The following is a 72,089-nucleotide window of genomic DNA, read 5'->3' on the forward strand; positions in this document are numbered from 1 at the left end:
AACTAGACTAATAAGATCTTTAAGCACATTACAATTCACATAATATTGCAACACATAAATCTAACATTTAAGGTTTGATTTACTTAACACTACAAATTCTTAGCCATCTAAGAAACTCTAGCCCAATAGAATAGGCAACAATAATAAAATAAAATAAAGTTTATATGACATCTTTATAATTTTGCCTCTACAAATCGTATTTGAACAAAAAGATTATCATTATAATTGAACTTTGTATTGTTTTTTTGTCTCATCTTCGTTACTAATCCTTGTCCACAAATCTTCAGGTGAATTAGTATGGAGAATGATTAGTGATAAATCTTTGGAGTGTAATTTGTTTTCACACGTTTTATCTTTTCTCTTTAATTGTCCTATAAGATTTTAAGAAGACCTTCCTTCATTTTGACACTATTGCAGATAGTAAGTGAATACAATAATGGGGTCTGCACATGCAAAAAGACCAACCGCCTAGAGCTCACTACTCAATCACAAAATTAGGAGTCACACTGACTACACAGTTGGATGGTTAAATCCAATAATAATGTACTGCTTCAATTTAGCATCTTCAATGCCAGATTCAGTACCAGTTTGAGCTCTACGCATGAGGACCAAATACCTTCATGACCTTTAATAACCTTCCTTCAACCTTCAAATGATATCTGCGTGATTCGCACAAGGATTTGCTTTTTTTCACTCTTCACAATGATCTTCAATATATGCACACTCACACACACTTCTTCCAAATAAGATTTTACAATTATTTATACAAAACCTAAGACCTAATGATTAGATCGGCTCCCAAAAGATATTACATTTAAATCAATTACAAAATAAGCCTTGGTGCAATACAATATGTCGACCTCAATACATTTGCACATTATCCAATCAATAAATCATTTCCAAATCATGTCGTGCTGATCTGGAACATGTTTTCCTATGCCGGTTCATAACCTGGACCTATCTACTGGTTAAGGCAAATATGTGAACCCGATTAGACCAATATGCAAAACACCAAATGCAAACATCCAATCCATGTCTTCGACATAACCAAACGATCTCCAGATGATAACAAGTCATCATCAACTTCCTGAGTTGCCGGTGAAACATATACTAGTAACTGTGCATAAGCCAATATCTATTTCGGGACCACAATGTGTCGGCTCAACAACAAACCAATATAACTAGAGTGCCAAATCAACAATGTAGACCTCCAAAAGATAAGTGTTGACATCAATGACAAAACCAATGCAACACATGACGAAGTCATCCATAATACCAACATACAAATCTTCAAGTAAATTAGTATGGAGAATGATTAGTGATAAATCTTTGGAGTGTAATTTGTTTTGACACGTTTTATCTTTTCTCTTTAATTGTCCTATAAGATTCTAGGAAGGCCTTCATTCATTTTGACACATTTTATCTTCTCTTTAATCTTAGGTGGAATGATCCATATCATTCTCTTCTCACTATTATCTTATCTTAGTAAGATGTAATATTTCCTTACGAGCCCTAATTCGTCCTCATTTCAATTTCAGCTCATGCTTAATTACAGCCTCGGGTTAATCATACTCAGTTCTTAATATATCTAGGGCTTTTACTTAGATTCAATTTATGCACGCACGCACACATATACATTGAAGGATCCACATTTACTTCCATTCAAGCATCTGAAGAGAAAAGTTATGGTTTATGAAAATAAAAAATAATGTCATGACCACTGATAAATAAGTTAATGATCCAATTTTAAAAACCCCTTTGCACCTATGTATGACAATGCAAGATTTTCAATCTTCACTCGAATACAATAATTGCAACATGCTACATTCAACTTGTTTTTACAACAAAATGTTTATTCAAGTAAATTGCTTTTAAGCAGGCAAAAAAACGTTACAAAAAGATACAGCCAAGTTAGTCTCACTTTCATGGCACTTGCATCTGTGCATGGTTTTGGTGCTCGTTGTTCTCAACAAAACCAGAATTCATATTCTCAGAAGCATGCATTTCTTGAGGAACAGGTGGATTTATGAGAGTCATTGGAATCACAATATCTTCTGACAAGTGACCTTGCATTTCTCGATGTTCTTGACAGAGTGCACACCAATGCATGCAACAATGGACCATACATGGATCGCATGGTGAATTCTGCAAAAGCAGGTCAAATAAGTTGTATGTTTGTCACTATCTAAGCTATATAAAATGAGAGTAATATACTTAAATTCACTGGAAGCGGTTGAGGATAAAGGGGGGTTAGTTATTAGCTTCACCACTTCCATTTTGGAACATCCACTCTCTGAGTGTAATGGATAGGCTAAAGATGCTCACATGCCACACTACATAGAACTCTCAACAAAGCAAAAAGGCAACATTGAACTCTCAACAGGAAAAGAATGCCAAAAAGGTTGTTGCTGCTCATGCTCAAAAGGCTCATACGTTATAAAGGATTCTATTCATGTTAGGTTTCATATTGCTCCCTATCACATGAGACACCTCCAAGGACATTCCAATTGAACAGGAAATATCTTAGGTTTCAGTACATTCAGACATGAAACAGTACAAATGCACATCCATGCACGTTTTGAGAAGGGATCTTTCTGACAGATAATTGCAGGCTTTCTGGACTTTGCCAGTGAATAGCAGTAATTTAGGGACTATAAAGTACTGCTGTATTAAGATAATGGCATCCATTGAAGGTTCCTTTGTTTGATTTTGGGAGCACATTGACATTGAAACTGTTGCATTTTCAGACAGGAGCAATAGCCTGCCTTGAAGGTTCCTTTGCTTGATTTTAGGAGTTAGTACTTGGCATGCCCTGCTGGGAACAACCATAACAATCCTTAATTAGCTTAGCAGATGGAATTTAAATATCAGGATTCCAAAGCCTGTTTGAAACGTTTGCAGCTGTTCCCCTGTTTTTTTTCTGTGATGTGTTGCATGTTTGTTTATCACATTGACGTGCATGGTTTGCCACTCAACTTTGACAAAACACGTCATTTTTGTTATTTCATGAAAGCATAACTTATAAGGAAAATAATTGCATTAATGTTCAAAGAAATAAAGGTATCAACAACTAGGGCAAGAAGTAATGCAGGAAAAGAAGTTTGTTACAATAAGCCTACAATTTACCTGAAGGTGATATTTCTTCTGTAAGGTTTGCCTAAACAGACCAGTGTATATGCCACACATCCACCATGCAAATAATAAGCCTTCTCCAATCAGAAAAGCACTGTGAGGATTAACTCCGTGGAATATAGCTGTCAATAAACCTAAAGCCATGCCACCTTCAACAAAAATTGCATGACAAGTGCAAGGTCTTGTCCAAGGTGTGTCGTCCCTTAGCCTCTCAATATTACGTCCAAATAATATGCATGGACAGAACAAGCCAAGACAGCCTGGAACAGCATAAAAAATAATGAAATCAATAATTATTATGTAGAAACGTGAAGAACATGGATGATTTACATGAACCCTATGAAAAATAAATCTTGGCTGTTACAAAATAACAAAATAGCTAATATTTAAGGAACTCAGAACACAATAACTATCATCAGATGTATGGCATTTTATAATAACATTTCAACAAAAAGGGTTAAATCTCATAAACTTAAAATATAGAAATTAAAAAAATAAAAACTAAATATAACACAAAAAAGAACAAGAAGCACACTGATCTATGCAAAAATTTCAAAAACATTAATGATTTAAATGCATAAAAGATAAAACAAATCCATCACTCCCGAAAGCCTCAGTTACGTATCAAAATTTAAGAAATTAAGAGAAATATCAATCAGTCTGAATGCGCACAATGGAAACCATTAAAACAATATTCCAATATTCTGCAAAATGTTTTCATAATCCATTATTCAAATAGAATTTTCTGATTAGAATTGATAAATATAGAGATAATGATGTTACAATCTTAAAATTCATGATCATGTTTTATCATCTTATCCTGACTATAAGCATCTAACACCCAGTGGCATATATACATCTTTATTGAGATCAATAAGAGGTCTAACCTCACCACACATCATAATGCTAATAAAAAGTGTTTCTAGATAGAGCAGTGTAGCAGATTATGTATCGACATTCCCAATCATACTTCATGATGCATCATCAAGAAGAGGAAAAAGATGTATCGAGATGAAAAAATGTTTCTCTTACAGTTCCCGATGATGGATCATGGAGTGTGATCTGAAACACCAATACAAACTCTAATACACAGTTATAAACTTATCCAAATGGAGGCAGATTTTTGCAATCCAAATATATTGACGGAAAGCTTTTTCATCAAATTTGCAGTGGACAAGGTATTTCTCAGTGATTTTCTTGTTTGGTGCCAAATCTTGTTCATTGAAGTTTGAATCTTGGTTTTACACAATATCATTTTGTTGATCTCTATATGATGTGATAAGTGTATCATTCATGTCATAATAGGTTATGCAACACATCATTCTATTATCACTTTGACTAGGGACAATTATGAGTCGTGGGCAAAAGGAATCATCACTCATTGTAGATGGCTTAATCTCTTGCCTTATATTTATGGACTCATTCCTGAGCCAAAAACCAAATTTGGGGAAATAAGAATGATCATATCATAGGGTTGATTGATTGTAGTATCAATCAGAGCTTCTTCTATGATATCTACCCCAAGTTCAAAGGTATTCAGTGCCCACACACAGTTTGGACTATTATTTGGGAGATTTTTGGAGATCCATTGTTCCTCCATCCCCAAGATGATTTTGCTTCAAATTGTCTTCTCCCACTTGATGATGTTGACAAATTTCCTTTGATGATGGGACCTTAGAGGAATTTGAATATGATGCAGCACTTGAAAGTTACGATGATCCAATGACTCCACCTGCAACTCCTACTTTTTTAGTTGAGATAACACATTCACCTTTTGTTGGTGATTCTGATGATCCATTGCAACAACAGGTATCTATTTGTCTTCCTAATTGGGATCCCTATTTGCTAGACATCGGTTCATTGTTTGTGGAGTCTCACATTTCGTATTTGGGAGACATACTTGACGGGATTTCTCTTCTTTTAGATAATAGTTTCATCACAGTTGGAGATTCCTCTACATTGTATTTGGAGATTGACATTCATGAGTTTCCTCCACTTGATTTGTCACATTTCATGGTTCAATTTGATCATGCTTACGTGATGGCTTCTTCGAGCATGGAGACTCCTATTCAATTTTCAAAGGCATTTCTCCTATTTGATGATAGTCGTGGCACCAGTGTTGTCACTTCATCTTTGTGTTTGGAACTTGTTCAAAATCAGTTTCCAGTGGTTCCTTGCTTATCACCTTCTATTGTGATTGGGTGTGCACCTAATTGGTTTGTGGCATCTACATCATCCAAGGGCATGGCGACATATGAGCAGATTTCAGAGACATAATCATCCTACATTTGGATTCCACTTCCTAATTCCTATCCAGAATGGGAAGCAATCCTGCATTTGTACTTGGTGTATCTTCTTCCAAAAAGGAGAAATGTTGTCTGTAGGCATTGGACTACGTTTTGTCTTCAAACACTCACCAATTCTACAAAACATTATCCATTATGGGGGGCCGGGTAATGTAATCTCCTTTCCTTCCAATGGGAGGGTCATTGATTGTATATACATGATGTATGTAGTCCTTGGGGGCTGCAATTGAGTCCTCCATACATGCATCTTGTTTTTTTATCTCTGTTGGAGAGGAGTTTTCTCCCATGTGGTTTTCTACTTTTCTCCACTTGTGAGAGACTGCATTTGCTTTGTACATGGGTACCTAAAATGGTCTTGTAGCTGAGACCCATATTGCATAATAATCTTCTCCCTAAGTTGCACTTGAGGGGGTGTTGGAGTAAATAATATTTACTCATGCCTAAGTTTACTTAGACATTTATCATTTTAGTCTTGCATTTAATGTTTCCTAAGTGCATTGATATTTGTAGTGTGGTAGTTGATATTTACCTACTCTTACCTACCCTCAGATCCTATTGAGACACGTCATCTTGTGCTCTCAACTCTCTCGCCTTTTGCTTTATAAAGAGGCTCATTGTACATTGTTTTGCATCTCAAATCAATTCATCTCTTCGGTGAAATATTTGTTTCTCTATGAAGGTTATGTTACAGGTTGTGCTCTTACTCCAACATGGAACAAGGGCATTAATGTCCCAAAAATCAATGCTTTCTCTCTAAAAAATTCTCTTAATAACTAATCTTGCCTTATACCTCTCAAAAAAACAATCAGAAATTAATTTGTCTATAATCCCTCTTGCATTTCACAATGCTCTTCCCTTGAGAATATGGAACAAACCTTCAAATCTTATTCTTTATCAAGGAGTTGCCTTCTTCCACCATAACCTCCTCTCATTCATCTCTATCATTGACCAGCATATAGGATTGTGGATCACAAAGGTCCATAACCCTAGTCACAAAAAAATTAGCCTGATTTCCACTTCAGGTCTTCCAGCTAGTAATCTCATTCTCCGTATCATCCTTAGTATCCTTAAGAATGATAACATCCCACAATTGGGACAAAGAACCTGTTGTGACCATTTCACACATCGCCCCATCGCAAATGGGGACCCCCTCTTTTTGCTTGTTTTTCGCTCGCTTTTGCTTTCGTTTTAGGGTTTTGTTAGTCGATTGGTTGTCTGGATTTAGGGCCAAGCCTTAGGGTTTTAAATTCTGCCTTTTCAAGCCAAAATCCAGTCGTTTTTGAGAGCTTTTGAGCTTCCTTTTCTAGAATGCAAATTTTGAATGCCATAAATTCGCCAAAATAGTCTAATTTTCAATTGGAATGTTCATGCAGAGCTTAAATTTGTCTAAGTATTGACTGTCAATATGAATTTTTTTGTCCAATTGAATATTTTGACCAAATTTTGACTTTTTTGATTTTTGATCCTGGGCATTGGAATTGATTTGTTTTCGCCTCGTGAAGTGTTAAAATGTGAAAAATCTTGTTATTTTGGCCTGTAGGAGCAAAATCGCTCCTGTCCCTCAGTGAAGGACGGGAGCTCATTTTCAAATATCTCATCGTCCTTGCAGAGTCCAGGCAAATTTCAAGTTGGAAGTGATGGAGAGCGGCGAGATCTTTCCATTGAATATAAATTGAAGATTTTCATGAGCACAGAAATGCCTCCAGGAGGAAAATCGCTCCTGTCCCTCAGTGAAGGACCGGGGCTACAATTCAAATTTCGCCTTGTCCTTGCAAGATTTAGAAAACTTAACAATTTGAAAGGGTCCGAAGGAAGATGCTTTGCCAAATGAATATAATTTGAAATGCAAAAACGAAGGATAATGACCTATATTGACTAAATCGCTCCTGTCCCTCTCCAGGGGACCAGGGCGAGGTACCTTGTAGCTCTCGTCCCTCTCCCAGGGACTAGAGCAATTTCCTTCATTATGCAAAATCCAAACAAGGGTCAAGGCAAGTTTACGTTCAAAAACAAGGGAAAACATGAGATGAACGCATTGAATATAAATTGAAGATTTTTGGGACGTCCATACCAGTGTTAAATGCCTAGTTCGCTCCTGTCCCTCAGGAAGGGACCAGAGCGATTTTTGATATAATTGCTTTTCTTGCAAGGTTACAAACAATGTCAAGGCATGAACGAATAGAGTGAAGAAGGACGAGTCCGTTGAATATAAACTTGGAACCTAGCAAAGTGAGATAGTGGCCACAAAGGGAGGATCGCTCCTGTCCCTCTCCAAGGGACCAGGGCGATACAATGGTGATGATACTTCCTACGCAAGTTCAAGGTCGTTCCTCCAAAGTTCAAGGTCGACACAAGTCAAGACAAGGTGGCGAGGGACGTTTCAAGGCATTTTCAATCAAACACAAGCATCAAGGTCGTCACGTTGGAAGGGTTTGCGCGTTAAGACCCAGGATCGCTCCTGTCCCATGGGAAGGGACCAGAGCGATATTTCCATTAAGGCATCGATTTCAAAAGACAAGCAAGTGTTAAGCGACCCCAAGGATCGAAAGGACGTCATTACACGCATTGAAGATAATTGTAAGTTGAAATAAACAAGAACAAGCTCACAATGATGAATTTCGCTCCTGTCCCTCAGGAAGGGACCAGAGCGATGTTGAGTATATTGATCAATTCAAACAAGATTTTGAACGTCCAAACATTATCAATCAAGCTAAGGAGTCCATATCGCTCCTGTCCTTTGGACAAGGACCAAGGCGATGCTATTAAAAACACTCACGTTCCTTCAAGATCAAAGCGAAGCGAGGACGGGTGAGGTAAAGGACGTTATTTTGAAGGCAATAAACAATGAACCAAGGTTAAACGTTACCAACTTGAGCTCAAAATGGAGAAAAAACATGGATCGCTCCTGTCCCTCTCCAAGGGACAAGGGCGACGATCCTTATAACATCAAAGGTACCTTGCAAAAGCAAGTGGGACGTGCGTGGAATGGACAAGCAATGATATTATTCGCCTTACAATGGAAGTTCGAAGGTCAAAGATACAAGATGAACGTGAAGACATGGAGATCGCTCCTGTCCCTCTCCAAGGGACAAGGGCGATGTTAGGCAAAACACATGATATTCTTTGAAAATCACGTTAAGACAAGGACGCACAAGGTTTTAAATGGCATTTGGAAGATGATACAAGGAAAGGATCGTTTCAAAATGGAGAATTTCAAGCAAAAACCTTAGGATCGCTCCTGTCCCTCTCCAAGGGACCAGGGCGATAATGGTCATAAGATGCACTTGCTCGCACAAGAAGGAAATTCAAATTCGAAGGACCATTAAGTTGATCGATTTTCAACATGGAGATGAAGGAGTTGAACATGAAAAATGCAAAATCAAGACCAAAATCATGGATCGCTCCTGTCCCTCTCCAAGGGACCAGAGCGATGAGGTACGTCCCTTTATTTTCATATTTTTGGCGCCAAATTAAACAATTCAAATTTCCTCAAATGCTAAATCGGTAAAAAATTGAAAATCCTATTTAAATTGGCATTTAATATGGCGTTGATCTTTATTAATTATTTTTGCCTTTATTAAAATCGAAATTTGCAAATAAAAAACGCAAGGCATTAATAATTAATTAATTAATTAATATAAAATCGATTTCAAGCGCTCATTTAAGGAGGTCGGCCTTCTTATTTTATTGCAAATCATTTAAAATTATTTTTTAAAAAGTGTTTTTATCTCCAAGTCGGCCTAAGGGATAAATCGATTGCAAGCGCTATATAAGGGGAGTGGAATTATCATTTTCTACATCATTATTTTACCTTCCTTCATGCGAATTGAGAAGAGGCGAATATAGTGCGAGTTTCATTCATCCAAGGGTGGCGCGCTTAGTTATCAAAAGGTGGTGCGATTTCAAACCAAAGGTGGCGCTAATATCATCTTGTGTGGAGTGCGAATTGCGTTGAAGACCAAAGGTGGTGCGAATTTGAAGACCACACTAAAGGCGAACTTGGGGATCCTTCTAAGACCACGTCGAAGGTGCGAAACTTGGAGATTTATTTGTGTGAACTTGAAGATCCATTTGAGACCACGTCAAAAGCGATAATTGAAGATCACGTTCTCTCCAGAGGTGGCGAAGTCAATTTTGAGGAGATCATATTGAAGATTACTTTATACCTCAATTTTGCCTAGGCAAATTTTGTTTTTGCATTCTAGAATTAGCTCTCTATCGAGGTATGGCGATTTAATTGTTATTGCTTTATTCATTCATCGTCATATTTCAAATTTTGAATTTTGAATTTTTGAATCTCTTGGCTCAATCGTTGTTTTTTAGGAAATGATAACTCTAGAGACTTATCATGAGGTTTCCTAAAATTTATCTCTCTTATTTACGTTATTTATTGCAAAATCTATTTCTTATAATGAAATGTTGTGTAGGTACGGCGACTCCGAAGGCGGGAGCATCCACCAGCCGCTCGGCTCTCATGAAAGAGGATCAGAAGACCGAAGAAGTGGAGACCAAGATCGTGTCTAAGTGGAGCAACATTGGAGATACCAACTTGGGGAACTTTAGCACGAAGAAGTTTCGAGAGGTCCCTTACATTGGCAAGCCATCACCTGTCGCCCGGAGAATAATAGAGAGTGGCATCATTAAGGCGGCCGGTTTTCCTCCAGCTATTCAGTGCCACGAGTTGATGATCGAGTGTGCCCGTCACTACAATCCACAGTCCAGGACAATTGTGTCCAATGAGGGAAACACTTTGGCGTACCTTTCAGAGGAAGCCATAAGTGAAGCTTTCCATCTTCCAGAGCACAGGGACATGATATACAAGAGCATTGAAGGAGCCAGATCAGTGTACGATGATGATCCAGATGCTTGCCTAAGCATAATCAACAAGAACTGGCTACTTAAGAGTCGTCCCCGTCTGAGCAAAGTACCGAACACACCACACAGGATTGATTTCCAAGAGGAGTACAGAGATTTGATTACCATGCTCAACAGAGTTACAGGAGCACCTCATGCCTTCTATTTTGAGAAGTGGATGTTTTACTTCGTCCAGGTGATTGTTCAAGGAAAGGGTACGATACATTGGGCTAGGATAATTAGCCATTGCTTAGACGTACAGTTGAGAAGACTCAGGGCTACTAAGTCCTTCCACATGAGTTCATACGTCATCTATGCCTTAATCAGGAGCGTTGAGTACGCAGGACTACCTCACAGAGGAGTGATTGGAAGAGGACCCGGCGAGGTCAGAGCTTGTGAATCCTATACCTACTTGCATCATCCACCAGGGAAGAACTACAAGTTAGTCAATGATACTTTCACGATGAACATCACAAGGACGTTGCAAGGAGGGATTCACAATAGATTATCTCAGGATGCCCAGGAATTCATCAAGAGGTACGGTGCTTGGTTCATTCAGTTTCCCAAGTTCACTTACATTAGAGTGCATGGATGTCCTTTACCTCCATACATGTTGCCGAGGTACCCGACAGATAGAATTGTGTTACTTGAAGTAACAAGGCAGTTGGCAGCATATGTGAAGGCATTCAGACACAGACATCAGAATGGAGTTCAGGTACCTATTATTTTGGGTAATTCAGTTGAGGTATGTCCCAATGTCTCAGCCATGGATGACGCAGAGAAGGAGTTAGCCTTGTACCCTTTTTCATCTTTTGCTTGGAGGAATAGTTTTGATCCCCATGGACATTTAGAGGAGACGGTCGGTAGAAGATTTAGACATGAGCACCAGATTGAAGATTTTATGATGAATCTCCTAGATGATCTCGAAGTGAAACGAAAGATACATTCTAGATTGCCTTTGGATTTCATCAGGAAATGTAAGATTTACCGAGTAGCCGACCAAGCTCAGGACAACGGCAGGCACATCCAATCTTCATATGATAGAGAAAGTAAAACAATTAGTTTGAATTGGAATGAGCCCGAGGCCGTGGATTTAGATGATTTGATGGCACCAGTCTTGTCTTGTACTCGCAGATGGGTAGACGTTCAGCATCAGAAGTTGAGAGAACAAGGCATAGCTATGTCTTTTACTTTGGAAGAGAAACCAGCCGAAGGTGGAGCCAGTGTTAGTGAAGGCAATCCTAATCCTAGGAATTCATGTGAAGGTAACCTTCGATGTGCCAGTGAGGGCAATCTCCATTCGAGAGGTTCGAAGAGAAAGGAAAGATCAGAAAAGAAAGAATCTTCCAAGAAAAAGCAAGGTGCCAACAAAGATCAAACACCAGGTACTTCTTCCAAACCAGAAGATAGAACAGTTCGAGTGGAAGAATCCATGGAATCGATGGTACAGAATGACAGACAGGAGGAAGGACAGGCACAGCATGTTTCGTCAGATGGATCTCTCCAAGACTATGATTTAGATAATGATAATGAAGTAACATCTCCTCCCAGACAAGAAGAAATAGTACATAAAGAAATTCGAGTTCAAGAGACAAGATCGAATATCCCGGATTGGTTGAAGGAAAGATTAACCAAGGTGATCGTAATTGAGGACGAGGACAGTGCAATTGATTTAGAGAGCCTTGTTGGACGTTCACATATGACAACAGAGAAGAAGAAGGCTACAAAGATGTCCAAGATGATTCGAGATGAGACTGGATCTAGAAAACTGCAGATAGCTACACCGGCAGCAGACAAATATGAGGGTGAAATCCTAGCAGAAGACTATCATATACAGACTATTGAGTTAGGACCATCCACAGCAGAGCAGACTTTAGATGATGCCACCGACACATTTGAGGCATTGAAGGACAAGCTTAGAGAAGAAGTGGAAAAGAATAGAAAGCTTGAGAAAGAGGTCGGTGCATGGAGGACATATTTCAGTCATATCAATGAACCTTTGGGACGTCAGGATCCAGTTAGATCACCAGTGCAGGCATTGCCCCTTCAATCGATCAATGAAGCAGAAAGATTCAGGAACCTGGTCCAGCGTACATCTAGTTGGATGGATAGATCTCATACAATGGCCATAGAGTTTGTTACAAGGATGTCGAAGATCACCCATCAGGCTATCCAAGTTCTTGAGATTATCCACAAATTGATGGCAACAGTAGCTGCATTTGCCCATACCAAGGACGTTGTCATCCCTATCTTGAAAGTTATAAGACACACATCCAGAAGAATTTTAGCGCAGGAGAGGATCTTAGAAGGTGATTCTCACAGTTTGTTTCAGTGGTCAACCTTACTCCATATAAAGAGTGTTCTCTTCGAGGACATCAGTGTTAGATGTGGTCAAGTTGAGGAGGTGATCAATCCGATCCAGGACAGAGTATTTGAGGTACTTCGTACCATTCTTGGCAGAAGGATCGAGGTCGAGACAGATGTGGATTTACAAGAATTTGAGGATAGAATCAAGATCATCTTTCGCAAGGACGCAGATGTTACAGATGAGCAGTATGATCAGATGTATGCCACCATGCTCCTGATTGATAGAACAAAGGAACTTGAACCTACTTGGGACACAGCTCTTCTAGATGCATTTGATCAGGTTATCCACTTAGAAGAGAGTATCAAGAATCTTCCCGAGATTCCAAACACAGAAATCGAAGGAATCGTGACAAAATTCATTGCATATGCTAAGAAAGAGAATTGGAAAGGGAATAAGATTCTAGATGAAAGGTTGTTACAGATGACATGACATCTTATTTCTCATTGGTTGATACCTCCTAGATTTTTGTGCCAAATTTAATATTTGGCTATGTATTTAATGTTGTTCAGTAAAAAGGAGGTCATTTGTAACAAACCCTAATTAGGGTTTAGGTGTCATGATCTTGTCCATTGATTTATTTTCAATCTGGACCTTTCATTGTAACTGGGGATGCTATTTATACCCCCATTTTTCATTTCATTTGGTAATAGATAGATAGTGAATAGTGTAAGAGATAATAGTTGATGTAATAGAGAGATTAGAATTAGAAGCAATTTTATTTTGTAGCAAGATTGAATCTTGAAGAGAGAAATTCAAGCAATTGTTGTATACGATGACTTGGAAATCAATAAAATATTGAAGTTATGGTGTTTTGTTGCAAATTTCTTAAGTTATCTTCATGGTTGTTGGATGTACTTGAATCACGCTCAATCAAAGTAGTTTGTTAATTTGAAAGACTAAGTGTGAGATTTGATATTTGGTAGGATTCGCCATCCAAACCACTAGCTTCTTGCTGATTGTAGGAACGCCTTGCGTGGTCGACTGGAAAACATTTTGAGTCCTTAACCTTCAAGCATTTTCGTATCTAGGATATGTACCTTCGTGGTAGTGTCCTTGGTCTTTGATGCATTGAACACCATTATTACCTTAGAAGATCGCACCAATTTCAATTGAGTTGTTATCTTATGGCAAAATTGAAGTTGGTTGAGTCTTGCCAAATCTCATTCATGCTAAGTCGTTCATAGGGTTAGGCTAGATTAGACTTCCTTAAACCCTGTCCTTTTGCTATTTTTTGAAAGTTCCTTTTTAGATTAGTAAAATCTTCGAGCCTTTGAATCCGTAAGACGCCTTGGAGGAAACAGCAAATCACATCATACCACTAAAAAAGCTTGTCCACACGTGGAGACCCCACTAAAAGAACCTTGGAGTCCATCTAACTGATCCTTTTTGCAGATCTTCAGCAGTTAGAGACTATTTTCTCAAGAGAGGATAAGATGCCTGTCGGTATTTTATTCTGTGTATGATTGTGTATGAAATACATGTCAACAGAACCTTCCTTCTAGGGCTAGGATTCTCATGCACAAGCCTATCCTCAGATAAAGCCTTATGTAGGGGGACATCCTCAACTTGAATGTCACCACCTAAAGTCAAAACTCCAACAAGAGGCCATCATAGCCTCCAATGTCTATCTTGTCTTGTAGAAGTGATAACATCATGAAACAATCCACTCCTCACCCATAGTCACCATTGCAAGATTTTGCTCATCTAGCGTAGGTGCCCCACCATCATTGAACACATTAGAAATCTGCATAATTCTCAAAAAGTCCACATAATAGCACTTCCCTAAATTCTCAAATAACATTGTCTGATCAATGACAACTTCATTTTGAATAATAACTTCATGCTTTACTAGATACCATAACCTATAGGGATTTGACTCTTCAGAACTCTTCCCAGATTTACATCTCTTAGGATCTAGCTTCTTCCACTTTTCATCTGGAATGGACCATATGCAACTACCAAATACCTTGCACTATATAAAAAGGGCCTCCTACCACACCACTTCTCATGCCATGTCACATCCATTATGTTCTTTATAGGAACCATGTTAAAGATCTGATTAGCACAATTAACAACATTGTTTGGAAATATAACATGCATACCTTTGCATAGATACATCATGCCATCTCAACCAATGTCTTGTTCTTTTGCTATGGTACAGCATGTCCTTTGGAAGTAATATGGTGTAATTTTTTATGCAACATCATGATTCTTGGTTTCTCAATTTGATCTCAGGCATATCACTGGACACCTAGATTTGTTTCTCTAACAAAGCTCTCCACTCACTAAACCTCTACAAGGTAAGATAGTTCTTTTGCAAAAGAAAATAGACCCAAGTCCTCAAGAAGTATTGATTGTTGAGAAGCATTAAAAATAAAGGATGATTCATGTAACATATTGTCATGCCCCTGCCCATTTCCAGCAATTAGACGATTTAAGAATAGTGCTAAACAATGAAGTGACGCTAGCAATAGAAAGTAGTGCTAGCACATTAGCTTAATTAAAAATAAATTATTATTCTCATGAGGCAGCGATGAAGGGTGGTGACTCCATCGAGGAATTAATATATAGGGCAAATCATTTCATAGAGAAATCAATAATTTTTGGAATAAATATTATGACTGTTAACGATGAATTACAGCCAAGGAGGACAAAAACTCTCCAAGGTAAATTGAGAGTTTAAAGGACAAAAACCCTTAATTGCCATTGCTGAGTTAGGGATGAAAACCTCTCATTCAGGCAGATCTGAAAGCACTTGCAAAGTAGACATACAAGAGGAAATCATCAGTCTGAAGGAGAATTATAGCAGAAAATCAAGATATATTTATTTTCAGAATTATGTCAAAAATTGTTAATCTGAATATTACAATAAATTGATAATTTTAGACCAAGTCATTTTTATAAATTTAATGCAATTGTCATTTTGAGTAAGGATTATTATTTTAGGGAAAAAGTTAGAAATGTTCTAGAAAGGGACATTACAATTGGTATCAGAGCAGCAATCTTGCCAGCCTGCTGATTTAAAAAATTACTTTATGCAGTTGAGCCAAAGAGATCAATGGACCTTGGAAAGAGAACGAAAAAACTAGAAGCAAAATTACAAGAAACTAGCAATCAAATTAAAGTTAGAGGATAAAATAAAATGGGTGATCATGAAGTGGATCAAGAGAATGAATTGAAGGTTTATATGCAGCAACAAGAACAAACAACACAATTGCTTCTCCAAGCACTTTATGAATGATACAATCAGTTTTCTTAGGCCTACACAAACCCATGGAAGAGATATTAATTCAAACCATTCTGAAAATAACAACAAAACTTCATTTGGATCACCACCTAGAATAACACAGCCCACATGCTTACCTAGAGATGAGCAGTCGCAAGAAGAAGATGAACCAAACATGGCAGCAAAAGACTTTGATGAATGTATGGACTCATACTCAAGACTCGATCCAGATTTTAGAAGACAAATTCCATTTAGAGAATATAATAATGCAAGATCACGAAATATCTTAAGAGAAAAAAATAGACAACCCAACAAAGATTTACAGCACAGATTAAGTAAGATGACTCTCCCCACTTTTGATGACTCGGGGAAGGTCATTGCATGAGCATGGGAATACCTATCTTTCTCTTAGCCCCATGACGGAAGACGAAGCCATTAAATTTGTCAATTTTCACTTAACAAGAATAGCACAAAAATGGTGGCATCATGGTCTAGTTACACAAGGGCATCATCTAATTGTAGCATAACTTCACACAACAACTCATAGAAAGGTTTGATAGAAAATCCCAGAGATACATTTTAAAGAGTTAACACGCTAAAGCAATGAGGTACAGTGGAAGAATATGTAGAAAAAATTCAAAAAAATCTCAGTTATGGTGCCAAATATTACAGAAAAAAAGACAATTTTTTTATTTATCGTAGGGATTTTAGAATCACTTAGGGGATTGATCCAAGCTTTTGAACCATCATCTCTACAAGATGTTATTCAAAGGTCTTTGAATTTGGAAGACGCCACACCTAAAAACAAGACCTATCCCAAGAATATAACATCAAGGTCGCATAAGCAACCCTTTTACAAGGATAACTTGCAGCCAAAAGCATTATCTTCTCAATCCAACAAGGTGAAAGAATCCAAAAAAGAGCTTGGAAGGAAGAAATTGTATTTTAATTATAGGGAGCCATGGGAGCCAGACCATAGATGTTTCAAGAAGGGACAAGTACACCATATGGAAGCAATGAGGGATGAAGAATCTGCGGAGGAAGAACTTAAACCTGAATATGTAATGGAAGAAGAGGAACTAAAGAAACAAGAAGTTAAGCTTGCAAGGGAAACATTTGCAACACTTCCAGGGGACCTGTTATCTCAAAAGCTTGCACCCTTGCTGAGCTATCAACTTAGCAACCTTGTGAAAAATGGAAACAACCCCGAAGTGTGGGACCTTGCGCAAGGGGGTTGAATCTCCGGAGAAGGTCGGCTTCCTTCTCAATCTAAGTGCAGGTGTTGAACCAACTCAACACTTCAAAAACTTACTCCTAAGCCTATCCTAACAACTTGCAAAGGAAAAGGGAAGAGAGAAATGTTTAAAATAAAAGGAGGTGATGCACCAAGAAGAGATTGTTTCTCTCCCTACCCGAAATGGCATAAAGAATCAACCAAAATACCCAGGAGACGGACAAACTCCAATTGTATGAGTGACCCCAATGGATGTATGGAGGTTAGAATTCACTGAATGTCAAGAGGGGAGAAGGTTTCCCACAAGTCACACTCAAAAATAATTTTAACATAGCATATATGAGAGAAGAACCACAAAACATACACCTATGATGAAGGTAAGGAACATACACGGCATACATAAGTTGAAGGAAGGCAAGAATGGTGATTTCAATTCATTATAAGGCCAATGGCCAAACTTACAGTTGCAAAAATGCAAGATAAATACAAGAGAAGTGAAAGAGCATAGAATAGCTCAAGCCAGCAGGGACACAACCCTTTCCAATGAGGCTTAACAGCTTTTATATAGAAAATTGGTTACAAGAGCGATCATGACCCCTGTGTGTACAGGGAAATGTCAGTCTAAGAGTGTAGGGAAGTGCATGCACTTGACTTTTGTACATGCAAGCAACCTAGCCATACCGTGAAAAGGCAACCCTGAGAAGGGTGGATTGATTGACCTTCCAAAGTCGGAGCATGCAGACATGACATAAACCACCACAACAAGCATGGCCCTGTACCTCTCTTGATGGAAATCCTGCCAAAATCATTAAATGCACCCCTGTAGCTCCACAAAAGAAGGTGCACAAGTCACAAAAGTTGTCGGAGCATTTAAAGATGAGTGTTGATCATGCCATCCGGAAGTGTTGCCAGCCGGAAAGAAGTCCGAGGACTTCGAAAACTCGAGTTCCCGAGGTGGGGAAGACAAGGAAGGAACTCCGGAACCTCGAGGTTCCAAGGTTTCGAAGTTCCGAGAAAGGGAAGAAGAGACTAAGCAAAAGGAAAAGGGGAGACCTAGCAAAGGAACTTTAGAACCTCGAGGTTTCGGGGTTCCGAGAGAAGAAAGGGGATAAGGGAAAGAAACTTCGGAACCTCGGGGTTCCGGAGTTCCGAATAAGGCAAGGAAAGGGAACTTCGGAACCTCAGGGTTCCAGAGTTCCGGACAACTGAAGAGGAGGGGGAAGAAAAGGGAGGAACTTAGGAACCTTGGGGTTCCGGAGTTCCGCGAAGGAGAAAGGAGAGGCAGCAGAGGGAAGGAACCCCGGAACCTCGGGGATCCGGAGTTCCAAGGAAGGGAAGAAGACCAGGAGGGAAGAAAAGAAGAGAAGGCAAAGAGAAGGAGCTTCGGAACCTCGAGTTTCCAGAGTTCCGGGGAACATGAAAGAAAAGGGAAGCAAAGGGAAGGGACTTCCTCCAAACAAGACAACACTTCTCACCTCATAATTCCTCTGCTTTTCTCCTTGATCAACTAGGGCAGCGCTGGTCCATGGATCGTATCTCTGATCAGTTCTTACTGATGGACCAAGGGTGTCATAAAATGACAATAGGACCCAAGTATCACCCTTTTAGAATCCGTTGTGTTTTATAATGTCATAACAGTGCTACACATAACTTCATTGATGAGGGTCTAGTGATGAGGATGAAACTAAGGCTGAAAACTTTGAGGGTTTCAAGCTAGTTATGGCTGATGGATTCACTATGCCTTGTGAACAAAGAATTCACTAACTAGACACCACTTTGGGGAGACACCGAAAATGTGAATATTTTTGTGGTAAGCACGGGTGATATGGATGTGGTTTTGGGCATTATTTTCAGAAGACGTGACTATGTTTCCAATATTATGGCAAGGAAGTAATTCTACAAGGTCTATCAAATGGATCTCCATAGATTGTGATATCTGAAAGGATGAAGAGGGCATTTAGTCATGGACAAGTAGAATGGGTAGCACAGTTTATGATCATGATAGATTTTCTCCCAACAAAGGGAAGACCACTCATATTGATATCCAATCTATTCTAGACAAGCCTAGGAGGGATTTCAGCAATATTCCATTGGGATTACCTCCTAAGAGGAGTATTGGGCACAACATTGAACTAGACGATGGAGCAAAACCGATCATCACCACACCTTAACCCCACCCAAATAGATATAGGAAGAGAATAAAAAAACAATAAGGAATTGCTTGATATGGGGCATATACAACCCAGCTCTTGCCCTTTTGCTTCTTCTATAGTATTGGTAAAAAGAAAGATGGTACCATGAGGATGTGTGGATTGCAGGACACTTGAATAAAAAACTATCAGGAACTGCTACCCCATCCTTTGTGTTGATGAAATAATTGATGAACTACATGGTGCAATAAATTTCTCTAAGATCAATTTGCATTCCAGATAAGGATGAGGAGAGAGGAGGTTCACAAAATTGCTTTTAGGTGTCATTGGACATTTTAAATTTCTAGTTTTACCATTTGGACTAAGTAATGCCCCGGCTACATTCCAATCCTCCATAAACCAAGAATTCAGTAAACAGTTAAAGAAATTCCTTTTGGTATTCTTTGATGATATACTGATTTACAGTTAAACTTAGGAAGATCATTTAAGACATATTGATAAGGTATTGAGAATACTAGAGCAATAGTCACTATTTACTAAAGCATCTAAATGTGAATTTGGAATGACTAAAATCTTCTATTTAGGGTATAAGATCAATGCCTAAGGAGTTAGTGTAGATGAAGAGAAAATTAAAGCAATAGTAGATTGGCCTCAACCTAAGACTTCAACACATTTAAGGGGATTTGTAGGACTCTACAATTATTACAAAAGGTTTGTCAAAGGATTTTCAAGGCTGATTGTCCCATTAACAATTTTAACTAAGGTGCTTTTTCATGGAGCAAAAAGGCACAAAGTGCTTTTGACAAGCTCAAAGAAATAATGAGTTCGTATTTGGTATCAGCCATTTCAGATTTCTCTATTCCATTTGAATTAGAATGTGACGCTTCAAGAGCCATTTCAGATTTCTCTATTCCATTTGAATTAGAATGTGACGCTTCAAGAGAAGGTATTGGAGCCATATTGATGCAAAAGAAACATCCAATAGCTTTTGTGAATTGCAAGCTTAAGGAAATGGAAAATAATTATTCTATTTATGACAAAGAGATGGTAGCTATTATGCATGAACTAGTTTAGACAATACCTAGTTTGTGGGAGGCTGTAATGTACCGTACCTGATTAACATAATTAATCAATTTCAATATACTTAAATTGATTGAGAGACTAATCATGCAGCCAGTCATTGATATTCTTCAATTTATTAATTATTAACAAGTGCTTATTTATTTTCCTCATTAGATGATTAATTTCATTATTCATAGTTCTTAATATAGATATCAAACACTGCTACTACTTCAGTTTTAAGGGGAAGGGATTATGTATGTTACCAAAGAACTTAGAGACCAAATACAATTGGCTCCCTCAAAGTTTACAGATCCAAGCCCTTACTTATCTTGGGTCTATACCCTCAAGGCTTATAGGTCACTGATCCCCACCCTATCTTGGGACTTAACCTATTGCTTGGATTTAGACTGCCCCTCTTTGGAACATCTCATCCCCATCTTCTTAAATACTGATAATAGCAGCAAGAATGAAATTGCATTTACATATTCCTCTTATTGACCATTACCTTAAGAGTTCTTCCTAATTAATAGTCTGAGATTATTAATTTGTACTGTTCAAGACATTGTATACACACACACACATATATATTCTTTAAATTATATTTCAGATATTATAGTTTTAGCAGAATGTTTGCAGAATAAAACATTAATAGTGTAACAGTAATTGTCCAACATACCGTTGGCAGCAAGATGCAATTTGCTGACTTCCCTCGACTCAGCCTTTCTTCCTTTTTATCCTTCAATGCTTTCTCCCCACTTGGAATCCTGTCTTATAAACTTTTTCAATGGTCTTGTGTGCAAGGACGTGGCTCTTAGTCAACGCCCCTTTCTTTGCACCCCTACCATAAATCGTGAGTCTCTTAATAAGCTGTTGCTACGAATAATGGAATCATGCCTTTCAAACAGCACTTCAATGCTTGGAATTAATTTTTTATATTATTTAATATTAATTAGTATTGATTGTAAATTAATATTAAATATTAAACATTATTTTTTAATTTATTATATTATTTAATATTAATTGTTATTGATTGTAAAATAATATTAAATATTAAACATTGTTTATAAATTAATATTTAGATATTGATTATATAAGAATATAAGATAGAAAATGGTTATATAAGAAATAAATTAATAAGATGAGAAAGAAGATAATTGATTATATATTAATATTTTTACAAAGGCTGTACAACCTGAGTTGGTCTAGTGGTGGAAAACTTGCTCTCAATAGAGGTCACAAGTTCAAATCCCACAAAGGGGGTAGGGTATGTACACCTTATCGGCTTTGGCCCATTACCTATCAATAAAAAATATATATTTTTACAAAGGCTTATTGTTAAGAGTGATCATAATAGTCTAAAAGTTTTCTTGAACCAAAATTATCTAAATAATAGACAGCAGAAGTGGGTTAGCAAGTTGTAAGCCTATGACTTTAATATTGAGTACATGAATGGAAAGAATAATGCGGTGGTCAATGCTTTGTCACAAAGGCCTCATTTATGCTCTATGACGGATATTTCTGCTCACTAAAAAAATTTGATACTCGCTGAATATGCCAAGGATGCATTTGCTAATGCTATATTGGAAGGCAAGCTACAAGACGACAAGTACAAGATGGTGGAGGAGCTCATCCTCTACAAAGACCAAATATATCTCATCCCAAGATCAAAAATGAAAGAAAGGATTTTAAGGGCATACTATGATACTCCATTGGTAAGTCATCAAGGTTATTATAAAACATACAAACAAGTGAGGGAAAGATTCTCTCAGAAAGACCTCAAAGCAGATGTTTTAAAGCATATCAGGGGAAGCATGTTTTTTCAAAGAAACAAGATAGAACAGGCATTTCCAGCCGATTTGTTACAACTCTTATCAATACCAAATCAAAAATAGGAGAGTATTTTAATGGACTTCATCACAAGGCTTCCGAAAGTACAAGGAAAGGATTATATATTTGAAGTAGTAGATAGACCAAGTATGCTCATTTTCATGCCATGTATTTTCAATATAGATGGACTACATGGACTACCTCAAAACATCAAAAGTGACAAAGATAGTAAATTCCTCAATTTATTTTGGTAGCACTCTTTAAGTTGATTGGAACAGAACTTACCCCAAGCACTAGCAACCACCCACAAAAGGATGGGCAAATTGAAATTGTAAATAAGTGGCTTGAAGGGCATTTGCAGAGCTATATGACAAGGCAACAAACAGCATGAATCAAATGGTTACATCTTGGATAATATTGCTAAAATTCTAGCCATCATATGTCAATAGGAATGACTCCCTTCAAGACACTATATGGTTATGACGCAATACCATTTAAGGATTTAATTCTTATAGATAGCAGAATCCTTGGAGCAAAAGACTTGGTGCAACAGAGTGTGGATATTTAAAACACACTCAAAGAAAACTTACAACATGCCCAGAATCAACAAAAAATGTATGTTGATCATCATAGATCTGAAAGAACATTTTAAGTTGAATACGCGGTTTTCCTAAGGTTACAACCTTATAAACAATCCTCCCTCAAGTGGTGTAGAGAAACTCAAGCCACAATTCTATGGACCATATAAGATTATAAGAAGTATCGATAAAGTTGCTTATGAATTGGAGTTACGAGCAAATAGTCAAATTTATAATGTCTTTTACATATCTCGCCTCAAGAATTAGACCATGTCTAGAGTTAACCCACTTGATGAGGATAAAAAATTAATTTTGGAACCCAAAGCCATCATTGACATGAAAGAAAATAAGTTAAGAAATAAGGTTATTCCAAAACATTTGGTTAAATGGAAGAATCCACCTATGGAGGATGCCACTTGGGAAGGAGCAGAAATTTCCGATCAACCCAATTTAAAATTGCTTGAGGTCAAGCAATCTTGGGAAGGGCGGACTGTCATGCCCTGCCCAATTGCTGCCTATTGTTGTCCATTTCCAGCAATAAAGCAATTTAAAAATTATGCTCATCTCATATACAATCAATTAAATAATGAAGTGACACTAGCAATAGGCAGTAGTGCTAATACATTAGCTTAATTAAAACAAATTATTATTCTCAAAAGGCAGCAATGAAGGGTGGTGACTCCTTCAAGAAAATGTTATAAAGAGCAAATCATTTCATTGAGAATATCAACAATTTTTGGAATAGATAATATGTCTATTTACCAGTGAATTACAGCCAAAGAGGACAACAACCCTCCCAAGGTAAATTGAGAGTTTTAAGGATTAAATCCTTTAAATTCTCTGAGCAAGTTAAGGACAAAAAACCTTAATTACCATTGCTGAGTTAGTGGCTGAAACCTCTGATTTGGTCAGATCTCTAAGCATTTTTCAAAGTAGACATACAAGAGAAAATCATCACAGTATAAAGGAGAATTACAGCAGAAAATCAAGATATGATTTATTTTCAGAATTATGTCATAAATTATAAATCTGAGTATTATAATAAATTCATAATTTTAGACAAAGTCATTTATAAATTTAAAGCAATAATCATTTTGAGGAAGGATTATTGTTTTAGGGTGAAAATTAGAAATGTTCTAGAAAGGGGCACCACACATATATCAAATTGAACCAACTCTAAGTGTCACTCTATATGAAATAAATCAACATTCTCAAACTTATCTCAAGGATGCATACCACTCACATGCCCTCCACATACACCCACAATAGTAGTAGGAGGTAGACCATGGAACATATCTAAATGGCACATCTACTCCATGCTTGTAAAATTCAAGTGCCCTAATCTCCCATACCATATATATCCTCATCCATCTCAGCCACAAAAACAAATTACCCCTAGCCCTTAGAAACATCCCCAAACATAAATTGTATTTCCTACAACTACATGAAGCTTGTTTGCGATATCCTTCATCACAAATATATCAAGCCAAAAGCCTAGCTTCTTCCCTTGTTGAGTGATTTTTGGCCTATGCATATAAGATTAGCATTCAAATCACAAACGTGGCAAACACCATGGATAACAACATTACTCATATCAACGTCACCATTTCCAACAACAGTTAGTGTTGAAGTATCCGCAATTTAAATTAGAGATCTTCTCATCATTACATTTGCTAAGCAAAGTGAACAAATTAATATCCTTAGCCATATGATGCCTGCACCTTGAATCCACAATCCATTTAGATCTAGAAGTGTGAGAATACAAATCTTTGGACATGTAAGTAACAAAAGTAATATTCTTACCACTAGCCTTGTTGTCATAGTACTTGAGATATTCAATCTCTTTCTTAAGATCCTTCATCTTCTTCAAACAGGTACTAGCCATGGTTTCCTTTGGATGTATCTTTTCACCTTTCCTTTTGGTCATGTAAACATGCTGCTTCCAACCATGTTTCCCAACTTTGTGAAATTCTCATATTCCATAAACAAAAGTAATCACAACTCATAAAAATTTACTTTGCTTGCATCCTTCATTGCGACCCTGAAGAAAAGAAGTGTGGAGAGAAAGGCATCAAATGGCAGCTTCAGATTCTCAAGTGCAATCTCCACCAACTAATTATCATTTGTATTCTCCCCTGAATTCCCTAGCTGCTGCTAAATATCATTGATGCAGTCCAGGTAATCCTCAATCCAATCAAAATCTTTTGGATCGAATCTGACTAAATCACTGTCCAACATGAAAATTCAGGACTCATTTGGCTTGTTAAACAAGTTTTGCAAACCATCCCACATCTCCTTTGGAGTCTTCTCCTAGAAATGAAAACGAAGTTAAGGAACAATGTGCACCTTCAAGATCACCATTGCCTGTCCTCTCTTCTCCAAAAAGTGAAAAAGTGTTTCGTCCTCTACACAATCCACCACAACCTAAAACCATAAAGTTCTCTCACTCATCCATACACAAACCCTACAGTTGTGCTTGACCATCATGGCAACAATTGTTATTGCTTCCATCTTTAGTTGAGATCTTTCCAACAAATATTGCAAAGAATGTAGCAAAATAGGGGAAAAAAAATGTTCAACTACATACTAAAATTACTATAGCTATATATGAATAGACAAAGGATCCATTACAAATGCCAATACACATCCCTATCTTCAAATCTATTGATAGATATGCATAACCATGCAGTGTGTCTCCTTGTTCATTACTTATATATCAGTTATTCAATAAACTGCTCCTGGTTTAGGACTCACTGCATCCTCACAGGTCTGTTCAACTTTAGATAAAATTTTCAGCAGAAAAGATTACATTCAAAATTAACAAAAATATTATATAGCACTTAGCTAATAGCACAACATTCAGATGCAAGCATTTGTTACATAAAAGCCAATAGTACAACATTCAGATGAAGGCATTTGTTACATAAAAGTTTTTTATGGTCTGTGCTAGAGCTAACAGGCTATTAAGCTGTAAAGATATGCTAGGGACCCCAAAAAACAAATTTTCTCGCTTTGCATTTACAGGCTATTAGAGGCTGTAAAGATATGCTAGGGACCCCAAGAAACACATTTTCTCACTTTGCACTTACAACATACGGCTAAGAGAACCAAAATAAAGAGGACATTCTAAAGTAAATCAAGGTTGCACCAAAAAAGCATGTGTAATACAGGTTCTGAACAGATTTAAGTGAATTGAAAAAGATAAACATGTTATAATTCCAGGATGCTTACAAGTTTCAGGATCTTCAGCACAACCACAAATTCCGGTAGTCCAAGGTTCATCTGCTGGTGGCTCGTAACTTTCAGGAAGAGGCTGGCCACACTCTCGACATGTATGTGTGGCTAACTGATCAAAAGCAAAAATCAGCAGTTCAGTTTTATCATTTTCTTGCAGCAATAAGAACAGGAAACCAATACAAGTAATCACATAACTTCCTTGAAATGCAAATTACTCGAGAATTGGACATGAAATTTAGTTTCAGAAAACCAAGCCCCATCCAAATGAGTATTTAATACACAATGGGCATATAAAACCATAAACTAAGCTCCCAAACGCTGATCAAATTTTATTTGAACCCCATGAAAAAAACTGCAGCCATGTTCAATTAAACCTGTAGTGTAACAAGCATACAATTGCATACAATAACATAGCAAAGAACAAAAAATGAAGTGCAACAGATCCGAAGCTAAGCAGGGTATGGAAACAGTATGCAGGTTTACTACTGGAAAACTGTGAAACAATTGAATGCCTCTCAATATTCCAACATCCTTTGCTGCTCTTTTTGAGACCATGCATCAGAAGCCCACTAAATCCTCAATTATATATCTCCAGTATTTAGAATCACAAAAAACATAATTAAACGTGTTCAAGGAAGCATGGAAGGCATAGAATATGAAAAATGAGAATAAAGCAAGCAAAGACGAATGCTTCAAAAGCAATGTTAAAGATGAGAAGGTCAACAAATTGCCTGGCAAAAAAACTCCTAATGAATGAAAACTTTTTTTATTTTGAAATCTTAAGGCTTCAGTCTCAAATGCTATAACACGCTTGTTAAGATAGCCGCATTTAAAACCTGGCAGCAGAGAAATTTTCCAGCAGGGGATACCCACTGGTTTATGAAATCCAGGCCATTACTGTAAACCAACATTTTCAGTGTAATTGCAGGAAGAATCTGCCCAGCCTTGATGCTCAATAGCCATTCTCATCTCTAGTGACCCCGCAAGAGTTTTAACCCAATTTGACACACTCGGAAATAATGGCAGTAACATGAATAACAAACAAGTCCAATAACTTTGTACGTTAATTGACTGAATCCAATTGCATTAAGAAACACCCATTTTCAATCCTCCTGTTCGACCAAAAGGAGGCAACTACAATTTGTATGGCAAACAAGGGAAACTATACGAAAAAATGACCAGCAGTAGCGTTGCATGCTCATTGTAACAAGGGCATATGATAGGTACCAGTTATCAGGCATGCCCACTTTCCTTGTTCAAGTTAGTTTTTAGCTTGTACTATTAAGTCAGTGGGTAGAATTAAGTACCATCATTGATTTAGAACCCAAACCTAATGGAAAACCTAATCCGTGGAAGGGCCAATTGCATCCTCAACCTTAACATAATTTGCACGATATATCTACTTCATCACATGCACAAAACTTGATTTCAACCCCAACTGATTCGCACAGCGAATTTTATGACCGATACTTGAAATTCTTTTAATACGTACTAAATGCAAATTTGTTCCTTGAACAACGAATTTTCTCGAAATTGTATTACAGGCATCCACAAAAATAAGCCCATATAAACCCAACAAATAAAAAATCTCAGACATGTAATAGATAAGCGGTTTGAAAAGTAAAACAACCTGTGGAACATGTACAGGCTGATTAAGTTCTCCAGGGTGTATGTCCTCTACTTGGGTATCCCGTTCCTTTGTTAATTTCACATAACGTGATACATTGTTGTTTTCCGTCATTGCTACCTCTCTGTTCTTGTTGACAACTTGTCTGATGTACAGTGTGGATCCTCCTTTCAGAGTGGGGTTTTGCACTGTTTCAGAGAGCACCGGCGCGTAAAGGATTCTCAAACCTAGTTATTATGTTGGGTTTGTAAATTTCCGCTTCGGAAGGTCTTATTCCTTTAATTTTTGTCATTAAACGGCAGAGAAGTGGACAATTTTGTCAAGTGCACGTTGTCAGTGAGTAAAGCGATTTTTTCCATTCAAATCGTTCTGTTTCTATTATATCGGCACTTCCGCTATATACCTAGATAGAGCTGTGGCATAATTTTAAACAATTTGAGTGAAGCGGGTTCAAGTTATATAGAAGGAAGAGTACATGGATGAAAAAAAATTCAAAGAAAGCATGTGGGTAGGTCAGTTGGGGAGGAAAAAAGAATACTATATCAAACACTTTAATCCTACACATGATCATACACAAAAGAATTACATAGGAATGGATATAAAGTGAAAGGCAAAAATGATAATTACTCAAATAAGAACTAGCTCACATCAACTTAGATGTGAAACTAGGAGATGGATGATACCCAAAGAGGAATGGGAAGATAGGTGGTGTAGATATTGCACGCAAGGGGTGGTGGAGACTGAGTGGCATTACATCATGGAGTGCCTAGCCTACAGTGACATCTGGAGTAAGTATGTTGACACACTAAATGTGAACACCTTAAGTAGCTTATTTGATGAAGAAAAGATACCAAGAGTTGCAGATTTCTTAATCAAGTTACATTGTTTGGCTTCGTGGGCACGCTTGTAATTTGACGGTGTATATGCCCGTTTTTTCACTTTTGAACCATATATCATAGCTAAAAAATTTATTAGATCGTACTTGCCATAATTTATTATAAGTAATATAGTTAAAATTTATATTATTTTATAATATTTATTATAAAAAATTTAATTTATTTAGAATGTTATAAAATGGTAGGATATAATTGTTTCTAATTTTTTAAATATTTAAATATAATTTTTTAGAGTAATATTCTATTTTCTTATATGAATTAAAAAATCTAGTCAATTTAATTTTAAATATTTTTAATAAAATTGTCTTGTTAGTACTTGTCATAGGCAATACTATTGCAAGCTCAATCAATCAATTAGTTTGCACCAATCAAAAGTGATTATTATTTTATAGTTTTTTTAAGAATTTCTTTATATATAATAATTAAATATCTATTTTAACTAATTTTTTTAATTTTTTATTGATAATTTGTAAATAAAGTAATATTTCTCTGTAAATATATACAAATTTTAATATTTTTTATTTTATTTTTAAAAACATAGGTAATAAAATCAATTAACTATTGTATAGGGATTTTTTATTTTAATTTTTTAAATAAAACAAAAATTTAAATAACTTCTTAAACTATTCCACTACAAGAATTACACAACAAATATATCTATTTAAAAAAATAAACCCAAGTAAGTATCTTTTATAATTTTAATTTTATATAAATTTTTTTTCGGAAATCATTTTACTTTTTATTAATATTTTATAATTTTATATAATTTTTTTTCAGAAATCATTTTACTTTTTATTAATACTTTTTGAAAATCATAATTTTATTTTTAATTGTTTTAATATATACAATATATTTGTATAACATTTAATCACAAATTTAAATAATTTTCATTTAGTCATTAAAAAATACCTATTTTCACTTTATTATTTATATTATATAATTTTATAATTATTAATAGTTATTTTATTAAGGGCCTGCTAATGGGCTTTTGAGGGCTTATCCTCCTAGGGTTGGTGATAAAAGTCATGTATAGATGTCGCCAGATAGGGGATGGATCAAGATCAACTTTGACGGGGCATCCAGGGGGAATCCTGGGATCTCCTGTGCAGGGGTCATAGCTCGAGATGAGAAAGGTAGTATTTTAGCACTTGGAGCAAAGAGATTGGTGGATGGCACTAACAATGAAGCTGAGTGTCGAGCGGCAATTGAAGCAATTCTTATGGTGAAAAAATTGGAGGTAAAAAAACTAAACCTTGAAGGGGACTCTCAGCTAGTGGTGAATGGCATCGTTAGGGGTAGGATGGAGGCTTGGCACCTGGATAAACATATTAGAAGAATAAATGACCTCCTGAATGGGTTTGAGGATTTTAAAGTATCGCATGTTCTAAGGGAAGTGAATGTCGAAGGTGATGTGCTCTCGAACGTAGGTGCAAATGGTTCCTTGGCTGAACATTTTAATTTCTTTGAAGACTTAAGGGATCTGGATCCCTTAGAAATTGTATGAAGGTGCTTTGAGTATCAAAGAGGAACCCAAGAAGTTGTGATGAGCTATGGGTGAACCATTTTAGATATGCATGTTGAGGGGTGGGGATGGCTCACGTGGTTTGAGTTCACCGCGATGGCAGCAAGTTGCGAAATGGCGACATAGGTGCAATGATGATAGTGAATGGAACTTTGGATTGTTGGTGATGTGTGGTGTGAGGTGGTGTGTGCGATGAAATAAATGGATGGGGTGGCAGCAGGTTGTGTCATTGTGGTCCTCGTTTTCTTTTTAGCACTGCGTGGAGGATTGCAATTTCTCTTGTGAGCGCTATGTTTTGGCTATGTGGCAGGGGAACGATGGAAGCAAATTTCTCGTTGCTCACACTAGGCCAAATGTCTGCCTTTCGAGGCACTATTTCAAGCCATCATTTGAAGAATGTTTTTAGGGTGGATGAGGAAGAATTTTGGAGGGTTGTTCACTTGATGTTTGGGGACGAATTTCTGGACACTGACTGTCGCCCGCGAACTAATTGGGATGTATCATCCCTATTTGTGGCTCTGGCGCTGATGGTGGGAAGTTCAAGGGAGGAGGTGTCGCAGGTGGCGTCTCTAGTGTTGAGACCAAAATGGTCGGGTGGTCTGGCGGAGGTGGTGGAATGTGCAGAGATTGGTGTGGGTTTAAGAATGGAGCAAGGGTCGTGGAGGCGCTTAGGTGGGCGGAATGATGCAATGCAGCCTCTGGTGGTGTGGTCGGCCTCTCACTTGGTTGAAACCCAATTGGAGGATGCAAGGAAAGGGTGGAGGGAACTGCTGGACTTTGTGCGAAAGAAGGGACCGACAAAGCAGGCAAAACTGCACAGCAAGCAGAACCTGGTGAAGTCGCAGGCTCGGATTGGTGAAGATGGGCGGCCATTGGTGTGTCACCAAATCCCGCAAAAGAGTGTGAAGATCGTGGATCGCAATGAGTTCCAAGGAGGATGGTCGGGAACCACGACAAGTGTTGGGATGGCACAGCCCAATGCAGGACCCAATCATGCCATCCCCAATTTCTCTAGGGAGGAGGCCCTTGGTTGGTTCCGGTAGGTTGGTTTCCTTATTTGGTCATCGGTTTTTTGGGTGGTTTTTCCCTATTGTAAGGAATGTAACCTTAATGGTAGGCATAGCTGGTGTGGTTTCTATCTCGGGTTTCATTTTAATTTTGTAGGGGCGAGACCCCATATAGTCTTAAGATAGTGGAACGCTACAGAGCAGATGAAGGCATGTATTTTTCCTTTCAAGCAATATAAATATTAAACCTGCTACTGATCAAAAAAAAAATAGTTAATTTATTAAGATAAATTATAATTAATATTACATAGATATAATTAAAATAAAATATAATCTTAAACTAATAATTATGTTTAAGATTAACTTAATTATAATTATGTAGATTTTATAATTAAATTAAGATTATATTCTTAAGAAAAGTGTATATTTTCATGATAATGTTTATATTATATTTTTTTTATGGGTAATATAGTATTTTTATTAATACTTAAATTTCATTTTTTTAAAAGTATTCATAAGTTTGTAATTGTAAAATTCAAAGGACTACAAACACTAACTACCCCTCCATACACTAAACCACCACATTAGTATCTAACAGATTGCAACATTCCCCATATCTATTGGCTTCTATATTCATAAATACATGAAAGATATCCCAAGGCCATTACTACACTTGACTATTCATACAAAATTATAAAATGTCAACAAAATTGGAGAAACGTATATATAACACCATCTCATTCTAGTCTCCACTCACGGAGTTAATCTTTCAAAGCCTCCAGCCAATATGGGCTTCAACTTTCCTTTCCTCCATATCACTCGAGTCACTCCACCAAATGAAAAGTTGAAGTGGTCGATTTTGATCTCCAATTTTCAACCAATCACCCTTTGATGCCATGAGACCTTCACTCAGACACGCCCACTCTATAATTAGCATCAAACCAAAAGTTAACTCCTCATTCACACATTCCTTTAGGACCCACTAAACATCATCCTTGCTTCCCAGCTCCAACCCCCATGCCACAAACAGTAAAATAACATCGATATTAGTTCAATATTAGTGCTTTGTTCTCATAAATTATTCCCCAAATAGGATGTCCAAAATTTGCATAAAGGATCATCATGCTTGGAAATGCTCTGGAGTCTCTTCTCCAAGATTCAACCCAAAAATACTAATTGTTGCTTGGTAATAACTTGGGTAAAATTCACCTCCATCCTAGAACTCTTCGTCACCAACCCTCTGCATGCTACCTTACACTAATTTCAAATAGTTGTGATAAAAATGACCAACATGCCTTTAAAACAAAATGTTTGTCCTCTCGCATTTAAACTACACACATTTTTGTTATGGTTACTATAGTTGGTGGTGTACAACCCATCACTATTAATCAAATTGGATCTCTCATAGATCCTCCCAATAAAATTTTGTTTGCTCCTCCACTAATGACAACGCCCACTTCGACAACCTGTCTACCACCATATTTTCATTTCTCAACACATGAGTAATTTTAAAAGCCTTAAAAGTTTTTAAAAGTTCTCTTATAATTTTAACATATTTATTTAATTTCCACATTGGAATTTCACCCCTAACAATGGCATTGATAACAATTAGAGAATTTCCCTCCAAATGCAGTTGTGATACTGATAATTCCTTGGCCATCTTGATTGCTAATAAAGTCACTTGCATTTTGACTTCATCGTTTGTACCTTCCTTCAATCTTTTTGCTCCTATTGCCAAAATATTTATGTTTCAATCTCTTGCCACAAAGCCTACACCTAAAGGACCCAAATTCCCTCTTGACACCATGTCAAAGATGACTTTCACTCATCCTACATCCAATTTCATCCAATCGACAACTTTCTTCCTGTTGGAATCCAAGTCAACCTCGAGAGGCCCATTAATAGGCCAATTTTTTTATTATACTATAATTATTATTATTCTATTGAAGTGAGAGTTATAATTAATATTACAAAAATATAATTAAAATAATAAATTTTATTTGGTAATGACACGGCTAGGTGGGATGAACTCCAGGTTTGCAGGACGTTTCAACGCGAGAAGTTTTTCAAACAAAAAATCTCACAAACGGCAAAATTACAGGGGCCCAGAGCATCTTCGTGGTTTTAGAAATCAAGGGCAAAGGTAAGGTGTTGGATTTGGTGCAAGGGACCATATCTCTTTTCCCAATAATATTCCACTAAAAGATCAATAGAAGTTTGATGGTAGATTTCGTAGAGATTTGATTATAGATTTGACAATGGTCAACATGTTTCATTCCCGAATTTAACATTCTTCTTCATGCCTCGTGGTCTCGTGAAGGAAATAGAAAGGAGGGACGTTCTTTCGGCTTCTCCAAAAGCTTGCTTTCATTCCCCAACAACATTCCTTTGCACTCACAAAGGTTTGTTTCCAATGCTCATTATTCTCAGTCAAACTACAGATTGCTCCCCCACCAACCTCACTATTTCGAAACCCCTCAAATCAAGCAAGAGTGAGGGTTTTAGGTATGGTCCAAATCTTGACCCAAAAAAGCTAAAGTTTTTGGACTCTTTATTTTTTTTGCACCAAAAATAGAAAAAAAAAGCCTGGGTGAAAAATAAGTCATTGCAGAGGTTGCAAAATGGTGACTCTTCGCCTCCCTCCAAGGTAGCTCATTCAAAATATTCTCATCAAATGATCTTCTTGACGCACAAGTTGGGGACCTTTGAGAAAGGGCTCTGATAGGTAAGTTCTGGAGCCATTCATATGATTCCTCATCCATTAAAATGTAGGCTCAATCTAATTGGCAAGGGGTTTTGGAAGTTTTCAATATTGACAATGGATCTAGTTATTTTACTGTGACCTTTTCCTCCAAAACTTTATGTGACAAAGCTCATAAGTTCAAGGGTTGGTTCTGTTTAAGGGTTTCAGGCTATTCACTGTCCTGTGGATCCCAAACTTTGACCCTTATCAATCTGTCATGCAATATGCCCCTTTTTGGGTTTATTTTCTTATGATTCCTTTGGAGAATAGGGATTTAGATCTATTTCAGTTGATTGCGAATTAGGTTGGCATTTTCGTCAAACATGATCTTATTCCTTTCGAAATCCTTGATCACCTGTTGAGGGTGTGCATTCTACTCAACTTATCTAAGCCTTTTCCTTTGCACATTGAAATATCTTCCAATGCTAGGACCTTGAAAACATTACAAAAAATTATGGTTCAGGAATCATTTACAATTAATAACTTCAACAATTCTTTGGGTCATTTTTCTTCGGCGTGTCAACCACAACAGGGGGCCAAAGTCAGAGTTTGTGTTGATCACTCATCAAATCCACAACTATGTTGTTATTATAGCTCATTCAATGGGTCGAATGTCCCTGTCCCTCCTCCCCAAGAGTCAATCTCAACTCAAGTGTTTGGTTCTATGGTTCTTTCTTGTGCTTCTTCTTTTTAGAGCTAGATTAAGGATGTTTTGGATTGTTTCCAACTCCAACATTTCTTGTTTTGGTTGGAGGACAAGTTAACTAAAAGTTGGCTGGCTATAGGCTTTTTGATGCAAGCTAAGGCTTCTGGCCTTTTCTCTAAACTATTGCTATTGAACTTAACACCCTCCCATTCTGAAGTTCTCTCAATCATAAATATTTCCTAGATCGATTTAAAATGCCTTTCTTGGTTGGTGATTATGATAATCTCATTGAGATTCTGATGTTAAAAGTCTATGATGAATTTATTGAACAAGAAGTTGATATTGTTTTTCCTCCTTCAAGTGGTACGAAGTTTTAGCATCTTTTTTCCCCAGTTTTAATGCCTACCCTGCTAATGATTACCCCTATTATATTGGAAAGGTCTTTGGTATTTCCTCTGCAGCATGCCTTTGATCCTTCAAACCATCAAGTTTTTTGTCAAAGTGTTTTAAATGATTCCCCTTCCATGCTAAAATCTAATATAGAGGAGATTGTCTCACTGACACAGATTCTTGACACAAACTCACCTTCAAACCAATTCTCCATTGATAATGATATCCTTTCCTATTTGGATTTTTCGGATGATACCCCTCAGCGGTCTTCCATCCATCAAACAAGGTCTAAAAGGGAGATTATTTTGGTTAAGCCCAAGAGGAAAGTGGCCAGGCCTCCAAAGAGGAAAAGATCTTATTTAAGAAAATATCTAAGGAAGTAAAAGTTGGCCTGCAATCAACCCTGGATGATAAATTTTTCCCATGGAGAGAGAATAGCTATTCGGGCCAGATATGATAATTATTACTTGGAATGCTAGGAGAATTAACGCTCCTAATAAGAGACGCCTGATCAAATCTCAAATCGAGAGTTGTGGGGCAGATATCGTTATGATTCAAGAAACAAAAATTTTCAGAGGTGTCTAATTCTCAACCTTTTTCAAAAAGGAAAAATTGGAAGTATATTGCTTCTCAATCTATTGGTGCGTCAAGTGGGCTGGCAATTCTATGGAAGGAGTCCAGTTTTAAGTTTTTTAGCATTGTTGTCAAGGAAAATTATATTCAAGCCCAGGTTCAATCCTAGAATATTGTCTTTCACTTGATTTTAGTCTATGGACCCTCTTCAACATTGGCCAAGAAACTCTTATGGGAATCTATTTCCTTGTCTTTGGCAACCCTCCTGGATGTTCCTTTCATTATTGGAGGAGATTTTAATGCAGTTCTTTTTGTTAAGGACAAGGTAGGTGGTATCATTCCACCTTTAAAGACAATGCAAGACTTTAACGAGTTTGTGGTGAAAAATGGTCTAAAAGACTATGTTCCTTTGAATGGAAATGTCACTTGGACAAATAGGAGATCTGGATTTCTTCACATAGTGGAGCATCCAGATAGGTTTTTTGTCAACCCAACCTAGGGTAGTTTGTTCGGTCTTCCCCAAGAAAAATTATGCCTTTGATAGGGTCAGATCATTTTCCCTTTCTAGTTGAAGTTCCTCTCACCCCTTTATGATTCAAATTTGCTGGTGTATTCAAGTTCAAACAAATGTGGTTTGAAGATGCTTCTTTCTTGCCACAACTGTAGGATTGGTGGAGGAATGTACCTTTTTTCAAGGCTCTAGGATGTTTTATTTTTACAAGAAAATGCTTTGGTTGAAAACTCAAATCAAATATTGGAACATCCTAATGCTTATAAAAAATTTGAAATTGAAGATTGACCTGGAACTGAAAATTGTTGAGCTCAAAGAAGAAATTATTCAGTTTGGTATCAATGAACAGTCTTACTTTGATCAGATTCAGCTTAATCTTGAACTGCAAGAAGTCCTTCAAAGAGAAGAAATTTATGGAGACAAAGATCTAGAGAAACTTGGTTACATGAAGGAGATAAGAACGCAAAGTATTTTCATTTGTTGGCCAAGATGAAAAGGGCTTCTAATTCCATTAATCAGATTAAGGATATCGTTGGTACTATCCTGACTCTTATGGAGGACATCATGGATGAGGTAGTCTCATTCTTCTCTTCATTATTATCAGGTCTAGACAACTTATTGGATGCAACTAAGCTAAATTCGAAGGAAATGATTCAAAATATCCCTTCATTAGTATCTGCATATGGTGAAAATGGATAGTACAATCAACAATATTGAAAGACTAACAAAGATCTAACCACAAAACCATAGTCTAACAATGAAAGTAATCCACCATACACAAATGAAGATACCTAAGATCATGCAAATAAACAAAATAAACCAAATATACCATTCACATGTCTAGTAGGGTTGCAATCTCCATTTATTCCTATCTTCATTGATCTTGTTTGATATATTTGCTCTCAGATTTTATGTGTGCACAAGAGCTCAACAAAGAACGAAAATGTGGTTGATAGCTTGATCGCAAGAAGGCTTGATTGTGTCATTAGTTAGTTGGATTGATTAGGGTTGATAATGAAGGAAGTATCCTCTTATATAGAGAACAATGTAAGAAATGGAGGGATAAGATTAAGAGGTGTAAAGGATAAATAGTTGGTTAGGATTAAAGGGTAGGTAGAGGAAATAATTAAATGATAAAGGGAGTAGGTAAGAGAATAATTAAGATATGAGTGACATGTGTCATGGGTAGAAAAGCCTAATGAATTAATTAAATAAATAAAGATTTATTTAATTAATAAAATAAGTGGGATCAATTAAATAAATAAAATATTTATATAATTTAGGAAAAAGACAATTTAAATAAATAAAGGTATTTATTTAAATGAGGAAAGGCTTAGAAGAGGATTAATGAATTAATTAAATAAATAAGAATTTATTTAATTAATAGAAGACTTAGGATAAAATAATTAATCCCTTTATGGCATTAGATGAACCGGTTGATGAAGCTAATGAAGATGAAGACATTGAAGATGAAGTGGACTTGGAAGGTGAACTAGACAAGACAATTTTAGGTATCTACATTTTGCCCCTCTTTGAGACAATGCAACTTGTCGCATTGGCTCAAAGAAGATAAGATGAACTGATAAAAAGTTGCCCCATGATGGGAATGATATGCCCCCTCAACAGATTGGATGAAAATGTTTGAAAAGATCGCAAACAATCTCTCAATAAGAAAGAAAGTCTAGAAAGGATTGACAAGATAGGGTGACAAGGTCATGTAGCAAAAAGAGTGACATGGGAGACTAGGGTTAAGTAGCCTATAAGATAAGGCCATAAGGAAAACATCCTCATTTGCATCCACACACTTAAGAGATCAGAGTGCAGAGAAAGAGCTTAGAGCAGTTAGAGCAGGCAACAACGATGGATAGAGTTCACAGATTCAATCGAGTCCGATGCTATCAGAGACCAGACAACATGGGTGAGTCGATAAGTACCTCAAAGCCACTTTGTATGTTTTTGCATTTATTGTTGTCATTAATGAATTTTAGAGTAGATTAAAAAAAAACACAAGATCGGTGTTTTGCACTAGAAACGCATCTAGGTCAGTGCTAGGCAAGGATAGTCGCGTCTACGTTAATTTTGGTCTCGTTTATGAATGTAATCATGTCTATGTTCAGTAAGGATGCGTCTATGTGCAGAAAAAATGTTTGTGTCACAAAGGCACATTTATCTAGGGCAACAATGCGTCTATGATGTTCAAGCGCATCTAGGAAAAAAAGCACGTTTGGGTTGATAAAAACCACATCTGCTTTGTAAAAACGTGTTTGTGTCTAAGTGGGCACAAGTCAACAATTATGTGATGAACATATGTTGTCAATTAGATAAGTTGTTGAGAGGATACACTCAAGCAGGTGCCCTAGGAAGACAAAGTGAGAGATAGGCTAGAATTGACAATTCTGTGATAAAGAAACATTGCTAATTGGATAAGATGCTGAGAGGATACACTCAAACAGGGCCTCTAAATAGGATCAAGTGCAATGTGATGAACATATACACTAGGATGCAGTGCCATGTGATAAACATAATCACTAAGATAGAAGTAGCACTATATGATGAACATGAGTACCACTAGGATTGACATGATTGGTTTGCTTGGATGCAGGAGTACTTGCCCCAGATAGAGTCACGAGAGATATTAATTGTGACATAGAGGTTACGACCAGAGTTGATCTTTGAGGAGCGGGAAGTTATCGAGGGTATGGGATTGAGACACATCATGAATTTGCCTGAGATTCGAGCGAACTAAGGATTACTAACTGCTCTAGTAGAGAGATGGTACTCTAAGACCTGTTTGTTCATTTGTCGATTGGCGAGATGTCAGTCACTTTAGAGGATGCTTACAGGATTTTGAGGATGCCAATCCACGACAAGCTAGTGTCATATGACTGAGAGGGTGACAGGGATGCACTGAGATGAGTCTTTGGTGACTCAGAGCTGGGATGTTATGCTAGCTATTGGATGCAGACTACCAACATTATTCGAAGGAGTGATTAGAGGTTACTTGTGTCCAGATAGGGCGACACGGGGTATGGTTGTTGGCTGGGGGAGGAATCTAGAGACACTAGTGATACAACATATTAGATATGTATGGGGTCCATGTGTATTAGAACATTTGTATCATGAGATTCACCAAATTGTGTATCTCGGTGGTTGTGGGTTAGGTTGCGGGGTGACTCTACTACAAGTGTGGTCATATGAGCACATTGCAGTGACTAGACCTATTCACTTTAGAGGGAGAGGACATGGACAGTCCTATGCACACTTATACAGTATGATCACTTCCCAGCCATGGATTGGGAAGGTGGACTATTGGAGATGGGTTATTGATGACATAGATAGTGTCATATGGAGACCCTATCTTGACTGTGAGGACTGGGAGGAGGACACCACTGAGCTACCATATGTTTTCAGGAGCAGGTATTTGATTGGGTGGATGCCTTATATACTAGGTAAGCATCTGACTGACAGGGTCTGTAGGGAGTTTGCGCGGCAGTAGAGGATGCCTCGGGGATCTAGCAAATTTGCACAGACAGTGCAGGAGCAGGCTCACTAGGGGTCGATTTTGTCCTATGATGTTGTGGTGACACAATTTGAGTAGATGGTTCTAATGCATTGGGATTTACTGAGGGATGTAGTTGATGCAAGTACATATGCAGAGTATGATGCTTATTTTCTAGGACATCTTGTATCGAGGTTGACAGATCCACATGAGCTTGTGGCAGTAGAGGATGACAATGATGAGAATGATGATGATAGGGGTGGAGGGAGACAAAGGAGACAGAGGAGAGGAGCAATGAGGGGGGTGGTGAGGGGTAGGGGTGGACAAAGGGATGCTGGAGAGAGGGATGAGGAGAGATAGGATCCATAGGGAGGGAGGCCACTAAGATTGTTGAGGGGTAGAGGAGGACAAGTACTACATGTTGGTGGACACGTACAGGGTGAGATGCTAGCACTACGAGAGATTGCAATAGGACAGGCTGATGAGATCAAGGATCTCTAGAGAGAGGTGATTCAATTAAGGTGACAGTTAGTAGAGATGCAGGGAGAGGATCAAGCCATCCAGAGGTATATTGAGGTCGAGGAGGCACTGAGGGCAAGCAGGAGAGCAACTGAGGACATAGGGGCTGGATATGCATATGACTTACGGGTAGGAGAGGAGATAGCCTACTTGAGAGATTTGTACTATGCAACTATTCCTCCAGAGCTGAGGGCTAGGAGCTTCAGGAGAGCTTCCAGGACGACTACCATAAGGGGAGGGGATAGACGATAGGCATCCAGTGGCAGAGTTATGGGTCCACCCACACCACCAGGAGGAGGAGACAAAGGAGGGGATCCTAGAGCAGGGACTTCGAGAGCTCAGATTCCTTTCAGGCCAGCTGGCTCCGAGGGAGGGTCTTCATCATAGCTCTCTTGGACCCAATTTTGTATCAATTTTTGTATGATGATGTAGACACCTTTGGGTGATTTTGTAGCCTTATGAGATGTTGACATCATTGTATCATGACACTTATTATATATATATATATACACACACATGAGATGACTCATCCTTGCAGCAACTATATGCATGTGTTCCTATTTAATGTTCTATATGCTTTACGATGATTTTATGATGCTTATGATATAGATGCAAATATGTACATGATGGAATGCAATATGTTTTTGTTCTTTTCTGCTTTTATATGATGCAAATGTGAATGTACTATATGTAAATGGATGTATGATTATTAACATGCTATAATTATTTACATGATGAGAATTCATGATGTGTATATGATATACTAATCAGTGGTGTGTCTAGGATGTGATGCAATTATGATATCTATATGTATGTATGAAATGAAATATGTTAAAATGTGCTGATGCAGGTGAATACTACATGAAATACATATATTTTTGGCATGTCATTATACTCAGTCATGTGATAGCGGGCTACACGAACTCAGGGAAGGACAATGGAGGTCAATCACGAAAGGGGAAAGTAAGGTAGAAGATATGAAAGTGAAAGAGCTTCTTGTGCTTTATCATCATTGAGCTTTATTATGGGAAATAGGTTATGACAATCTCGGTATAGGTTCGACCCAAAATGTCATTGTACCCATTTGCATGGAGATTAGACAGTCACAAACAAGGAATGCCCCAGTTCACACTAGACTCATAGTGTCCTCATATCATTGGATAAGTCATAGCATTACTAAGAGACAATCCATAGACAACAAAATAATAGGTGAACATACCCCATCCTCGCCTTTCTAGTCAAAGACATCTTGGAGATAGAATCTCTAGCTCGAGACATCCTAGAAAAGATAAAAGAGATGTCACCAAAAGATAAAATCAAAAGAAAACCAAGACTTGACACCAACACACAATGAAATCCTCAAGTTATTTTTGTTTCTTGCCACATATGCTAATCATGTTTGATTTGATCACAATGTTATCCTGATAAAGGACAAATGGTGCTAAAAACCATGTTGTTGCCAAAGTATGCTGAAAGATTGGATTTTTTGAAAGCCCACTGCTGCTTTTATCTTATCTGAAACTGATACTTTATTGCGAAGAAGATCGGAACTTTATTGCGTATTGACGATGCAAATGACTTTTATTGCGAATTACGCGTGAAAAGGAGGAATGAAAAGATGATGCTCCTTAAAACATGCGATGCTCAATGTACCACTTCCATCACTAGATTTAGGATTTTGCCCCAGTTGTAGATTGGAACTAATTTATTATGGAAGGAAAAGATGAAAAGGGAGGAGTTTATTATGAATGGCTAACCAATCTTAGGTAGATCAATAACAAGCCATGATGGGAATGGATAAGTTTATTATGGATGGATAGGTTGTGAGTGTGTGTAAAGTGAAAGGATGAGATTGAATCTTGAAGGAGGGAGGAGCAATGTCTCTACACATGGTGTCGGTAACCCGGTTTTCACCATGGTACTTGCCCAGGGCGCCACCAGAGTGGTTTTCACCATTGGACGAATTTAATTCTCTTTACTTTTTTTTTATTTTTCAATTTTTTTTCTGTCACAAGGTGCCTGTTTGCTAGGTTTTCACCAAGTAATGATTTTTATTTTTTATATTTTTTTAACTTTTTTGTATTTTTGACAATGGAATATTCTGAAAAACTATGTATAAAACCTGCAAAGGTGTATGTTGTTAATAGGATCCTCCAAAGGTTCTCCATATGGTGTTGAGAGCTGATATGCACCTGATCCATAGACTATTGTGATGATGTAAGAACCAAGCCAATTTGGTTTGAACTTGCCCTTCTCTCTGTCTTGTTGATTTTTAGGATTTTCTCTAAGAACTAAGTCACCCACCTCAAATGTGTGAGGCTTTACCTTATGATTATAGTTGCATATTTCCTTAATTGAATGATGTGTTGCTTCATTTATTGTCTTCCTTGATGAAGGAACTAAGGTAGAATTACTAATATGTGGACTATGTAGGCCCATATGCGTGTCACCTAAAGAAGTTTGGGCATCCCTGATAACAAAGTCCTTCAAGGAAGTTTCATTAAAGGTCCACTGATGTGATGTATCACCAAAAGGGAATGGATATGTGGAACAAGTGGATGAGGAATGAAGGCTTATGATTGCGAAAAGAAGTGAAAGTAGGATGACATGATGGAGACTTAGGATCAACAAGTACGCTTTTTGACTTAAAATTGTAGAACTTTTGCCCCCAGTTATTTTAATATTAGGGGAGATCATCTCTTGCTCTTTTTCTTTCATAGGATTTTTATCCTTGACCTTGATTTTTTCAGAGTCCAATAGCTTTTGATTTTGATTTGGACTAAAGGCCTTTTCTTTATTTTTGACTTTTAGATTTTTCTTTTCATAGCTTGAGTTTTGATCCCCAATAAGTAAGGGGTTTTGCAATTCTTGTTGATCCAAATCTATAAGTGGAGTGGAAATAGAATGAGAGGATGATATGGTAAGGCTATATGAGTTCTCAAGAGGGTTTTCAATATATTCAATAGATTCTTTGTTGGAACCACTCTTAGGACTATTGATATCAAGAGTTGCTTGCACCGCTAGAGGAGATTTGCATTCAGACTTAGTAGCCACAACACTAGGTGGTTCACACCTAATTCCTTGAGATTGCAAATTGTTTGTAGGTTTTTCCTGTTGACTAAATGTCTTAGGAGATAGTGGGAGTTGATCAACATGAAATATGTACTCACCACATCCCATGTCTTTAAACTTGAATTTTTCTTTGAGCTCTGCTTGCTTTGATGTAGAACGTTTTAATGATTCTGGATCCACATATGTTGAAGATGGAACAACTTCTTGATTGACTAGGATTTTTTTTTATTAAGCAAAAATAGGAAACAAAAGAGAGCCTAGGACTTAGAAACAAGACTGGCTGCAAACCAAGAGCAACAAAAACCCAGCAACCACCGAAAGACCAGCAAGAGGCCAATGAGATGCTGGAAAAAACAACAACACATGCCAACTACTTAAAAATATCTAAAGCTTGGGAGGCCTCCTTCTCAAGCAGCAACATAGCCTTGGCAGCTTCCTTAAGGTCCAACAGATCCTGTGGAAGAGACTCAAAGTCAACTTTGAACTTGAGGCCCCATCATCAATTTCCAGATCCATAACATTTTTCTCATTATGAATACTCTCCAGCCTGGTAACCAAAGCATTCATGTTGACCGCAGAAACTTTCATCATAGCTGCATTATTCTCCATTATTTTCTTCATCCCTTCCTCAACTTGCATCATCTTATGGCTGATCTCATTGTTCTTCTCTTTAATAGTTCCACAACCTCACCGTTCTTCTTTAAAATCTCTAACATCATATTTTTCTCCCCCATGGTCCAAGTAGCATACTCATTTGTATCCTGAGCTACCCTCTTATTATTCGCCATCTACCTATCTTTTTGTAGTTTAAGCCCCCCCTCTTCAATTTTAGCATTTGTGGCTCTAAGTTTTAAGTTTAGAGTCTTAATTTCATGGAACGTCCACCTATTGAAATGGTACTGATCAACCGCGAAGCTCCTAGCAGTTCCCAATATGTCAATCAGGGTATCTAGCTTGTCCTGTAAGTCCTCAGAGTCTAGATCCATCAGCTATGAATCTTGTTCATCATACTCATTCAGAGATAACTTACCCTCCTCCTTAGGATCAACCATATCATCCATGGAATTATCTTCTAATCTAGGAAGTGAACTAGCATTCTCCTCCTCCTCAGAGTCAGACTCCCCATTGTCATTACTAGGTTCATACTCCTTATCAACCCCCAAATTGTTTTGAATTTGCTTAGCCCTAACCTTACAGAACTCATAAATCATGAGGATAAGGCCTTGATGGGCAAGAGGGCTAGCTTTAGGATTTTTAATGAAATCTACCACATTATCGTTCAAAGAAAATGCAAGATAATAAGGGACATAGATCTTAATGCCATGGCAAAAATGGTTTAAAAGGACAAAAAGATAGTTTTAGATTTTAGTAAACCTACCATCGACAATGACATACTCCATAATTGCCCTAAGCATTTTCCTCCAAAAACGTTTAATTTGAAGAGGGGTAAAGTAAGATTTGTTTTACTTTACCAAGTTATCCCTCTCCACATTAGACTTTGGGAAGGTCTTCACGACATTGTCAGACAACTTCCTATCCTTGAAGAACTTCACTCCTTCCATAGACATTCTCGTAACCTCCGCAATTAGCTCCTCATCCAGTTTGAAAGTTTGGTCAAATAGGGTAACTTTCTTCTTAGAACAACCCTTAACAAAGGCTTTGGAGGCATGATCCTTCTTTCCATGCAGCTTCTCCATGAAACTTGCCACACCTCCCTTCTGCAGCCTCCTCCAAATTTTCGTTTCCTTCTTCCAGGCCTGGCAACTCGGGGGTTCAATCTTATTAATATTACCACCCATGGTGATGACCAGCCCAAAGATATCAGTCACACTCACACTCTGGAAACCTTGACAGTGTAAATAGGGTAAATGAGTGCTAAGAGACTCGACAGATAAAACCACCCAGAAAGAGTGTGAAAAGAGCCAGATCATCCTGCCTAGAAGTTTCCCCCTATCAGAATAATAATTTCCATTCCTTCTCTCATTAAGTACAATCATTATTAGATAGGGGGGGATTGATACCATTAATTTGATCAAATAATAAGTGCCCCTTCACCTCAAAAGGTAATGATCCTTCATTTTACCATGAAGAAGAGACAATAGAACTAACTCCAAAGTTAGCAAAGAAGTCTACACACCTGTTGGTTTCTCTAAAAACATGAGTTATAATATATTCCTCAAAGTCATCAATAATCTTAAGAGAATTAAGAATGATATTATTAATATTCCAAGAAGGCTTATCCAGTCTTTTGAGACATCTAATAATGTTTAAAGAATCCCCTTCAATCCAAACTTTATTAACATTAATTGTCTAGCAATTTTGGGGACTTCCAAAACTCCCATGGCCTTTGCTATGTGATTAGACTGAATCCCCAATGGAGAAGCAATAGAAACCACATAAATCCCATTAGAGTTTCTAATAACACCCCCACATCCCACCCTACCAGGGTTCCCCTTAGCAGCACCATCAAAGTTAATTTTCATCCATCCCTCCGAAGGGTAGCACCAGACAATACCATCCCTACTCTTTTTAACTCTGAAGTTACTGATGTCAACTTGAAGATCCCAATTCCTAGAAACAATCCTATCCTAATCCTTGACATAGGATGAGGAAGTAGGTCTAGCACCACCAATAGATAGGTTCAACTTCTCTCTAGCAGCTCTGCAGACTTTCTCGAAAACAATCTCAGAGGAACAAGTCACATTTCTGAAAATTTGATTGTTTCTTTCTTTCCACACCTGCCAAGACACAAAAGGAAATAACAAAGACCAAAGATTTTTCAAAAATGAATTAGAAGAAGGGCACTTCCATTGAGTAAAAAAATCTTCTACCTTCTCAGGAAAGACCCACTCAATACTCCAGAGATTCAGAATTCTGCTCCAGATATCAGAGGTAAAAGGACAATGAAGAGAAAGATGAGAGACAAATTCACTATAATTAAGGCATAGAAAACACCTATTAGGAAGTTGAAAACCTCTCCTCTTGAGGTTATCAAGAGTAAGGATTTTATTTTGAAGAATGAGCCAAAAAAAAATGTTGATTTTAGGAATAAGAATCTTAGACCAGGCTTTGGCCCACACAGGAGGATGAAGAGTTGGAGGGCTCAGGACCTTGATGGTAGAGGCAACCGAGAAAGAACCATCTAAAGTCTTCTTCCAAATAAAAAGATCATCATGATCCCGATCCACACAAAAGGACAACAAAGCCTGCTGGAGAGGAAAAAAGACAACATCAATATCCTCTAGCCTAACCCAAGAAGATTGTTGCCAATAATGACTAACTAGAAAGCTAAATATTTATTTACAAATCTCCATAAAAGGAACCAAATTATCATCATAGCATAGGGGTCTCTCTAACAGCCAAACATCTTCCTAGAATCTAATCTTATTACCTTTTCCAAGAACCCACCCAGCACTGACTGTAGCAACTTGTTTGGCCTTAAGGATGTTATTCCATATAGTGGAACCCTTAGGGATGTTATTGGATTGGAGAAAGGAAGCAATATTCAGAACATCATAAGGATACTTTCTAATCCAAACCAATTTCCAATCCTTTCTATCGCCAAAAGACCTCCAAATTTGTTTAGCTAATAGAGCATTATTAAAGCCTTTTATAGTCCTTAAGCCAAGGCCCCCATAACATTTAGGACTATAGATCCTTTCCCAACCAACCAAGGGAAGTCTTTTTTTCTCTTCTACCCTAGTCCATAAATTATTTTTTTTTCTGAATTTTGTCTATAGCATCAACAAACTTGGATGGGATCTTAAAAAGACTAAGAGTATAGATAGGAAGATTTTGAAGAGAAGCCTTTAGAAGCTGCAACGTCCCCGCTTGACTTAGAAGAGCCCCTTTTCACCCAGCCAATTTCTTGAAAAACATGTCCATGATAGAACTCCAAAAGGAATCAGGAGGCAAGACCCATAAAGGAAGCCCCAAATAGATTAAGGGGAAGGAATCAATAAAAAAACCGATAATCTAAGCAATCTTTCTCTACCTGCAAAGGGGAGTGTTAATGGAAAAAATAGAAGTCTTGTTCCAATTGATCAACTGGCCAGAGGCTCTAGAATAAGTTTGAAGAGCACATTTAAAAGATATATCTTCATGAATAGAGGCAACACCAAGGAGGATAGTATCATCCACAAATTGTTGATGAGAGCAGACCATGTTAGAGGAAGAAGGCCTAAGACCCTTAATATCTCTCGATATCACCATCTTCTACAATAACCTACTCATACTTTCAGCTAAAATGGTAAACAAAATTGGGGAGATAGGACCCCCCTGCCTGAGACCCCTAGTGAGCTTGAAAAAAGATGAGGGGGATCCATTAGTAATAACAAACATAGAAGGAGTAGAGATAAGTTACCAAATGATCTCTGAAAATTTACCATCAAAACCAAAAGCCTTAAGAATTATTTTCAATAGGAACCAATCCACTTTGTCATAAGCCTTAGCAAGGTCAATCTTAACAAGGAAACCATCTTTTTTAGAGGCAATAAGAGAGTGAATGTTATCATGAACCAGAATTATAGAATCCAAAATTTGCTTTCCAGGCACAAATCTATTCTGATACGAAGAAATAAGAGAGGGGAGAAAAGTGATTAGTCTGGAAGTCACCACCTTTGATATAATTTTATAAAGAAAATTACAGAGACTTATAGGTCTGAACTTATCCATAGAGTCTGCACCATGTTGCTTAGGAATAAGAACCAAAAAAGTAGAATTCACCTCCTTAAGCAGCGATTTAGTTCCAAAAAAATCTTTCACAACTTGAACAATGTCCTTCCCAACAATATGCCAAAAGTGATAAAAAAAGAACATGGGATACCCATTAGGCCCATGAGATTAATCTCCTTGAAAAGAAAAACCAACCCTTTTAATCTCATCATAAGAGGGAATGGCACATAATACCTTATTCTGCTCCAATCTAATAACCTTCAAAATATTTCCCAGTAAGGCATCTTGATCTTCACTACAGAGATTAGAATCAGTAGTAAGGAGTTCAGAAAAAAAAAAGCAAGCAAACTCCTTAGCAATATTATCATTTCCTTTAATGATATTGTCGTTCACCACTAGCTCAGAAGTCTTGTTGGCAACTTTGTGTTTGACAATGGACAAATGGAAATATTTAGTATTCTTATCTCCAATCGACAGCCAAAGAGCCCTTGATCTTTGTCTCCAAAAATCTTCTTCATTAGCTATGATTTTATGATATTTAACAAGGATCTCATTCTCTTTATCCCTAGAGACAAATTTATAGCCATCTTTTTTAATAGAATCTTGGATTGATTTTAACTCTAATTTTAAAGCATTTTTCATAACAAATATATCTCCAAAGACTTCCTTGTTCTAGACCCTAACTTTGTCCTTAACATGCCCAAGTTTCTTAACAACTCTAAACATAGCATATCCTTCCACTTGAATATTCCACCATAGTGTGATATTCATATCTAAGGTAGGGTGAGATAACCACATTTTCTCAAATCTGAAAGGGAAGCAATGTCTTTTAACAAGCAGTTCAGCCACAAAAGTGATAGGGAAATGGTCAGATCCTATTCTATTGATGACAGATAAACTATTGTTGTACTTAGTAAACCAATCATTGGAGATTAACGCTCTATCCAGTCTAACCTGAATCAGCTCATCATCATCCCACCTATTTGACCAAGTAAAGGCTGCTTCACGCATCTCCACATCAGTGAGAGCCATGTTAGTTATGAAATTCATAAGATCAGTTTTGCTATCCAGAAGAATTTGAGATCCCCCATACTTTTTAGAATCATATAGGGGAGTATTATAGTCACCCATGATCATCCAAGGATCATTTTGGAAACCTTTTATGTTTTCCTCCATAACTTTCCAAAATTTAGATCTAGCAACTTTAGAATTTGGAGCATAGATGTTAGAAAGGACCCAAATAAAATTATCCCTAATATGCTTAAATCTAATGCTTATCATGTTACCTTCAGCTTGGATCACTTCGCCCTCCATAACCTTCTTATTCTAGGAGATAGCAACACCTCCTGAAGCTCCTTCAGAACTACTACCAACAACCCCTCCAAAAGCAAAAGCATTAATTTTTTCCACTTTTTCTTTACTCATCTTAGTTTCTTGAATTAAGACAACATCCGGTTTATGGTCTCTAACTAGATTCCTTAATATGTCCTATTTATGGGGACCATTTAGACCCCTTATATTCCAAGATATCACCTTCATTTAGACAGGGGGGAGCAGGTCTCCAAGATGTTACGTTGACTTCCATCAACTATGTTCTATTTACTTTCATATTCTTTGTGCCACCTAGCCGATTTTCTACCTGGGGAAGATTTGTAATTGCCAACATCAACCTTAGCTCTTGTTCTGGTTTGGATACCCATGACATTACCTATTTTCTTATTCTTCTTTTTTCCCACTATGAGAAAGTCCCCATCCCCATCATCTTCATTCTTGAAGTATTTCATATCATGACTCTTCAGCTTGTGATTCGGGGTGTTAATATTATCTTTTAAAATCTTCACAGCTTCTTGGCTACCTGAATCCTGAGAATCCGTACTTAACCCCATAGGACTAATAGACTCCTCATCATTTTTGCAATCAATTTCAGGCACCTTGGAGTGTTCCGTACTTTCATTGTTCACCTTGTCTTCCTTAGAAGGTACCTCCCCATTTGCCACCAGTTCATCTATCTCGCCTTCTTCTAGCTGCAATTTTTTACTATCACCATTAAGCTCCATGTCAACATTATTTGACTCCACCTGATCATTCTTACTAGGTTCTCCTTCCTTATTATCCTTAATCCTAGTAGTTGGGATCTCTGGAGCCTATAATTTCATGTCGATTGGCCTCTCGTTATCCTTACTTGGTTTCTCTTTCCAGGCTTGCTTCTAAACCCCTATGTTCTTAGAAGCAATCTTTGGCTTGCTTGGACATCCTCTATCCCAGTGTCTATCTTTTTTGCAATTAAAACACACAAAAGGCAGATATTCGTATTCAATAGGTTGTTCCCATGTCCCAAGGTTAGAAAGGATATCAATAGACAAAGGGAGATCAGAGTTATGGTAGACATTCACACAGGTTCTAGCATAAACTAACCTTTTCCTTATAGCTGTCATAGGATCCATAGCAATAGGTTCCCCAAAAGAGCTAGCTATCCCTTTAAATGTGTCTTCAACCCAAAACTCCAAAGGCAACCCAGATAGTTTTACCCAAACTGGAGCCGAATCAAAAAAGGATAAATCTTTTAGCTCCAACTTCGGGGACCATTTTCTTAAAGTCAAAGAGGTTTTGCCAAACATCCATGGGCCTCCACAGAGAACCCCCTCTAAATCTTCAAAATAGGAGAAGTTAAAAGAAAAAAATCCTTTGGGTAAAGCTAAAATATCAACTTAACCTTTTAGCTGCCATTTATTTTAGCGAAGACCCTAACATTCTCAATATTAGGCCTTGGACCAATAAATTTGCCCACCAAAGTGAAAGACATTAAGGATATATTATGCTCAATCACAACATCTAGGATGGATATGGAAAAATTTCCCTCTATCTTATTTGATATATCTTTCACCTTAGGGAAGGCAGACTTACCAGTAGGTTTCATACCAAATAATCCAGCCCAAGATTTTGGGGGGCCTTGGAAAACCATATTCTATTCCAGCTCAGATTCCCCTCTCGAAGAACCTTTTCCACACGATCCAAGGACCCGTGAAAACTGGGGTTGTTATTTTTGATTGAGGTCATAGGTTATTGTAATATATGAATGGATTCAATCACCTTTGACAACCACTTTGACTCCATTGTGTGGGAACTTAATACATTGATGATTTGTTGAGGGAATGATTCTCATTTCATGAATCCATGGGCATCCCAAGAGTATATTTAATGTGAGCTCTAAATCAAGGACTTGACATACCACATCCTTTGTAACTAGCCCAACTCTGAGAGGTAAGGTGATTGTGCCCTTAGATGAGTGCTCTTCATCATCATATGCTTTTATGGTGATAACATGTGTAGAATTCACAACCTTTTCAGAATATCCCAATTGTTTAATAGTGTTCAATGTACAAATGTTCAGACCCGCTCCTCCATCTATCAAAACTCATTTTATTCAGTTTTTATAGATAAAGGATTCAATATGTAGAGGTGCATTATGAGGCTGGGTTATAGATGCGTCATCGGCTTCTGTGAATGTGAGGGTATGCAGAACGGTATCCCACCATGGCTTGAAACTGGTCCACATTCAGATTAGTGGCTACAAAAGTTTCTCTCAAAGTCTTATCAAGGATGGCTTTATGTGCGAGGGATATGTGTAAAAGCTCAAGGATGGAAATAAGGGCGGGTGTCTTCCCTAATTGATCTACAAGGTCATACTCATTCTTTATGGATGAAGAGGTTATAGTCTTGGATGAAACGCCTTGCAAGGTGACTTTACCTCAACAGGTTGTGACATTACATTCAAAGGTTTCATTTTTGGAAGATAAGGAAGATGGTCCAATGCCTTTTAAAACAACCTTACTCCTTTGGGTAGGACCTTCAAGAGTTTTATCTTTTATAATGATGGTAGAAACATGTTTGTCCATTGAAATGTGATTAATAGTGGAATCATAATCATAGGGAGTCTTAGTATAATTGTCTTGATTATCTGCAGTTTTGGCTTTTCCCTTGTCATGTTTAGGAAATGTCTCCTTAAACATCGCATGATCTTCATTGGAGGTGTGACCATCGACTTCTATGTCACCTCTGTCAATGAGATCTTGTATGATATTCTTGAGTTTGTGATAATTGCTAGTAAGATGCTCTTTAGTCTTGCGATATTCACAATATTCATCATCATTCCACCGATTTGGTTTTACTTTTGGCTCATATGGTGGATTATCTAGTAGCGTTATGAGCTTGTTTGCCACTAATTTCTTGAATGTTGTTTCAATCTATTCTCCCAACAGAGTGTATTTTCTTTGAGGTTTTGATTGCTTTTGATTGTTCACTTGATTGTTTGTATTAGAAGAACTTGCACCAGACAAAGTTATCTTAGGTTTCATAAAATTTGCATCTACTACCCCATCATTAACAATGTTCTTATTCTTGTTCCAAAAGTGGGGTTTGTCTTTCCTATTTGATTCCTCTTTGTTCTCTTTGAATATCTTAATGACACCTTGTTCAATAAGGACTTTCTTTGTTGCCAATCCTTTTTCAATGACCTCTTTGAAGGTAGACAAACAAGCTTTTCTTAGCTCATATCTAGTATCCTTGTTGAAATTTTGAGTGAACATTTCTACCATTTTTTTTTGTGGTACATCACAAGAGCAATGACTAGCAAGACCTCTCCATCGATGTAAGAATGAAGAGAAAGATTCCCTATTTTTTTTGTTTAGTATTGCATAAGGTAGCTACTGACACATTTGTTTCAATGTTGCATGAGAAGTGTTGTATGAAATCTTCTTCTAAATCACTCCATGACTTAATTATAGGTGGAAGTTGGGAGAACCATTCCATTGGTTGTTCACCTAAACATTGTGGGAACAATCTCATCAAGTATGTTTCTTCTCCTGCTACCTCAATGCAAGCTGTGAAAAATTATCTTATGTGTGCCTTAGGGTCCCCTTTGCCTTTGTACTCATCAAATTTTGGTGTCACAAAATGTGGAGGGAATGGAGGCATTGGAGTTATTCTATCAAAGGGATAAAGACATATCTCCTTTATTGTGTATTGTTGCTTTGGTGTATTCATTTTTGCCATTTGCTTTTGCAAATCCTTGATTTTTTGTTGAAAGTCATTCTTGGGTGGTGTCTTTTCTCTTTGAGCTAGTCCCATGCCTGAGCCATTGGGTAGAGGAGGAGGGATATAATGCATGTATGGATGGTATTGATCATAGATGTGTTCATATGGAGGAGGGACATAGTTATAGCTTGCATATGGACCACTTGGTATTGTGTTGTAATGAGGAGCACTAGGTCTAGGTCGATACATGTCATGACCATGAAGATGGGAGGTATCATAAGAGTGATCTTGAGTATTACCCCAAAATTTGACATGGGGTCTCCTCATGTCATGATTTTGAATATTCACTTGAGTGTAATTGTATTTATTGTTATGATCTTGGGTATCATCATGAGCATGTGTGGTGGTAGTTCTTCTCCATGGGAAAGGATGACTGTGGGGTTGTTCATGAGAGGTTCTATCATAATTGGTATGAGAATGAGTGTATGCATTTGGAATTTTAGGTTTTTGAAATAGGGAGGAAGGTGACTCAAGCATGAGACACTCTCTCCTATTACCACCAGTATTAGGCCTCCTATGCCTTGTATTAGCTTGATTTTCTTGATTTGGATCATCCTCCAAAATTTGTCCAAGAGTATAATACCAAAGTATGTATGTGTGAGAGTAAGGTGTGGCTTCCAAAGAGATGATGGATCTCTTGATGAGGTAAGTTGACCTTGACTCAAGAAGACCAAATGAGACCCTAAGATGATAGATCTTGATGTGAGAATCACCTAGTGTTGTGTTGTAGTATGTTTGCAAAGTGTGATGAGGACAAGAAAAGTAACCTTTTGACTCAAATTTAGAAGATATGTATGAGGGCAATGCAAATGAGGGAAAATGATTGACTGTGTGTGACCAAGATGGGTTGACTGAAAAATGAAGCCCTATAGGAAGCAGCCTTAAAAGCTCTTTGAATCTGAAAATTTAAGTCCCTTTTGTTCTCAAGAATTTTTTGTAATATTTCAAATGTGAACGCAGACATAGTTTTAACAAACCCAGACATGACTCATGATCCTAGATGTAGTTCCAGTAGACACAGACGTTGTTTTCTGGTGATAATGACAATTTTAGCTTGAAAGTCAAAGACACAATTCTGCTTTGCTGTGAGGCCCTACCCTGACTCAGTTTGACATTTCAGTTATTTGCATATTGAGACTATTATGGATGTTTTATTTTATGCTTTATGGATTTAGAACCTATATGACTTCATGATTTGGATCACATTGACATATAATGATGCTTTATTTTATGCATGATGATTATGAAACTTTATATGTTGCTAGGTTAGAATTTCATTGAAATGGTGAATGTCATTATTGGAATTGCAGGACTTCGTTTTGATGATAGAAAAATGATGCTTATTTTATGAATGGTTCAATTTTGAGAATTATGTTAATTGCTTATGTGGAATTGAATTGGAATAAATGAGATATTGAATCGTTGTTGCCAAATGTATGAGTGTTTGATGTGCAATGAAATCCTATATTTAATTATGTATAATTGTGATGATTTGGAATTACTAATGTGTTAATTGAGATACACAGGAAAATTATCCATGTGACCATGGAATTTATATAGAGAACCAAACCTAGACCAATGTACGTTTGTTAAGCCAGGGGTTGTCTATTTGGAGAGACAACACCCCGTTTGTAATGTATTTTATTTGTGAAGTGTATGATGCTTGAGTGTTAAAATTAATTTTTATGTATATGTGTAATCCTACAAGAGACAAATTCCATGTGTGATTTTTATATTGTATTTTTATTGTGTCACTTGACACATGTGCTGATTAGTGTCATTGATTTTGACTTGTCTCTTGGAGGGAGTTTTGTTTCTACCAAAGCCATTCAAAAAACATGAGTGTGGTCCCAAATTTGCCTTGGGTAGGGAGTCTTGGGAGTGGTCAACTCAGGTTGACCCGTAGGTAAACTTCAGTTGGGTTTCTAAGGGGTTAAATGGACTCCTAGGGTCAGTTTTAAGGCTTTTCCAAAGGTCCAAAGGGTATACCTATGGGTTAGGGGTATTTTGAAGCATGTGACTACTCCCATGTGACTGTTTAGTCACCTCAAAAAGTGGTTTTTTCAAGGTGAGCGAAAATTCAACTTAGAAAGTTCCTCCTAGGATAGACAACCTTCCCTTTTGATGTCAAACTCTCTTCCCCATCTTCTCTCACCTTTTCCTTTTCCAATTTTAGTAATGTGTAAGAGTTTGGGAAGAGCAACCAATGGGAACTCTCACCTCACCCAAGGGGTTGGGAAGTGTGTGAGAGGCCTTCTTAGGCAAGAAATGGGAGACTTGGTGAGTAATCACCCACTCTCCATTGTTGGAGATTATGCACTTGCTTTGAAAATTTAGTGGTAGGATAGAATTTTTGGGAAAGATTGGTGGAAAAAGTTAGTGTGGATTTGGGCAGCTCATCCCCAACTATATCTAACATACCTATTGGCAGATTAAGGTTGGTTATAATTCTCTTTTGTTTATGTTGTTTAATTTGTTTTTTTTTAAAAGAAAGAAATGCTTGTTGAAGAGTTGTGTATATGTAAATTGTTGTAGGAGGAAAATGTAAGTTTTCATTCTATGTTTCTTTTTGTTTTGTGTTTTTGTTTTGGGAGTGTCCAAGACCTCCTACTCTTGGGAGAGTAGGATGGTCTTGGGGTGGAAGGAGTATGATAGCCTTGGGTGAGAGGCTCTCCTTATGGAGAGTGATCTCAAGGGTGTCCTTTGTGACCCTTGCTGCATAGCCTTGTGTATGCATTTGGGGGTCATAAGGGGAGAAAATATGGTCTTTGAGCCTTTGGGGGGCATAAGATAGGGAGGTGTATTTTTGTTGCATTTGTATTGCCATGAGGTGGCTTGAGTTGTATTTTGGCTTGCAATCTCCCCAATGGTACTTGGTCCACTTCCACCCGTGGAATGAACATCACAAAGTGTGGTGAAAGTGTAGCTTGGGATGGGAAGGTGTTTGTTGAGTGTATGCCCTATATGTTGTGTTGGTTGCTTGTTTGTAACCCGTCTAGTGCTGGGTTCTCCAAGCTCGGGGGTGGCTTCTAGTAAGCCTAGGCTGGGAGGTGAGCTCTCCATGGTCAAGTTTTGTTTTTATTGCAGGTTGCATGGGATGGGAAAAGAAAGGTTAAAGAGCTTGGTTGTTGTTTTATGTTGCAGAAAATTTTAAAAGACAAATGTATTTATTACGGAAGTTGTAAAGAAAAATGTGAGCTATGTTGTATTTAATTACAAAAAAAGAAGTGTATTTGTGTTATTCAAAATTCCTTTTGAAGGGAAATATTGGTTGGGTTTTTAAAACCCATTTGTATTTTTATTTACCTTGTACTTAAATTTGCTTAAGAAATATATTTTCCTACTTGGGTTAGTTTTGCAAAAAGACGAAGAAATGTATTATTTTGCATTTAAATCTCCATGTTTTACAAAAAAAAGTAGATGCATTTTTTGTGTGTTCTGAAAATAAATTTAGTTTATTACTACATGATTATTTTGTTAATAATGTTGCTGCAAATAAATAAAAATAGTCATTTATTTTCCCATTTAATGCAGAAAATGAAACTTATTATAGTAGTCTATTTATTTTCAAAAAGATTAGCATTTAGTCTTAGTTTATTTTACCTACAAAAAAAAATAAAAAATTTCCTCATTATTAAATCTGCAAATCCCATTAGGAAATCCTTGCATGCATTTTAGAGATACACAAAATAATAATAAACTCAAAAAAAAAGCCTATATGGGTTATAGATAAGGAAAAAGTAGCAAAATATATATATATATATATTTAAATATTTAAATATTTTAGTTCTTTAAATGTTATTCTGATAATTCTGTTTATAAACAAAAAAAACAAAAAAAAACAGTGATGTATTTAAAGATTTAATAACACAAATAAAAAAAAAAAAGAAACCTAATAAGCTTGTTAAATAAACCATTCAAATATATATATATATATATATATATATATATATATATATATATATATATATATATATATATATATATATTTTAAAGTTATTATTGTGAAACCTGTATGTTTCAAAATAAAACTATATGTATTTTTCCTACCTTTATTTATATATATATAAATAAATAAAAATAATAATAATAAAAAAAAAATACAAAAAAAATGTTTTGGTGCATAGTGCAGACCGGGGAAAAGGGCCATAAATCCCTACCCCCAGGCGCCGCCTTCCCCAACCCTGCGGGCGCCGCCTTTCTCAACCCTGCGGGCCCCGCAGTGAGTGGACGCCGCTCGCTGTGGGCCGCCGCAGTGAGCAGGGCGAAGCCCACCACTGCGACAACGCACAGCGGCGGCGACCGCCACTGTGGTAACCCGCAGTGGGCGGCAGCAGTCACTAATAGTGAACGGCGGCCTCTCCCTACGGGGTACCATCGTGGCCGTCGCTCGGCTCGCGCCCTTCCTCTGCCTTCCTCCCTCCCTCCGCCATGCCGAAGCAAACACAAATAAAAAAAATGGTTCGGCCCTGCGCGCCCACACCTGCACACACATGCACATGAAAAAAAAAAAGAGGCCATTCACACACACACACAACACAAAAAAAAAAAAAAAGAGGGAATAAAAGATGTTAGCTAATTTGCCCTAACCCTAGTTTCGGGTTAGGGCAAACACACACATAGAATTTAAAATAAGCATGTGTGTGGTGGAAAGAGTATAAAAAAGGGGTTAAATAATATAATAAAATAAAAAACCCCACCTTTCTTTTGAGTATATTCATAAGCATATAGGTAATTTTATATATATATATATATATATATATATATATATATATAAATAAGTGGTTTAATTTCTTTAATTATTTGGAATCATATAGTTAATTGTAAAACTAAGTAATGTTTTTTTTTAAATTATTGATAAATGTAGAAGCATTTTAATAAAGTATATAAAAAAAAGAAGAGGATTTTATACTCTTGGGAGGGTAAACTTTAGGGGATTAAATTGACCATGTTGGCCCCCTCTATTCTGAAAATTATTGGACTTTTTTTTTTTAATTAATGAATAATTGATTTAATAAATTTATTTAATCAAGAGTTAGGGTGAGTAAATTTTAGACCCCAAGTAGTTAAGGAACTATAGGAAATTATTATTTTCCTCCATCAATTAATTTTAGAAAATATATATTTAGTTTGAGATTAATTGCTAAGGGAGTTTAATTATTTATTAAAGGAAGATTAGCGATAACTCTCTTGGAGAGATATTAGCTTGTTCATGACTTAGATTAATTATCGCTTGATTAATTCAATTGATGTTTTACGCAAAATATAGTTAAGACCAAACTAGTTTGCATTAATTTAATTAAGGTAGTCGTACTAAGTTAAGTATAAAAAAAAAAAAAAATTATTCCGTTTGTGCCCAAAAGTTTGGGCATGACATTTGCACAGACGTGATTTCTCAACACAAATGTGGTTTAAACTGATAGAGACGTAGTTTCTAAAAAATGTGACAATTTCTTGTTGATATTCTGCTATAGGACACACATAATTATGTACTACATAGACACAATTTATGAACATAGACATAGTTTTAACAGTTAGAGACATGTTTTCTAATATTTTGTGCAATTCTATCTGGTTGTGAAGTTGTTCAATGTGACCAAATCTCAATGTTTTTGACTCTTTTTGTGGCAAGAGGACACAATAACAATAAAGACTCAATGTTTGAAAGTGTTTTTGTCCAAAGGATAATTTTTTTTCCAAATGTGAAATGTTTTTACATACACTTGAAAACATGGTAGACACAATGTTTCTTTGTTTTGATTGAAAATGTTTGAGTGTTTTGATCATGCAAGCACAAATCCTAGGGTTGGACGGGAAAATAGTTGTTGAATCTCACGTGGGGGGTTACCCCAAGCTATGCAATTCAGAGCGAATACTTAGATGCTTGACCCCACTAGCTACACCCTTGACACTCACTTCTCTAGGGTAGCCAAGCACCCTTCCCCATGAAAACTCCCCACGGAGAATTTTGTATCTCTACTAAGAACCGTAAGAATGTGAGCCGCTTCAGAGGTCCAACCTCCTGCGCCAACAACTAGAAGGTTTTTGGCTTCTAACACAAAATGGTGTCTATTAAGGGCATCCATTCAGGTGGCTATAATCAACAATATGTATGCTTTGTTAAATAGAAGGCCTCCCAACCTATAGAGGTTGCGCTCTATAGGGTTTATCCAGAGAGTCATAAGATCGTTATAACAACATGTAACACCCTTCGCTTGCAACTTTTGTCACAAACACTTTTATTTATAGTGGCTTAGAAGAGCTTGGCTTTAGCCCATTACCACTTGGGTCATTCCCTCTCACTTGGCCTTATGGGCTACTCAGGAGGCTGACCCTCTAAAAGGTTAAACAAAAAGAGCTTATTGCTCAAGACACAAAAGACACTTGTTAATTTTAAGATCCAAAATGAAGTGTTTGCTAATCTAAAGAAGACAAAGCAAGCAATCTCAAAATCAAATATTTGCCAAAGGTCCTACACCAAACTTGTTAGTAGTTTTGAAATGATACCCCTCCTGCAAGCACACAAGTTAGGTAAATTTTAAGATCCAAAAGACTTTGTAAAATAGGGGCCTTCAACAAGATGTTTTTCTCCTTTTTAAACAGCTACACCACTTTGTTAGTCGGATCAAAAGAGCTTAGCCCTAAAAACCAAATCTGAAAACCCTAAATGAAAGCAAAAATGCAAAACTGAAAACGCAGATGCAACTATACTAGACGCAGATGCAAAAATAGATCACAAATGCAGAAATATGAGGCAAAGATACAATTTCCAGATCTAAGACCTACAAAACAAACAACAAAATGAACACACGATAGGAATCTACATAGACATAACAATATAGCTCATATACGCGATTCCAAAAATCTGTAACTGCAAAATTAAGCAAAAACCTTGCAAAACCAAAAACACAACAAGAAGCAACGCAAACATGAAAAGAAAAGAAAAACATGATAAGATGGTACATAGATGCAACTTTAGAATGACATATCTGCAAAAACAATAGATAATAAAAAACGCAGAAATAGCAGTCGCAGACGCGGGAAACCGAACATAGATGCGGTCAGATCTGTCGTAGACGTAGAAAAACACAGAATCGTCGCAATGTCGAACGTGCAACTTTTAAAAACATAAAATATGCAAACAAGATATCAAAATAAAAGGGTCAAGAGTCTCATCGAGCATGCCAAAATGTATACGGTGAAAATGGATAGTGAAAACAATAATATTGAAAGACTAACAAAGATCCAACCACAAAACCCTAGCCTAACAATGAAATTAATCCACCATACACAAATGAAGATACCTAAGATCATGCAAATAAACAAAATAAGCCAAATATGCCATTCACATGTCTAGTAGGGTTTCAATCTCCATTTCTTCCTATCTCCATTGATCTTGTTTGATATATTTGCTCTAAGATTTTATGTGTGCACAAGAGCTCAACAAAGAACGAAAATGTGGTTGATAGCTTGATCAGAAGAAGGCTTGATTGTGTCATTAGTTAGCTAGATTGATTAGGGTTGATAATGAAGGAAGTATCCTCTTATATAGAGAACACTGTAAGAAATGGAGGGATAAGATTAATAGGTGTAAAGGATAAATGGTTGGCTATGATTAAAGGGTAGGTAGAGGAAATAATTAAATGATAAAGGGGGTAGGTAAGAGAAGAATTAAGAGATGAGTGACATGTGTCATGGGTAGAAAAGACTAATGAATTAATTGAATAAATAAAGATTTACTTAATTAATAAAAGAAGTGGGACCAATTAAACAAATAAAATATTTATTTAATTTAGGAAAAAGACAATTTAAATAAATAAAAGTATTTATTTAAATGATGAAAGGCTTAGAAAAGGATTAATGAATTCATTAAATAAATAATAATTTATTTAATTAATAGAAGACTTAGGATAAAATAATTAAATAAATAAAATATTTATTTAATTAGACAGGACAATTTTAGGTATCTATTGTATCAAATCAGGACAATTTAGACTTGCTAAAACCATTCTCATTGGAAGAAATTAGAGAAGTGGTTTTTGGCATGTAGCTAGATAATTCCCCGAGGCTTGATGGGTTTACAACACTGTTTTTCTAGAAATGTTGGAGCTTCATAGGGAATGATGTTTGGAAGGTTGTTGAGGAATCTAGAAAAAGTGCTACCATGTTGAACTAGTTCAATACTACTCACATTGCTCTAATCCCTAAACTGGCCTTTCCCTCCTCATTTGCATATTATAGGCCAATCTCTCTTTGCAATTCTATTTATAAAATAGTCACAAAGGAAATCTTTATTAGACTGGCCAAGATTATCCCATCTATCATCTCTCAGTAGAAGGTTGGTTTTGTCCCAAGTAAAGAGATAGTGGAAGGTGCCCTTATTGCTCATGAAATAATTCAATCCATTTCTATTCACAAGTTTGAGACCATGATTACCAAGCTTGACATGATGAAGGCTTATGACAAAGTAAGTTGGCAGTTCCTCCACCAAGTTCTCCTCAAGTTTGGTTTCTCAAAACTTTGGTGTAAATGGATTCTATCATGTATATCTAGGGCCAAGTTCTTTGTCCTCATTAATGGGAGTCTTGTGTTGGCATGATTGGCATAACTGATGCAAATGAAGAATGATGACTGAACCGGTAAAGGACTACATTGGGATGAAGAGATTAAGATTGCATGATTGGATGCTTTTGATCAATTATTTGTGTTGTCATTGATGGCAACTAATCTTTGCTATGTTGTATTTTGTCATCTTAGTCTTTTTGGTCTATCAGAAAGAGCTTACCTGTAAAAGAACAGGAAACTGGGAATTAAGACCTTAACCGATAAATGAGGAAATGTTTTGATTAGATCTGGCAATTGGTGATGATTGAAGTGTTGCAGTTTGGAATGGTTTAAAAAGGGTTTAAGGACCGGTAAAGAATTCTCTTAACTGGTAATGATTTTTGGTTTGGTGGTGATCTACATCAAGTTCAAATGTTGGTGATGACATGGCACAAACCGCGTGAAGTGTTTGAATGATGTGTTGACACGTTTGAAGATGGAATTTCTTGGGAAACAACAAAGTGCTTCATAGAGTGTTCTAAGGGTTTGACTTTGTATTAGATCAAGATGCGGTGATCATTCAATGGTTGTAATTGATTTGTAATTGATTGTATGATCCATTTGATGATCTGTAATGAGTTGTAAAGATCTGTGATGATCTATGTTGTAAGTCTTAGGGTTTTATAACCAGCTAAGTTGTAAGGTTATTTAGGTTGGTACAGTTGATGTTTGTTGTATTGGTGGTTTTTTAGAAGAGTGTGAAGCCGAACCAGAGTATGAGATCTGCCAGGGTGTAGTAGATTTGGAGTAGAATTGGATTTGATCAAGCAAGCGGTTAAGTGCTATACCCAGATCATTCACTGTTTTTATCCTAACAGTTACAACAATAAAATCTCTTAACCAGGTAGGTCCTAATAGGCCTTACATTGTAAATCCCTTAACTGGGTAGCTCAACATCTGAGTGTTAAATCCTCTTGCGAGGTTGATCCTAATAGGTCAAAGCTCCTAACAGGGCTCATCATCTAAATCCCTTAATCGGGTGACTCCTAACAAGGTTTGCTCCCAATAGGGCATCTTTGTAAGCTTCTAACCAGGCTAGGCTCCTAACAGGGCGCATTCCGAAAGAGTGCACAATTTTTGTGGGTACCAATTCCCACCGAGGTTTTTTCCCTATTTGGGTTTCCACGTGAAAAACATGGTGTTCATGTGGTGAATGTTTCTAATGTGTTGATTTGATTTACTTTCAGTTTTTGCATGTTGATGAACACTTAATGAGCAGTTTTGTTAAATCAGTTTAACGGTTGGTTATCAATGATTACCGGTAATGGTAAAGAGTTTATTACTAGTTTATGATTGATTTGGTGAAGTTTTAAGTTTAAAATTGTTGTTAATATTAATTCACCCCCCCTCTCAGTATTAACCGGATCCTCTAAGATTAACAATTGGTATCAGAGCATTGTTCCTCTGTGTGTAGAAAGCTTAACAACTTGAGGGAAAGATCCCGAAGAAAGATGATGAAGAAGGAGGGTCCCAAGTTTACCAAGGACAACTACCGGATATGGAAAGACCAGATGAAAATATACATCAAAGGATTGGGTGCTTAGTATTGGAATCATGTGGTAAACAAGTATGTTGCTCCTACTACCAACCCCTTGACACCAGATGAGCTTAAATAACAACAAGAAAACATTCAAGCCTTGGAAGCAATTGTAAGTACTTTATGCGATTCTAAGTATATGGATGTTCATGGATTAGAAACTGCATTTGAGGTATAGGAGAAATTAGAATTGATTTATGGAGGAGATGAACATGTACAAAGAGCAAAAGAAAAAATTTTAAGAGGCAAATTTGATGGCATGAAAATGGTTGATGGTGAGAACATTGCACAATATGGTCAAAGGATTAAAGAAGTTGTAGGTGGTATTAAGAGTGTTGGAGGTAAGATTAATGACGATGTTGTTGTTAGTAAAATGCTTAGAACTCTCCTACCACAATATGCTATTAGAGTTTCTGTAATTCAAGAACTGAGATCTATTTCTAAAGATAAAGTCACTATTGATTCTCTTATTGGAAAGTTGACTACATTTGAGTTAAACAACTTTGATAATAGTGTTTCAAAACTGTCTGAATCTTCTTTTAAAGCTTTTGTAACCGGTACATCTATGAGGAAAGGAAAGGATATTTGTGATAATCATGACTGCAGGTCTAGTCATGGCGGTAGCAGAGGTGAGGATGATAATGAAGATCATCTGATGGAACTTGAGGCACTATTGGCTAAAAGATTTCTGAGAGGCACTGGAAAGTATAAAGGTAAATTACCTTTGAAATGTTTTTCCTGCAATAAGATTGGACACATTGCTGGAAATTGTCCTAATGGTGATAAAAAGGAAAAGTTCAGGAAACTTAAAGGAAAAGGACAAAAATATTAATGTGTTGCGGTGGATGAAGGTGTGACAGATGAAGAATCAGAAGAAGATGGCAATGAGGAGATAGTATTTGTTGTTGTGAAGGAAGATCTGATTGATGAAAAGGCATTGGTGTCTCACATAGATAGCAGTGATGAATGGATAATAGATAGTGGTTGCTCACACCACATGACCGGTGATAGAAACAAGTTCTTATCTCTTGAAGAATTTGATGGCGATGTGGTAAGGTTTGGTAACAACTCACCCTGCATGGTTAAAGGTAAAGGAACTATTTCATTAAATGGAAAAAGTAATGCAGATAATGTCTTTTGGGTTGATGGATTAAAATGTAACCTTTTGAGTGTTGGTCAATTAAATGATAAGGGATATTTTCTAGAATTTAAAAGTGGAGTGTGTAGGATTCTTGGAAGTAATGGAGAATTGATTGCTACTGGAAAGCAGACAAGAGGTAATATTTTTCATCTGAATACTAATGTGAATAGTTGTTTGGTGGCAAAGATTGAAGACAACTGGTTATGGCACAAGAGGTTTTGTCATGTGAGTTTTGACAAATTGATAAAGGTTAGTAAATCAAGTATTGTGAGAGGTTTGCCCCAGCTTGTTAAACTGGATATTGTGTTATGTAATGATTATCAGATGGGTAAGATGAATTATGTATCTTTTAAGAGCAAGTCTTTCTCTTTAGAAAATATTCTAGATTTGGTTCATACTGATCTTTGTGGTCTTATGAGGACTAAGAGCTATTTTGGTGATAGATATTTCATGATTTTCACTGATGATTTTTCCAATATGATGTGGGTCACTTTTCTAAGAGAAAATTCTGAGGCATTTAGTAAATTCAAAGCATTCAAAGCTTTAGTTGAGAAAGAAACCGGGTAGAATTTGAAATGTTTGAGATCTGATCGGGGAGGAGAATTTACTTCTGATGAGTTTGTGAAGTTTTGTGATGAACAGGGAATCAAGAGGTAGATGCCAGCTCCTATAACTTTAGAATAAAATGTGATAGCAAAGAGAATGAATAGAACAATTGTTTAAGTTGCTAGAACCATGTTGATTCAAGGTGAAGTACCGAAAATATTTTTGAGAAAAGTAGTTAGCACTGTTGTTTACACTTTGAATCGGGTACTTGTAAAGAGAGGTAACAACAAAACACCTTATGAATTATGACATAGAAAGACTCCTAATGTAAGTTACTTTAAAAATTTTGGGAGTAAATGTTTCATTAAATGTGATTTCACTAGAAAGTTTGATGCAAAGTGTGATGAAGGTATTTTTCTTGGTTACTCTACAAAGAGTAAGGCTTTCAAATGTTATAACAAGAGAACAAAAAGGATCATTGAGAGTGAAAATGTGAAGGTAGATGAACTCTTTGAGAAATCTGATAAGACCAGTAGATCTGAACCTGAGAAAGATGAAGAAAAACTTGTGTTTATTGAACCAGAAGTACAAAAGAATGATGGGCAGGAAAATGCAGAAATAGGTGCTCAACCGGTAAATGAAGAAAGCGATGAAGAAGATGAAGAACATGAAGCAAAAGGAACAACATCAGAATCGTTAATACCAAGGTATGTTAGATTAAATCATTCAAAAGAACAAATTATAAGAGATAAAAATGTTGGTGTACAAACAAGAAGGAAAATCAGAGAAAACTCCTGTCTAATTTCTACTATTGAGCCTAAAACAGTAAGAGAGGCATTGAAGGATGATGATTGGATTAATGCTATGAATGAGAAATTGGATCAGATAGAGAAGAACAAGACATGGATGCTTGTTCCCAGACTAGAATAAAAGAATATGATTGGGACTAAATGGGTCTTTAGAAATAAGTTGAATGAAGAAGGCAGGTTTGTGAGGAATAAAGTAAGGTTGGTATGCAAAGGCTATGCACAAGAAGAAGGAGAAGATTATGGAGAAACCTTTGCACTGGTGGAAAGATTGGAAGGAGTAGGAATGTTACTTGCTTATGCTACATTTAAAGACTTTAAGGTCTACCAGATGGATGTTAAATCTGCTTTTCTTTATGGCATCCTTGAGGAAGAAGTGTACATAGAACAACCAGATAGATTTTCTTTGTCTGAGGATAAAGATGTGGTTTGCAAGTTACATAAGGCACTATATGGATTGAAGAAGGCACCAAGAGCATGGTTTGAAAGATTGCATGCACACCTGATCAAGATAGGATTCCAGCGTACCAGTGAGGACAATAACATATATCTTAAGATCGATGGAGATAGAGTGTTGATAGCTGAAGTATTTGTAGATGATATAATTTTTGGAGGTGATGATGATTTATGTATGGCTTTTGCTAAGGAGATGAAGAAGGAATTTGAGATGTCTCTTATTGGTGAGATTAAGTTTTTCATTGGGTTGCAGGTCCAACAATTGGATGGTGGAATATTTATCTGTCAAAGTATGTAAAGGAAGTGTTGAAAACATTTGGCATGGAGGATTGTAAACCGGTTGGTACTCCACTGGTGATAGGTTGTAAATTGTCTAAACATGACGATTCACCCTCTGTTGATGAAAAAGAATATAGGTCCATGATTGGTAAGTTGCATTATGTTGCTCACAATAGGCTTGATATTGCACATGTTGTTGGTTTGGTTGCTAGATTTCAGAAGGAACCCAAGGAGACTCACTTGGTAGCGGTGAAAAGAATATTCAGATTGTCTCATGTAAAAGAATTCATCTCTAAAGCATCAATTAGAATTCAAAGGGAAATCATGAATCCCTATCTAATCAAAGAATTCAAACAAACAGACAATGAAATAACACAATCAAATCAAAATAGGAATTATAAAGTAATTCAATCAAAACTCCCTATTCTGTGATTGCGTATAACTTCCATTGTTCTTCTCCTCTCTGTGGTATGGTGACTCTTAGATATTGCGCTGGCAACCTACAATTGACACAAAGATTCAAAGTTCGTGATTGTTGAAAATGGAGAATGAATGCTCAATTTATAGATTTTTGGAGAAGATTGATTGAAAGGTGGAACAGATTGATCAAGAGGTGGAACTCAGGTGAGCTCACATGAAAATTGATAGTTGAATTGCTGATTTAGAGGTGAAACTGAATAGATTGAATAGATTAATTGAGTCCACTGATTGAGAAAAAGCTAACTGAAGGAAGAAAAAGAATGATTTGGAGAAAATTAAGAAGATGACAAAGGTAACTAGAAGATGAAAATAGAGATTGGAGAGATAAATGATTTATTAATTAATTTAGCATGTGCTTGCACTTTAACTTAGATTTTCAATTTTAATCTTTGCATGAAATTTAATTCAAATAATTGAATTTATTTTAAATTCAATTTAGTATTTGAATATATTTAGAACTTGACATTGATTTTCAATTTGATTTTTGAAATCATGCACATGTAATTGAATTTGGAAGAAATTAGAAGAATTTGAAATTAAATGAAATTAGAATTTGGGGATTTGGGAATTGAAGAATTAATTAGCCAATTAAATAATTTAAAGAAACTATTTAATTATTTTAGAAATGAAATTTAATTAAATAATAAAGATTATTTAATTGAAAAGATTAAATCATAATTAATCAAATAATAAATATTTAATTAATATTTAGAAAAGGATTGAATGATAAATTGATTAGAGATAGAAATTGAAAATAGAATTTATTTAAATAATAAAGATTATTTAAATTGGGGAATTAATCAAAATAGGTCGGGGATGGCGTGCGTGCAAGGGCTCGTGAGCGGCCAAGCTAGGGTTTCGAGGCCCTAGCTCGTGGGAGGCATTGTTGCAGGTGTGGTGAGGGAGGGAAGTGCAGGGCGTCGGGGGAGAGCAGAGGGCAGGGTTTGGCCATGGGTGTGAGGGTAGCTGCGGTGGTTGTCGGGTGGAGTTTGGGTTGCGTGGGAGTAGGGTTACGGACTACTACGGGCCGTGGGTCTTCCGTGGGTCTGGGGGATTTAGTTGGCCTCTTCCTTTGGAGTAGCTTGGGAGGGGTGGCATCTTAGGGGTCGTGCTTCCTTAAGGGGCCCTTTGGGTTGGGGTCCTTGGCTTTCTTTTGTTACCTTTTAATTCTTTTTGTGTCCCAATGTCGGGTATTGGTGGTGAGGCCTCGCAGGGGGATCTTGCCATGGACTTCCATGCTGTGGTGGGCTCAAAACCCCCACTTCAGAGTATGAAGACATTTACTAATAATCTTTTCTCATCAGAACCGGGGCCTGAGAGTGCTGGTAGTTCTCGCCTTATGAAGATTAATGGTTGTCTGGAGAGATGCAATGAAAGGTCAAAGCTGGTTATTCCTTCTGAGATGATAGCTGGAGACGTTGAGTACTTTTCACAACACTCGCTATATTGCAAATTTTTGGGAATGAGGGTTTCCTTGCAGTTCTTGGAAAACTAGGTGCAGAGGACTTGGGCAGCGAATGGGGAAATGGAGATTATGCTGCTGGCAAACAACTATTTCATGGTTACTTTCAACTGCATGGAGGATCGCAATAGGGTTTTTGAAGGAGGCCTGTATTTTTACAACCAAGTGGGGTTGTTCATCAAACCTTGGCATACAGGGTTTAACCCTTCGGAGGATCTCCCAAATAGGGTTCCAGTGTGGGTTTGTTTACCATGTTTTCCAGTGGAGTGCTGTTGGGAGGATGTGTTACAGATGTTGGCCGTACTGCTTGGGAAGCCAGTGGGATCTTCAACGCAAACCCTAGGGAGAAAGGTAACGACCTTTGCACGCATCTATATTGAAATTGATCTTAGTAAACCTTTTCCAGATGCTATAGATATGTGTGTGGGTTCTTACTCATGGGTTCAATAGTTAGACCATGAGACTTTACCTTTCCATTGTCATCTATGTCATGAGTATGGTCATTTACAGCGTAAGTGCCCTAGATATAAACCAATGATGTGCCAACCTCAACAACCGACACAGAGTCAAGATAGGGCTGATAAAGGTAAAGTTGCTATGTCGACCGAGGTTGCGGATGCTGATGGTTTTGTTTCAGTTAAGACAAGGAACATAAATCATGGCTAGAAGAGGTCCCTTCAGGAGAGACAGGAGGAGGATACCTTTAACAAATTTGAAGCATTGGACGACCTCAGTCAATAGGAAGTGAATCCAGGGTTAACCCCTTTGGACCAAGGTGCTTCAAGAGGGGGTCCGGAAAGAGTTATGGAGGATTTTACCCAGGCCTTGCTAGTGATTAGAAGCCAACAAATGGAGATGGAGCAGACAGTAGGGGCCAAGTTGGGACTCACTCCTATTTCAGAGGTGAATTTGGTTGGGGGGGAGGGTTCCCCGATAGCTCTAAAATTGGAACTAGTTGGAGCTAAAATTAACAAGTCTTCTGTTGACCTAGGTCTTCATCAGAAAGATATTAAGAAAAGTGCTTCAGAGAAAAACTCAAAGGTTGGCAGAAAGAAGGATTTGGAGAAAATCAAATTGATGGGAGAGAATTTGGTTGAGTCAGGGTCAGTAAATACTTTGGATTCTCACTTTTCCAATCCTCCTAAATGATTGTGCTTTCATGGAATGTAAGGGGCTTGAACAACGACCCTAGATAAAAATTTGTTCGGGAATTGATTAGGAATCATTCATCTGATGTCCTGTTCTTGCAAGAAACTAAACTCTCGGTGGAGAGTATGATGGGGTTGGTGCTGAAGCTCTGGGGGTGAGGCGAGTGTCAGTGTATTGGGGTAGCTGGTTCCTCTGGAGGGGTGGCATGTCTTTGGAATCCTTCAAAGATTCACCCTATCTGGTGGGTGGCTTCCAGATCTTCATTATTCGGGGTTGCCTCTAGTCTTTAGACCGGAGATCTTATCTTGTTCACTAATATCTATGCCCCCACCGATTTTCAGGGCAAGCAAAACTTATGGTCTCATATTTCTTGTATGCAAAGGTTGGTCCCTTTTCATCCTTGGATTATGGTGGGAGACTTCAATGCTATCATTGAGTTGAGTGAGAAAAAGGGGGGTGTCATGCGGTTGGATCTTTCTTCTTTTCTCTTTCAGGATAGTATATCTTCGCTGCATCTGGTTGACATTAAGCTTGGCAATGGTTTGTTCACTTGGAACAATAGGAGAGTGGGGGAGTATTGGATTGCTGAGATGCTGGATAGATTTTTGGTTTCCAGTTCTTAGGTTGGTGGGGGTGGTTTACAAGTTCTGAGATTTTTGACTGGAGAGGGTCTGACCACTGGCCTATCAAGCTGGTCTCTTCTTCTGTCCAGGTTGCTCGCTCTCCTTCCTTCAAATTCCAACTTATGTGGCTTCGGGATCCAGCTTTGTAGGCTCTTGTTGAGCAGTGGTGGAGGAAGGGGAGGCTAACCTTTGGCACTGCTATGTATAGTTTTGCCAAGTAGCTGTAGTTTGTTAAGTTTCAGCTTAAACAGTTGAATAGGCAGGGTTTCGGGAACATTTTTCATGCTAAGAAAGCTGCACAAACAGTGTTAATTGGCATCACCAGTGAAATCAAAGAGTAGGGTTTGTCTGAAGCCTTTCTTAGGGAGGAGGACATGGCTCTCAAGGTTTTAGAGGAATGGGAACTCAGGGAAGAAATTTATTGGAAATAGAGAGCTCATATTGATTGGATTCAAGTGGGTGATAAGAACACTGCTTTATTTTTCAACTCTATGAAAGTGAGAGGCCATGGAAACTCCATTTCTGCTCTGGTCAATGATAGAGGTGAGACATTATTATCCTTGCAGGAGATTTCTAGGGAGGCTCTACAGTATTTTCGATCCCTCTTCAGTGAGGATTCTCAAGGGGAATTGGTGGAGGAGAACCAGGTTCTCGCTTGCATTCCTCCTCTCGTTACTAGGGAGATGAATGAGAAACTTATGGGTCCTATTTTGTTGGAAGAACTTGAGAGGATTGTTTCTCACATGAGGAAAGGAAAAGCTCCTAGACCGGATGGGTTCCCGGTTGAATTCTTTCAAGAGTTTTGGAATATCATCAAATTGGACTTACTGGAAGTAGTCCAAGAGTCCCAGAGGAACAAATAGATGCTTCGGGCCTTGAATGCGACCTTCATTGCACTAATCCCTAAGTGTGATGGGGCTGACAGGTTAGGCCAATTCTGCCCTATATCTCTCTGCAATGTGATTTACAAGATCATTTCTAAGCCAATAGCAGAGAGGCTGAAGAAGTGTCTGGGGGCTGTTATCTCAGAGGAACATAGCGGGTTTGTGGAAGGGAATCAAATTTTGGATGGTGTGGTCATTGCTACAGAGACCATTCATTCAATGGCATCCTCCAAGGAAAAAGCTATGTTTATCAAGTTGGATATGGCTAAGGCTTACGATATAGTTCATTGGTTCTCCCTCCAAAAGATCCTCAAGGCTTTTGGCTTTGCTGAGGAATGGATCCAATGGGTTATGAGTTGTGTTTCGTCCACCTCTTTCTTAGTGCTAATCAATGGTGATCACACTGAGCTGTTTGAAGGGCTTGGACTCTTTGGCAAGGCAATTCTTATAAGCAGGCAATCTATCCTCCTCCAAATGGAGTCTAGTCAATTGGGACCTGGTGTGTAGCCCGAAGCAGTCAGGGGGGATTGGTTTAAGGTAGGCTATTTTGTTCAGGGAGGCTCTGGTGGCTAAATTGTACTGGAGGTGGTGTGTCGAGCAGGATCATGGTTGGGCTAAGCTTTTGGCCTACAAATATATGTAGAGGATCCCAGTACAAGAGGTTCCAAGATATTCGCTTGAGGGAAAAAGCTCAATGATTTGGTATACTCTTAAGAAGGGGGAATCTCTCATTAAGGAGGGACTATTTTGGATCTACAGGAGGGGGGAAGAGGTCCTTTTCTGGAATGACTCTTGGGATGGGTACCCCCCCCCCCCCCCTACTTGTTCAGTTTCCTAAGCTTGGGAACCTTAGCTAGAGATTTTTGGAGTCAGGGTGGTCAAGGGTGAGGGACTTCAAGGTTGTTTACTAGTGTGGGCGGCTAGAGTTGGAGAGGTGGAAGGCTCCTAGTGAGTGGCCAGTTGTTGGGATGGAGGAAGAGTGTGCTGAGTTGCAAGGCATTCTGGCGAGTAGACACTATAGTGCCCTCAAGGATAGGGATGGAACTTCCTGGTCTCTGAATCCTAAGGGCATCTTTACTGTAGCTAGTGTTTACCAGGAACTTTTAAACCAAAGATTGGAGGGAAGAGAGGTGCACTGGTGGAAACAGGTTTGGAATAGTTTTTCTTGGCCGAAGTGCAACTGCTTCGCTTGGACTCTGGCCTTGAATAGATGCCTAACTTGGGATAATATTCGCAAGCGGGGATTCTTGGGGCCTTCTATTTGTGCTTTGTGTGGTAATGGGGAGGAATACTCCTCACATCTGTTCTTCAGATGCCCTTTCTCTATGCTTATCTGGCACTACTGGTGGGGTGTGTGGAATAGTCTGTGTGTTCA

General features: G+C 37.4%; 1 protein-coding gene across 1 annotated transcript; it reads right to left on the bottom strand.

Annotated features, from left to right (window-relative positions):
* Positions 1-1,671: 1,671 nt before the first annotated feature.
* LOC131071289 (cell number regulator 6) lies at positions 1,672-27,967 on the bottom strand. The gene is made up of 4 exons (XM_058007084.2): positions 27,605-27,967; positions 25,969-26,083; positions 3,127-3,392; positions 1,672-2,145 (listed from the first exon to the last, which is right to left on the bottom strand). The coding sequence occupies exons 1-4, from the start codon at positions 27,713-27,715 to the stop codon at positions 1,924-1,926; spliced, it is 714 nt and encodes a 237-aa protein (XP_057863067.2). The 5' UTR covers positions 27,716-27,967; the 3' UTR covers positions 1,672-1,923.
* Positions 27,968-72,089: the final 44,122 nt, after the last annotated feature.

The sequence above is a fragment of the Cryptomeria japonica genome, chromosome 1, assembly GCF_030272615.1.
Source record: "Cryptomeria japonica chromosome 1, Sugi_1.0, whole genome shotgun sequence".
Lineage (NCBI taxonomy): Eukaryota > Viridiplantae > Streptophyta > Pinopsida > Cupressales > Cupressaceae > Cryptomeria > Cryptomeria japonica.

Bases quoted from the DNA above. Each gene is read 5' to 3' on its own strand.
- LOC131071289 (XM_058007084.2), bottom strand. From the start codon at position 27,715: ATGACGGAAAACAACAATGTATCACGTTATGTGAAATTAACAAAGGAA. The intron at 26,084-27,604 runs GTTGTTTTACTT...GCTTTTGATCAG, and splicing joins AGCCTGTACATGTTCCACAG to TTAGCCACACATACATGTCG. The intron at 2,146-3,126 runs GTAAATTGTAGG...CTGCTTTTGCAG, and splicing joins AGAAGAAATATCACCTTCAG to AATTCACCATGCGATCCATG.